Below are 72,089 nucleotides of genomic sequence, written 5' to 3' on the forward strand. Positions count from 1 at the left end.
TAAGGGATTTATTACCAATTTAATCTTAGTAAGGACCTAGTAGGCCTTAGCGTTTGCTTAGTACATGCATAAACATTGTATGTATTAGTGCTTATAGATGTATCCCTAAATTAAAGTGTCACCAAAAAGAGTTTTATGTTTATATATGTTTGGTCTCCAGTGGTGCACACACACCTCATATCAAGATACAGAATAATGGGTAACACTTTACTTGACGCCGGTGTCATAAGCATGTCATTACAGTGTCATAATAGTGTCATGACACAGTCATAGATGAGTCATAAACATTATGTCCATGTCATACACATTTTATGACGGTTGGACAATAACCGAATGTCACTTAAGGCCAAAAGTCATAAAATGTTTATGACATGGACATAATGTTTATGACACATGCATAACACTATTATGACACTATTATGACACTGTAATAACATGCTTATGACACCGGCATCAAGTAAAGTGTTACCGAATAACGTGTTGACAAACTGGCAATCCAAGTGAAGGGATAATGTTGCAGTTTTTAACATCCAGATTAGGAGATGAGCTGCTAATATTTCCACATGGCTTGTCTAAGTTTATCACACTGATGCACAGCGTCCACAATTATGGCCAACTGAATAGGGAGTTCAGCATTTCCTATCCTGACCTCTCCCTACACTTTCATGATCTATCCATGGTCCGAATGGCGTGAGCAAGACACGTTACACCACATTGTTCCAAGGACTGTCAATACACTGTAAATTGGAAATGCATTAGTGTGCCAACTTCCAGCAAGGAAGCTGTTTGAAAGAACATTTGACGATGTTACGCCCTATTTGATTCTTAGTCTCTCTGCTTTGTTTTTGTGGGGTTAGAAACTGGAATTTCAAAATTTGCCCTAGACCTATCCCGCAATGGTGTCGAATATTTTTTTTACAAATCCCTGGATCTGCATCGTGATACGGATCACCACCAAAATGTATTAACTTGTTCCCTTTGTAATTTCCAAAAACTCCACAAAATTTCAACCAAATCCGTTCATGACTTTTTGAGTTATACTGCTGACAAAGAAAAAAACAAAAACACAACAAATACCTCTTAATGTATGTCCTCTACAAGTCTTCTGTTGTCCAGTCTTGCACTTTAAATGTCTGTATGAGCACTGTCTATGTCCATACTGTCTTAAGTCCATGTATAAGTACTGTCTATGTCTATACTGTCTATGTCCTTACCTTAATTAGTCTATGTCTGTATGGGAAAGCAAGAAATGTAATTTCAAATTCTTTGTATGACCAGTGCATGTAAAGAAATTGACAATAAAACCTACTTGACTTGACTTGACTTGACAAAGAAAAACATAACCCCTTTGATGAAGGTAATAACTGCAAGTTTTCTTTGGATAAACTGGCAGCTACGTGTGATGTAATGTAAAATAGTGTAGATAAAAGCATAAGAGAAAACAATGGGTTGGACCAAGTGATCGTAAGTTAGAACGTAAGGTAGGGTGTTAAAGCTCACCTTAAATCTTGCTAGTTTCAGACTAACTAACGTTCAGCATAGAAGACTATAGTGGAAGTTATGATCAGCTGGTCAATTCTGATGCCTCTGCCAGCAATGGTTTCATATAGTGCCCTTTTGTTAGCCAATTGCTAAACTTTAAACAATTGAAATCAAAGTAAAAAAAAAACATATGGCCTACTATTTACTGCACAACTACAATCAGTTCATGTTCCTAGACCATTAGCACACAAGATTTGGTGAAAATCATTCCGTGAAAAATCTGCCACCTTCAAAAGTCAGCCATTTTGAAAGCGTTTGCCTCCAAAGTTGAATTAGTTCATGTACCCAATATATACCACAAGATTCAGCGAAAATCTCTTCCACACATTCATGTTATCGCTCAGACAAAAAAAATCTGTGCTGGACACACAGACAACAAGATAACAGTATGTCTCCGGCCCGGTGCCTATATGCTGGGCAGAGGCATAACTGCGCGAATAGACCAGGCGCGATGCGATTCAAGCGACAGAGTGCAGCAGCAAGAGATACGAGCGATTGAGGAGACTATAGTATGTCCGTACAGGCAGAAGGCAAAGCATTCAAGCATTCCCATTGGCTGTGGTCACTAACCTCTATACAGTCATTGGCTGTCGCGGCTTGTCGCCGAACCGCGTCATAGAGAGTTGAAAGTATTTCAACTTCAAACTGTCGCGCTCGTCGCGCAAATCGCTCTAGTCTCCAGAATCGCATTTGTCGTGCGACTCAATACAAAGTAAATTACTTCCGTCGCTCGCCTCATTCTTGTCGTGGTAGGTGTATTTCTGCCGTTATAAGGTACAAGGTTATGTTATGCAGTTTGGAGCCATTTTGATTTAAAAGGCAGTCAATTAACACATCAGCACATGTAGCTGATGAAAGCATTAGGCTGCTGCGCTACAAGGGGGCTTCACATGCTGTAACTGTGTGAATATATGAACGTTGTCAGATGTGTGCAATGTTGTGCATGCAGTGGTTTGAACTGTGTGAATAAAAGATAGCAGCACTGCAAAATGAGGTGACAGCCGCAAGACAATGTAGGCCTATTGTTCTGTTATCATTTTTTATCTAATTTCAATGCTGCGTTCTTCTCTCCAGGCATGCTGTGTGTGTGTGTGTGTGTGTGTGTGTGTGTGTGTGTGTGTGTGTGTGTGTGTGTGTGTGTGTGTGTGTGTGTGTGTGTGTGTGTGTGTGTGTGTGTGTGTGTGTGTGTGTGTGTGTGTGTGTGTTTAAATAAATAACAAGGTTGAGACCAAAAGCAAAGCCATCACATGGTTCCATTCTCGGAATAATCTCAATTAGCAGCGTGAAGTACAATAAAACCCAATAAAACGGGGACATTGTAAAGTCCCCCTTGACCAGACAGTGTGAGAATCCAAACGAGAATCCCATCTGTTTGTTGATAGCACAGGACTTAAGGGGACGCACAAGATTCCATATTGAACAGTGAGTTTGACAGAGATGGATTGAAAAGAGAGAGAGAGAGAGAGAAAGAGAGAGAGAGAGAGAGAGAGAGAGAGAGAGAGAGAGAGAGAGAGAGAGAGAGAGAGAGAGAGAGAGAGAGAGAGAGAGAGAGATGGAAGGAAAAGAGCAAGATCTCATCAGCAGATTTTTTTGCACAATATAACATATTTATGGATTGAAAAATATGATATTCTAATATCCCCCTCTAAAAAAACCTCATGTGCCATATACACATAGCTCAAGGTGTAAGTACCCCAAATCTCTGAATCTCATACTTCCAGAACATGACAATTATTGAATTAACACATGGCGGTTGGCATATATGGAGGTTATGCACATATCTTCTCTGTGTGTGTGTGTGAGAGAGAGAGAGAGAGAGAGAGAGAGAGAGAGAGAGAGAGAGAGAGAGAGAGAGAGAGAGAGAGAGAGAGAGAGAGAGAGAGAGAGAGAATGAGTGATATATTAAGCACATGCAATTCATTCTTTCAGATATAGGCCTATTTTTTTTTTTACTTTGCCCTATTCAGTTAATAATTCATTTGCAATTGCTAAGTTGTTACAGAAATGTTTATGTTGCTATAGTCTGACAGGTAAGAGACAGGTTACTGAATTGCTCTTTTGCCTCATCTAGCAATCTAAAAAACATATTTAGATTGTGAGCAGGTGACAAGCATGTTTCAAACCTTGTGCCGATTACGCATTTGCAAAGTTATGAAATCATGGGCATGGCGGTATCCATTCCCATATCCATTTCCATACAGCTAAGCTGTGTGTTTCATTTTGGCAGCACGTGTTTTAACAGATTACTAGTAGGCTAAATCTGTTTTAGTCTGTTAAAGTCTGTTTCATCATATTTCCTTTGTTTACTTTTATACATTTTTCCCCACCAAATGTCAATAGCTTGCCAGCTTATAAGCAACAGCAACTTCAGCTAAATGATAAGAAAAATTGTTCAGCACCCCAGTGACCCAGATGAGAATTTTTTAACACTGAACACATGGAGCAAGATTATCAACAGCGCGAGCAGAGATTCTTTCTACTCTCTCTGGCGCAAGGGAGGGCTGAGGCGAAAAAGACCTATAAGCCATTTGGCTAAACACCTTCCCCTGGAAAAATTGGACCATACTGTGATAAGGTGTGCAAATAAAAAAGAAACACATTTTTCAGACGAAATAGGGATGGAATGGTTGGAATGGCAGGATGAGTCATAAAGAGGAAAGCAGAGCTGGACAGAGAGAAGAAACGAGCGAGAGCGAGAGGTAGAACAGGTACTAAGGATGACTGAGCCGTTAGACATCCTTAGATATGACAATTAAGAAAAATAGTCTGCAATTTTCAGCCCTAACTGTCATGTCGTCTGTTCCCCACTGACATGCAGGCAGGTGTAGATAGATACTTTAAATGGCTGGCATTAGGGGGACATTACGAACCTACGATGAAGAGGCGAGGATTTGTCTCGGCTCAACTTAATGTTATTTAATGCCCGTCATTAGCGCTCAGCTATTCTTTCCATCACTGTCTGCTCGCTAGATAAAGCTTTATAGCCTCTGAGGCAGTATTAATCTCCTTTGCCCCACTTTTAGATATCACCACCACACAAAAGATGTGACCACATGCGGTATATCATTGATTTGACTTATTACTATGTGCTGGAAACATACTATTGGTGCAGCATGAAACAGAAAAGTATTTTGCACGCAGCATGATGCAGCTAGATTTATCGCAATAAACATGTGCAAATGTGTTACATCTTTTGAGGGGAAAAGCAGCATCCTTCTGTTCTCCTTGCCAAAACAGAGTGTGTGTATGTGTGTGTGAGAGAGAGAGCTGCATACCCATGTCTTACCATTATCAAGATATCTAAAAGGCTCCCTGTAGTGCGAGAGGAGAAGATGGCAGAGAAGCCTTCTGCCCCTTAGTTATTTTTCCTTAGATAGCACTCACACAGGCCCCCACAGTGCTCTGATCAAGAGGAACAGCTAAAGGTGAACGCCGTGTCATAACAACTCCCAGGTGAAGACAGTAGCCCCAACAATTATACATGAGGTGTCTGCTAAAAAGTCTTCATCTTCATCTTCATCTTTGTCCTCTTCTTCTACACACATCTTTAAAAGTAAGACTCTTATTTATGTAGCCAAGCATCTGCTGATAATGCTGTCCCAGCTGTTCTTGCTGCCTTAAAGCCCCCCTCAGATCCCTATCTCCTCCATACAAAAGCCTTTGATGTATGTCTTAAGAGTTATCAGATCCACTGGGGCTATAGTTGGGTATGAATGAGTGGAGGTGGAGTTGAGGGATGGTGTTAGGAAGTTGCGGGTAGGTGTGATTTGGAGGTGTGAGACGTCTGGCATTTCTTAATTAATAGCCTAAACGTCTGTTTCTCCAGTTAACCGACTTCGTTGTTTAATTTCGGCTTCAATACACTTTTTCACACAAGACTCCTTTTTTCCATTATCTTGATTAATTAATAGCCTGCCCATCTCTGAGTGTGGTGGCAGCATGGACGCTTCTCCAAGCACTGGCTCTCACCTTCCTCCCCAGGTATCTAACATCTTGATAAAGGGTGATGAGGTGATTTTGAGAAAACACTTCCTTTTTTCCTATACATGACATCAATTTATTATTCCATCGGTCCTGGCCTCTGTGAGGTCGCTGGTAGAATAGAGGCTTGATTTGCACAAGGGGTTGTTGGTATCTAGCTAGCTACAGATGCATGCCATGAACACAAGGGACTTCATAAATTCAAGCCAGAGCTTTACCTAAATAATTGCAGTCTTATATTATCTTCTTTACAAGCTGAAACCGCGGTGTATGTTTTTCTGGAGGATGTGTGTTTGTATGAAGGGTTGTGTTTGTGTGCGTGGCTGAATTCGAAGAGTAGCACAGAGAAAGACACTAACATATGTACATTATTTATATCTAATCAAGGGATGTGAAAGGTTAACAGAGTTGAAAGCACACCAATACTGTCAGACAAAACAGACAAACTGGAACAAACAAAATGACATTCCTTGCCACAGACTTGAAGACAGCTGCTTCCCAGCGAGTTTCAAACCACTCAGATGGAAACAACAGAGCGAAGGGCAAAGAGATCAGGAACAGAAGAGATAGAAGAACATCATAAGACTATAAACAATCTATTGGCAGACACAGCCTAATGTGTTTACAGCACTTCTGCCAAAATCAGACGTTATGCTTTGGTGTTTTACTGCGCTTCTACAAAACAGAACTTTCAGTTTTAGATTAGGCCTATGTACAGGTAAGTTCAGTGTCATGTTTGTCATTTGATTCCCATCAAGCTTTTGGGTAGAAAATGCAACTAGTGATAAAGCATCAATACAGGACATGCTACAAAATGAATGTTAAATAGTTTATCTTAAAGACCACAACTTGTAATGTTTAAGACTTAGCAAAGTCCTACTGCTTCAAAACTACTATAATATAAAATATGCCCTCAATCAGCGCACGTAGATCCAAGGTGTAGGTTCGGCTTGTGCATAGGGACTTGGGACAAAGGCATCTCAATCACACACACACACACACACACACACACACACACACACACACACACACACACACACACACACACACACACACACACACACACACACACACACACACACACACACACACACTGAACTACGCACAACCCAGGTTTTTGAAATATTGAAATATTAACAATTTTAGTGTGTTTTTTATAATTAACTTGTTTAGCCTACCCCAAAATAATCACATTTAGCACCATGCCTGACAGACACACAGCAAGGCCTAAATACGTACAATGAAATGTCATGTCGTTCTGTTTACGAAACGAAAGTTCGGGAGAAGCGTAATGAAATTTGATAGGTCTAAATTAACACCTGCTCTGTATTCCCTGCTCGTCTTTCATTCGTCCATTTCTTGCGCGCTAGTGCAGGCACACCTACCTACCCACCTGAATCTCATTGCCTTCAATTATCAACACTGTTTGTATTCCCCACTCATCTGCTCCTAGTCAGAAACTCGCTTTCTCCCTCGCACCCTCCATCAGCCCCTGTCTTCATCTTCTCGATCGTTTTATCCAGGATTCCGCCTTCGTGCCTCCTTGGTTCCGTTCGCTCTCTCAATAACCGGCCAGGGGGTGTCCGCTCAGAGCTCGCACATATTCGCGGGTGCGGGTATTGTCCGAGCTCTCAGTTGGAGCCCCATACTCCCGAGCCCATGCATCGGCTTTTAATCATAACCAGGATTCGGGCTCGGCAGTAATTTCAGCACCGTGGCCAGCGACCTTGCCCAACACACTATTTTCGCTATTCACTTTTAACTCATGTTCCTCGAGTGCAGTGGTCCAGCGACACCGTAAAGCACTTTCATGACTTCTCGAGTGCAGTGGTCCAGCGACCCCGTAAAGCACTTTCATGATCGCTTCGCCGTGCGGACGATCACGAGAAGCCCGTTCTCCAGCGAGAACGAATATGTATGCACACATAGGCTACTGAATTCTAATTTCAGATATAGCGCACTTATGAATTGTAAAATGCGCTTAAAGTCCTCGATGTCCATATTCATTTATATGAACCTATTCTGATCTAGTTTTCTGATTTACAATTCTCTTTTCAGCTGCCTTGTGCTCGTTATACAAACATTTCAATAATACGTTTTGGCAGATTAAATTATCCGCAGAATATTATCAAAATAGTAAATTGAAATATGGTTAGCTTTTATGAATAATAATTGAATAGCATTGCCCCTTGTCCTGAAGCTATTGCTGTCTCTCAGGGCTACAGTTAACACATTGTCTTCCATGTCACATAAAAGTGTGTATTTACTTCCCATACGTACCTATGCACCTCCTGTGTGATGAACAGAACTGACATAGATCATGAAAACTCCTACAAAGTCACAATTTCGATATTTCATCTACATTTTAGCACAACACAGTATTTGAGTGTTATCACAGCGAAGTATCAAATCATGTACTTCACGATCACATCACGCCAAGTCTCGTGGGGTAACCTAATCAAAGCAAGCCATTTTCCCAGTGTTTTGCTACTTGTGGGCATAGGAACGTCTGTGTTTTGCTGTCATCAATTTTCAAAAGTTAAGTGTGAAAATGGAAGATTGAAGCGAAAAATAGCATAACACATGATAAGAGCAGCAGCAACCAGCTTTGGGTGACACAGAAAACAAATGCCCGTCAGGAGACATTAGTAGCTGGCACTTCAGAAGATATGGCTGTAATCATTAGGAGGCCTACTGATTCAGGTGTTTTTTTCATTCAAATAGAGTGGACGCCTTGGCCGTGAAAATACCTTTTGATCTTCAATTTGAACTCGGAGAGTAAAACAACACATACAGGGGTCGGACAAAATAATGGAAACACCTGTTATTTTAGAGTGGGAAGCTTCATGGCTCATGTTGGCCAACCTTCAGGAAATGGACATAGGATTAAATGTGGACACAACAGGAATACGTCCCTCTCTAAAATTAAAGGTGTTTCCATTATTTTGTCCAACCCCTTATTTTATTTTATTTTTTCAATTTAAAAAATAAAATAAAACGATTTATCTCAAGGGCTAAACTAACCCTCACTTGGACTAACTTGCTACAGCAGGAATATCCAAAACAATCCCAAATGAGTATTTGCTCATTTTAGATGACTAAAAATGTTGTCAAAGTCTCTATTGTCTCTCCCAATGTCTGGTGAACCGTCCCTAGCTGAAAATACCCTTCCCGTTTTTAATCCCAGTTCAGCCCTGACAACCGGGACGCAATTAAACTTGTAATCACTCCTTCTGCTTCAATGAAGCTTTCTAATACACGCTGTTTGCCAGCCAACAAACCCATAACCTCCCGACCCATTACCGACCAACATTCCACAATCTGTCACTGTCTGCACCGCACAAATGCTGTGGCATTCCCTTAGAGCAGTGGTTCTCAAACTTTTTCCATCATTCCTCCCTTCAGAGGGTCTGGATGCTTCCGAGCCCCCCCCCAAGCAGCAGTAGCCTATTCGCGCAGACTGATTTTGTGATCGCTGCGCAGAATCAAAGGAAAGGTGATGACTGGTGATATTAAACAAAGAGGGACTGCAGTCAAATGCAGATGTGTGTTAATTTCTTATGCTATTCAAATTCATGACAATAATATAATGTTGGTGAGGGCTTTAAACTTATTGACTTATTCAATAATCCATTTTAAGTGGGTATACTGAAATCCCTGAAATTTTGAAGTGGTTATACTCCGTATACCCGCGTTCTACGTAGACTACACCACTGAGCAGAAGAGAGAAGGGGGAAAAAGCGCAGTCAAATCTGACTGAGAAGACCACCGCTTGGTTAGGTGTCTCAGCATCAATACATGTCACATTAATATGCTATCAGCGTTGCATTTGGTGATTATGATGGATACGAGCTGACAGTGGAGGTCTGCCATGTCATTTGTAATTGGCCCTTGTGCGGAGGTGTGCAGACAGTGTGGGACTTTCTTTCTTTCCTTGCAGTACAGCTCCGGATCCTGGGATGCTGTGAGAGTCCACTAATCAGATGCTGGACAGAGTGTAATTATGCTTCTCACCTATGGTATGTAAGTCAACAAAATCCTCTCCCCCCACCCCTCCACCCCCCATGCGCTCTAAGGTCCCTCTTAGTCTGCTCATCTGTTAGCATCTTTTTGCTTGTGTGTGTGTGTGTGTGTGTGTGTGTGTGTGTGTGTGTGTGTGTGTGTGTGTGTGTGTGTGTGTGTGTGTGTGTGTGTGTGTGTGTGTGTGTGTGTGTGTGTGACTGCATGAGTGTCTTCAATTCACCTTACACCACAGAGACGTCGCACACTTCCATTAATTTCATCTGATGCTACGTACATAGCTCTGAGATAGAAGTGCAATGATGTATGGAAATAAACGCTGCACTAATGGCATGATGTTACCATTATGACTGGTGTGTGTGTGTGTGTGTGTATATGTGTGTGTGTGTGTGTGTGTGTGCGTGTGTGTGTGTGTGTGTGTGTGTGTGTGTGTGTGTGTGTGTGTGTGTGTGTGTGTGTGTATGCGTGTGCATGTGCATGTGCGGGTACGTGTGTGTGCGTTTTAGTTGAGTGGATTGATGGCTTGCAGATGTTGGGCGATCCATCTCTGTTGTTGATAGCACTTGTTTGTTTATGTAATCTCATGCATCCATACTCACGTGCTCAGTACACACACATGAAGGCTTCATGCTGTTGGCACTAACTCATGCAGTCATATTTTGAGAGTAAAAGGCTAATAAAAACAAAAACACAGGGGCGGGCAACTGTAGGCCTAGGAGCCACATATGGCCCGTGTGCTGTCTTGTCAATAGTTGGGTGTAAGTGTTCCCCCTGGTGTTAATATCGGGTACTGCATCTAAAGGATCAGATTTCCTGTTGCTACGCGATGCGCTTGCTTTCTGACCAACCTGAAACAAGCCGTTGCCATGTTCTTCACCTGAAAACGAAATCGCTAAAAACCTAGAGATGGAACTAACAGTAAGTTACCAAAATCGATGTTAAGTTGTTTAAAGTCACTGTTATGTGAACCGTTGTGATAAAAACGCAAAATTTCTCTTCTACTGAGATCGCTATTAAAGGTGTGAAATATGCTAATTCACTATCGTTAGCATGCCTTGGCTAAATTCTCTAGTCATTCAATCTTTGTATTGCTTCGTTTGTGTTCAGTTGTGCCTTGTATTTTTCATGTAAACTTTCCTAGTCACTATATTTTGATACACGTTACTGTTAACTTGCCTGTGTTTTGTCCTTGATAAGAAATATGTTAAATGGTAAAATTCGCCTGTCTGCTTTAACTTTTAAAGTACAGTGCTGCCTACTTCCTGACCTAAAGCTAAAACCTTCCTAGAGAATACTTACCTTGGTTAGTACCTGTGAAGGGAAAACATCTTGTATCCTCTTGAGCATTTGTATTCATTTTACTCCCTAATGTATCCTCTGTATGTCATTCTGTTGCAGTTTTACAAATTGGTATGGTTCAAGAAGTCTTCAGTAAAGCATTGAAAACTGGAGTCACGCCTTGAGTCTTACTTTGTTCGCTATCTGTCAAACAACACCCCAGACGTGTTGCGAGGACAGAATAGTAAAATGTTAACCACTCAGCTGGGATAAGCGGTCGAATGACGGTGAAAAGCACACAGAAGCATCCAAGATGGGCCAGGCCGGTACAGAGGAGCGCCAGTCTCAGTTCAGGACAACATCCCGAACTTCGGCGTCACACAAGTCCTCCAGATCGTCAACCTGGACATCTGCCAGCATCGCTGCAACGAGAGCCAGAGCTAAGGCTGAAGCAGCAAAAGCCAAGCTATCCTTTGCAGAGAAAGAGGCAGCAATAATGAGAGGAATTGCTGAAATAGATGCTCGTCTTCATGTGTTACAGCAAGAGAAAGCAGCAGCTGCAGCATCAACTGAGGCAGCCATCTACAGAGTGTGTGGCAGCAGCAAGCATACCTCAGCAATGCATCCAGGTCCAGTGGCGTGGTCATCCTTTAGGCACACTGGACACTCACCTGGGAAAGACCAGAGCGGGGAGCAAGGAAGAGAGCAAAGCGGGGAGATTGGTGTTGAAGCACTGCCTGTTGTCACTTCCAAGTCTACAGAGATAGGTGGCGACAGCGAAAGGGCACACAAGCGATGCAGCGCGTCTTCTTGGAGCAGCAGCTGCAATTCCTGCAACAGCCCTGGCTCCTCCTCCTGTGCCACGGTGTCACCAGCCAGCTCCTGCGCCACGGTGTCACCAGCCAGCCCCTCCTCCTTAGTCACGGTGTCATCTGCCAGCTCCCGCGCCAGAGTGTCATCAGCCAGCCCCTCCTCCTACGCCACGGTGTCACCAGCCAGCTCCTGCGCCACGGTGTCATCAGCCAGCCCCTCCTCCTTCGTCACGGTGTCACCTGCCAGCTCCTCCTACGCCACGGTGTCATCAGCCAGCCCCTCCTCCTTCGTCACGGTGTCACCTGCCAGCTTCTGCGCCACGGTGTCATCAGCCAGCCCCTCCTCCTGCATGACGGTGTCACCTGCCAGCTCCTGTGCTACGGTGTCATCAGCCAGCCCCTCCTCCTGCATGACGGTGTCACCTGCCAGCTCCTGTGCTACGGTGTCATCAGCCAGCCCCTCCTCCTGCCTGACGGTGTCACCTGCCAGCTCCTGTGTTACGGTGTCATCAGCTAGCCCCTCCTCCTGCATGACTGTGTCACCTGCCAGCTCCTGTGCTACGGTGTCATCAGCCAGCCCCTCCTCCTGCATGACGGTGTCACCTGCCAGCTTCTGCGCCACGGTGTCATCAGCCAGCCCCTCCTCCTGCGTCACGGTGTCACCTGCCAGCTCCTGCGCCACGGTGTCATCAGCCAGCTTCTCCTCCTGCATGACGGTGTCACCTGCCAGCTCCTGTGCTACGGTGTCATCAGCCAGCCCCTCCTCCTGCGTCACGGTGTCACCTGCCAGCTTCTGTGCTACGGTGTCATCAGCCAGCCCCTCCTCCTGCATGACGGTGTCACCTGCCAGCTCCTGTGCTACGGTGTCATCAGCCAGCCCCTCCTCCTGCATGACGGTGTCACCTGCCAGCTCCTGTGCTACGGTGTCATCAGCCAGCCCCTCCTCCTGCGTCACGGTGTCACCGGCCAGCCCCTCCTCCTGCGTCACTGTGTCACCAGCCAGCTTCTTCTCCTGCGCCATGGCGTCACTAGCCAGCTCCGGCTCCACAGTGTCACCAGCCAGCTTCTCCCGCTCCAGTGCCACGGTGTCATCTACCAGCTCCTCCTCCCTCGCCAAGATATCATTGCCACCAGCTCCCGCTCCACACCGTTACCCACTGCTCCACAGCGCCATCGGCCAGCTCCTGCTCCACGCAGTCAACTTCCTGCTCCTGTTACACGCCACCAGCCAGTTCCTGCTCCAAGGTGTCACCAGCCAGCTCCTGCTCCTACGCCACGGTGTCACCTGCCTGCTCCTGCTCCACGCCGTTACCTACTGCTCCACGGGGTCACCGGCCAGCTCCTGCTCCATGCAGTCAGCTACCTGCTCCAGCTCGACAGTGTCACCTCCAGTTCCGGCCTCCAGCCAGCTCCTGCGCCACAGTGTCGCCTGCCAGCTCCTGCTCCTTCGACATGGTGTGACCTGCCAGCTCCTGCCCCTGCTCCACGCTGTCCCCAACCAGTTCCAGCTCCACGGGGTCACCAGCCATCTTCTGCTCCCTGCTTCACGCAGTCTCCAGCCAGTTCCAGCTCCACGGGGTCACCAGCCATCTTCTGCTCCTGCGCTGTGGTGTCTTCAGCCTGCTGCTGCTCTACGGGGTCACCAGCCAGCTCCTGCTCCTGCTCCTGCTCCTGCTCCTTGGTCTCGCCGGCCGACTCCCACTCCTGTGCCGCGGTGTCATCAGCCAACTCCGCCTGCTCCTGCGGCGCACTGTCACCAGCCGGCTCCTACTGCTGCTTCTCGGGGTACCTGGCCGCACTTCCACTGCGTGGGAGGTGGACTTCAGAGAAGCCCAGCCTTCAGTAAGGTGGCATGGTTTGATACGGGACAGTCAAGCAACTAGGTAAAATGTCTTAGCCAAAAGGTAGTTAAGGAGTACATTTAAACCATTTCCCATTACCCTTGTGGTTCACTATGCCACGTTAGAAAGAGTAAATAGTGGTATACAATAGTATTGTATACCAAGCGGGGAGTGTGCTGTCTTGTCAATAGTTGGGTGTAAGTGTTCCCCCTGGTGTTAATATCGGGTACTGCATCTAAAGGATCAGATTTCCTGTTGCTACGCGATGCGCTTGCTTTCTGACCAACCTGAAACAAGCCGTTGCCATGTTCTTCACCTGAAAACGAAATCGCTAAAAACCTAGAGATGGAACTAACAGTAAGTTACCAAAATCGATGTTAAGTTGTTTAAAGTCACTGTTATGTGAACCGTTGTGATAAAAACGCAAAATTTCTCTTCTACTGAGATCGCTATTAAAGGTGTGAAATATGCTAATTCACTATCGTTAGCATGCCTTGGCTAAATTCTCTAGTCATTCAATCTTTGTATTGCTTCGTTTGTGTTCAGTTGTGCCTTGTATTTTTCATGTAAACTTTCCTAGTCACTATATTTTGATACACGTTACTGTTAACTTGCCTGTGTTTTGTCCTTGATAAGAAATATGTTAAATGGTAAAATTCGCCTGTCTGCTTTAACTTTTAAAGTACAGTGCTGCCTACTTCCTGACCTAAAGCTAAAACCTTCCTAGAGAATACTTACCTTGGTTAGTACCTGTGAAGGGAAAACATCTTGTATCCTCTTGAGCATTTGTATTCATTTTACTCCCTAATGTATCCTCTGTATGTCATTCTGTTGCAGTTTTACAAATTGGTATGGTTCAAGAAGTCTTCAGTAAAGCATTGAAAACTGGAGTCACGCCTTGAGTCTTACTTTGTTCGCTATCTGTCAAACAACACCCCAGACGTGTTGCGAGGACAGAATAGCCCGCCTCATCATTCAGTGCGGCCTGTAGATAAACATTGTAAAATAATGACCAATTTTTTTTAACTCCTGAATTAATCTGAAATTATGCTGCTGTTGGCCAACAGAGAACACTTCTAGTCCTTCCCATAAACATAGGCAGTCAGGTGCATCTCGAAGTCTGTGAAATACAATCGGATCCGTGGTCTTGTGGCCCTCCAATAGTAGCGATACAAAAATGTGACCCTCCTTATCATGAAAGTTGTTCCTATATCCAGTAGCTCCCATTTAATGTTTTAATGATTTCCATTCCATTTAATTAAACTTAAGATTAATTTACATGCGACACATGGCACTCTTGAGTCAGCGCGGAGACGCTGTTAGACACTTTTATCCACTTACGCACCCTTACGAGCATGAGAGACTATAGATGATAATGAATTATAGGTATACTGTACATGTCACAATTTTGTTCAGCACCAAAATATTTGAAAGGAACAGCATTGGAGCAAGAATATGTAAATATCAACAACGTAAAATGGACTGAATGTTGCAGGCGGAGTTCCACTAGGTATGCTCTTGAGCATGATAAAAAAAATATATATATTTGAAAGGAACAGCATTGGAGGAACAGCATTGGAGCAAGAAAATGTAAATATCAACAACGTAAAATGGACTGAATGTTGGAGGCGGAGTTTGCTCTTGAGCATGATAAAAAAAAAAAAAAACAGATAGAGTCCAATGCCTCCCATGATGGATCCCCATCCCCTTTGCACACTCTGATCAATAGAAACATCTGAATTCACAGTAGGAGAGGGGAAGGCCTACTACAGATTATCATGCTGGTCGTCAGCCCATAGCTCTGTGTGTGGGGGTTAGACAGCACCCTGCTACACTGAGCAGCTCTGGGCTTGGCAGCTGCAGCCGGTAGAGTCTTTGACCCAGCCCTGGCACCCCCAGAAGGGTGTAATAGGAAGTGTGTGTGTGTGTGTGTGTGTGTGTGTGTGTGTGTGTGTGTGAGTGTGTGTATGTGTGTGTGTGTGTGTGCGTGCGTGCCTGCGTGCATGCGTGTCAAGGGTGTATGCATAAGGCTTTCGACATGAGATTCGGGAAATGGGGGGCTTGCAGGTGGGGGCCCAAGCAGATGTTCTGAAATGTTTGCAGCTGAAATCAATAATTTATGAACATTCTCTTTCCTCTACGGATTTGGATTTGGATTCTCTCCTTCTCTCTCTCTCTCTGAAACCCTGATAGTGGATTCAACTAAAGGTAGGCCTATATTGTGCCAAGGCAAATGCTTTTTTTTCTTCAGATTTCCCTTAGAGTTGTGAAACGTCACAAGAAAACAACATTGTACTATCTACTGACTTTTTTTTCCAAATGCATTTAGTCACATCTTCAAAACCAATTTTCAGTTAGGCCTAATGTTATTATATTTCATAAGAATTATTTTGCATTCAGGTCTGACCATTTATGTTGCTATGGACCTTGTTAATATAAACTTTATCATAAAAACCATAATTGTTTAACAAGATGGCAGTTTGATTTGTGACGATATGATCAATTGCAATTCACTTGGCTTATGTGACTTATGCAAAGCAGGTCAAGGAATCAAAACGTGATTGAAAAAAATGGTGCTGTGTGATGCACCCGAAAAGAGACTGTATTAGGGGCTGGATCAGGTATACAACAAACACCACAGGCTGTCCGGCCAGAACAGTATGAAGATGTCCAATGAAGTCAGACACACACAGATGGGAATGCAAACCGTGGAAACCATGGTTTTACTAGAAAAGTAAAATAGAAAATACAAAGACATAAGCATATACATGAATGAAAATACACATATGCAAAATACATTTTACAGAGTATATACACATAATACTATACACAATATAATATACAATATATACAATAAGGAAACTGAGGACAGCCTACAGCAGCTATCTTACCAAGGGGGAGGGAAAACAAGAGGGTGACTGCCTACAAGCAGCCATCCTAAGCAGGGGGAGTGAGGAGGGAGACAACATGACACACAGCTACCTACAGTAGCTACCTACAGTAGCTGTGTGGACCTGAGGCATGGGTATGTGCCTGCCTAAAGCAGACACACAGAGCATGCATTAAACAGAAACGTGTAGTGTAAGCGCTACTCCATCCCAGTAGCACATTACTGAACCAATGCACTCTCTGATGGAACCGCGACATCGAGAATGAGTGACATACTATGCAGCTACTAGACAATGCAAACTGTACAGTAAACACACAATACAATTAGACAGACATAACATAGTAACAACATAGTACAGACACTCACTCTCAAAGACGCACGGAATGCACAGAATACATGAATGGACGCTGGGACCCTGAAACGTCCAAGATGTTGAGAATGAGAGTTGGATCCCAAGTTAACCGTGCATGGAGTCCCCGTCCGATGTACAGTCTGTGGTGACCTCTTGTCCTGGCCCTATATGCTCCCAGCAGCACAGCTGGGTGCCGAGCCAGGGGTGTTACCAACAGGCCAGGACCCACCTCTGGAGCCGGAAGGTCTACTTGCTGGGCCAATCACTGCCTTGCCACACACTCGGTGAATGACGGAAAAGTACCAGGTCTGTAGGTCAGTGAAACGGTCTGTAGATCAGTAGCAGGAGGAGCAGTAGAGGGAGGGGGGAGACAGGTAGCCCACCAGCTAGCGGGGGATGGGCAACCTACCAAGAACAGTGAGGAGAGGCCTGACGGTTGAGGGCTCAGGGGACTCAGGGCTCACAATTCTTAACAGCTGCCCCCAACTTTGTGTAGCAAAGTTGAAAATAGTGAGGTGAAAGGGGTGCCGATGGGATGCTGATCTTTCTGCAATCTCTCTCTCTCCATCTTGGGAGATCAACAGGTCTTACAGAATGAACGCTGCTTCAGCTCATTTAATGGAGTGGCTTAGGCATATCTTATTATGATAGATACTATGTAGATAGGACTCAGCATCCATTTTCAGCACATGCCTTGTACAAAAAAAATACACCATTTAGCTTTGGAACTGAATAAAAAAGACCAGCAAGCCTTTATGTTCCCTTTGAAACCACTTGTACACATTCATACCATACACTAGCCATGTCAGAGACCATTCAATGAATCATTTGCATAAAACACTGTACATATGGCCATGCCAGCCATATCTATTAAGCTATAGTTCACAGCGTCAGTAGTTACATAATTTTTCGTTCTTTCTTTGCTCCCAGTGGGGCTCAGGGACATGCTGAGCAAGCTCTTCCATATTTTTCTGCATTCAGCCTGTGTGCCACTTCCCTCATGCCAGGGTTTTTTTCCTTTCTTTGTGGCTTTCCAACAGACTGCTGGGTGAAGACACTGACCATTCTAATGAAACCCCTCTTGATTTTACTGGAGCATGAAATGCATCAAACTCAATCCTGAAAGTTTGCTGAAAGTCTCAACATGAACATTCTTCTTCTGTTTCATTTGAATTGGGTTGCTCTACACCTGGGATGTCAAACTCAAATTTACAGAGCGCCAAAATCTAAATCTGGGATCAAAATCTGGGATGAAGTTGCGGGCCAAATTCAATATTCATTAAAAAATGCACTGAAATAGTGCACACAGTACACACACTTTCTACAGTACATAGTCACAAACCATGCTAAAAAAAAAAAAACCATGGTTAATTAGTAAAAAAAAAAAAAACCATGGTAAAACATGAAAACCTGTGGGCAGCCGTGGTGTAATGGTTAGAGAGTTGGACGGAAGCTCACAGAGTTAAAGGTTCGAATCTGACCCTTACCACTCACTACATCTCCATCCATGGATGAAGTGCCCTTGAGCAAGTCACCTAATCCCACATTGCCCCAAAGAAGTCACCAATATGTAGGCTGCGTTGGATAAAAAGTGTAATTTAATGAACATTTATAAGCCTTGGTAAAAGCATGGTTAGTTTTCAGAGTAAAACCATGGTTAATTTTATAGTTAAACCATTGTCAAACTATGATTGAACCAGAGTTAAAAAAAAAAAAAAAAGTGCCCAACCATGCTAAAAAAACCCCATGAAAACCATGATTTACCATGGTTGATTTTCGTAAGGGGAGAAATGTCCCCGTAATATGCACTTCATCCTGCCCTTGCTCTACAAGTTTTAGTGGACTCGCATGTCTATATTAATGTGACACTCAACAACAATAACTCAATTAAAATAAATTAAGGCGTATACGACTACTCAAGTTGCTGTTGAATTACATGAGGATTAGGCTACTTGCATTTCAAGACTTAGCCTACATGAAACCTAGCTTTTTAAAAACCATGACCAACGTTTGAGCTTTTACTTGTTTGTTTTCAGCTATTAAAGCCATTTGAGACAAGCTCGAGAACTAGACTCTATGTTATGCTACACTAATGACATTAACATTCATTTGCATCTAGTCATTGTTCTTTCTTTCTCGGTCACAGCAGCCAGCCAGCAAACATAGCTTTGTTTTTTTCTATAAGTGGCATTTGCAGATAGCAGCAAACACCCTGACTGGCAGCAGTCACATAATGAGCCAAATATATGTGTGTCGTGAAGCATATCTGCCCGAACAATTGAAGATACCTTTCATAACTGTGCTTTGAAGATGAAAAATAATGTCCTTTTTATGATGAGGCACCATCTGTTACACTCTTATAAGAAGTGTTAAACTGAAAGGTTTCATGCGGATTTCAGTTCCTCTCAGTGAGTGAATAAATAGATGGATGAATAAATAAAGCGAACACATTTAAAAGACATGAGAATAAATATCAGGACAATGTTAAACCAAGGTATTGTCAGGCAACACTGTAGTGTAGACCTACAAAAATATGGACTAATTTATTTCATTGTATGGTTTGATATGCAATTAATAATCCATTATAATTAGGTAATTATGTACCTCTGTTCTGAAATAAAACAAGGGACAAGTCCGAGATAGATGATGAGGATGTTTGTTTCACATTGTTGAGCTGTTTTCGGCTGGTTCCAACCACAGTCTGCATTTTCATCTGAGGAAAGGAGGATTTTGAGGATTGAGAAGTGGTCCAATTATCACATAATGTCCCCTCGGTGATCTCGAAGCAGCCCTCGGAGGCCCATTCTAAATGGCATAAGGAATAACACTCAAGGCATTCTTCAAAGTAATCACTGGCCCTACATTTGAAGAGGTGCACAGAAGTCATTTATGTGCTTCTTTCTCGATAATGTGATTTGACATAATGGTACTTCATTTCGCTATCTTCCATCTATCTTTGTTATACTCTGGTGTGTGGACTAATGTCTGTGATTCACTGACCTCTGAATGACCATGTGCTTTTTAATGTGCCCTTTTCATCTTCTGCTCTCAAGAAAAGTTTTAAAAAGCTCTCAATGTCTGCGTCTTCAACACTGCCTTAGAGTTTTAATCACCTTTCCCCCTCTACCGTGTCCATGAGGAGATCTTATTCAATGGCGGGGCCTACTCAGGATCAACATACTGTATTACAAGGATTAATAAATATGCTGGTGCAGAGCAGACAGTTCAAAAATGTGTCAGATTTTGGTTCTTTTACATAATACAGGTGTTCGATTTTTCCCCATTTTTTTTTCATTTTAATCAGCTTTGTATCGGGGGCTACTAGCCTCCTCTCTGGAGAGTCCAGTGCCGCTTCACACCCCCAGCTGATGTCACAGTGTTTCAATGTCCACCAGTCTTTTCAAGTCATGGATAATGGTTGGGGTGGTGTCCAGTTGTATGGTAATGATTTTGGTAGTTGGAGGAGAAGAACTTACCTCCAAGGAAACCACTGACTTTTTCCCAACCATCAGAAACATGTGGGATTTTGTCTGCTTTTTTCAAAATCAGAATGAATTGAAAATTGTGAGATGCAGAGGCGAATGCCCAGTGCCCAAAGTATAGGCAAAGCCTTTTGCGGGTTATTCACAGTCCTGCTTGCCTGAAATCAGACTAGATATAGATGGTAAACCAGGTTTCTTGGTACCAAAATAGCCAGAGGCAACAGGCTGACAGCATTTCTCTACAGGCTGACCCCTGGTTGTGAGAAGCGTGTGTCTGTGTCTGTATCTCTATCAGTATCTGTATCTGTATGCGTGCCTGTATCTTTTTGTCTGTGTGCGTGTGTCTGTTTGTCTGTCTTTCATGGTTCTGAAGCAGAGGGCCTTGCTTCCATAGCCAGGCCACGCCCTCCTAGTGACGAAACAGTTGATGATAACCAGGCAACTTGCTTCGTCCCTTCAAAAAAAAGACAAAAAAATGTATATTGTCATATTAGAAAGTCCAGTCCACTTTCATAAAAGGTTTTCCTTGCTCTGTTATTTTGAGATCTTTCCAAAGAGTGCAAGTGAGTTTGTCAATTGTAAACATACAGAACATATGAAGAATGTGTAGTGATTCTTGTCCATAGACCACAAATGCAAAATGAATGAAAACAGAAAAAACATCTACACACAACATATGAGGCCCATTATGTCTGTTGCCTTCAGGCCAAGAGTTACTTTGTTTAATTTCACAATCTATTATTATAACACAGGATAAGCTGTCAGCATTCTAATTCGCTACTTTTGAAATGGAAAATCATTTGTCACAATAATGCGCATGGGCAGGTTCACTGTGACGCCATTTTATTTCGCTGGAATCGTCCTGTTTGATGGAAAACCAACCGAACGCATCTTATTACACTACAATGTAATGTTATATAACTTTCAATTCGCTGCAGAATCTGATGGAAAAAGGGTTTACTCTTCAGTCGTGATTTATTGCAGGTGATAAATATATCTATCTAATAATTCAAGAAACGTCTGTCTGTATCTCCGCGAGTGTATCTCTGTGACACGCATAACTCCCGCAGCACAGCACCAAAAGATCTCAAAGTTGGAAGGTGACTTTGCAGTGGTACGGCGGGTTGCAGTGCAAAGTTTAACACCGTTTAGACATAAAATAGTGAAACTATTACTTAAACTTAAATTTCAACTCAAACATCGCAACCAGCTGATTGCGCAACACTCCAAGCACTAAGCACAACAGACACTTGCTACTACACACACATACACTTCACTTCGAGAGGGCTGTCGCAATGTTCAATAGGCTACTCACAGACTCCAGTGCACAAATAATTTCTTTAGAACGGTCCAAGGTGTAAGTAAAGCTGGCGTCTGCAAAAGAAGTAATACGAGTGTCCCCAAGTTTGCTGTTCTGTCTGTGCAGACACGCAACAGGTGAACAAAATTCGTCTGGAGGGTACGCTACGCTAGCTACCTCAAAATGAAAATGAATAGGCTGCTATTATGACGTCACGTTCGGTTACCGTGTGTGCGATTATAAAAAGGCAGGCAATCAACATTTCAGCAACATTTGGAGCCTAATTTGAAGCCTTAACCGAGAGAGCGAATGGAAGTAATGGACAGCGTCAACTAAGGGTGGGCGATATATATTGTCTGCGAAATTATCGTAAATATTGTTTTGACGATGAGTAATTTTGTAATATCGAGATATTTTTATGAAGTCGCCTAAATCAACAAAGCGCTGTAACAGGACTAGTCCAGACAGCGATGACAGCCAAGCCTGTCAGCCAATAGTAATGTTGTTGTGAACTGGAGAATAAGTCTGTGAACCAATGAGAAGACAGTGCTGAGGGGGGCGGGCTGCAGCATTTTGGCAGACTTGGGAGAAACGGAACGGAATCTCCGTGTCACTCGTGCAGCGCTGCTGCTGGACAGTGGAGTTGAGCTGCTGTCATCCAAATGGTGGATTTACATGAGGAATTCAACCATTAGACCAGCCATTGCATGATGCTGAGGGAGTTTTGGAACTATGTGCTTTAATCAGCAACAGTCTGTGATTATGGAAAGCCATGTAGTTAGGAAGAAAAACAGCTTAGTCTCTGATCTGAGAAATCGATAGTTAGCTTAGCATGCTAGTTAGCGAACTAGGCTAAGCAATGTTGTTCTCTACAACTATTGGAGTGGCTGTTACTCACTACTCAAACACCCACCTGCATGTATAGATATAAAAACTGCTTAGGTGGACAAGTAATGTTAAGTTAGACTGACGCAGTGAGTTAAATTACAATGTGTGAAATTCAACACATGCCATTTGCTGCTGTCCTAGTTCTGCTTCCTATCCACAAGTGCACTGTTTCCAGTCCAAAATTAGCCTGGTGAACCAGCGCCACCCGCTGGACGGCAAAATGTTTTGTCTATTTTCTATTTGTCTATGTTGTTCTGCTTTACTCACCCTGCCCTGCCAAATTACCATACTACGGTACAATTCAAACACATTGATTACCCCCACCCCTCCTTCTGAAATAGGCCCTACTGGTTTTTGCAAGTGTTTTTGGAAATTATCGTCAAATTATCGTTATCGTGAAAATTCAAAAACTTATCGAGATATTTTTTTTTGCCCATATCGCCCACCCCTAGCGTCAACCCAGTCTTACCCAGACCTTCTGGGCTCCCAGGCCCTGGTGATACAGGTAACGAACAAACGAATGAGCACGAAGTAAGAAACCAACACACAACTCGGGCAATCACTAACCTACTGGCGGAGGTAAATAGCCTATATAAGAGGCAAAATATACCAAAGCCGAACGGAACGGTCGCGGGACGAACGCGGTCTTTCTGCTTAGTTTCGGCCGGTGTGTTTTTCTCAGTCTTTCACTGACAGCGTCGGCGTGCGCGGCCAGTCCTGTTCAAAACCCCCTCACAGCCAAAGCTAGCGTGCTACTTTGCCATTCATTTGAATGAGACACCGCCGGTCGCCAGCGTGAAAAAGTTCTATTTTCCAAGTGCAGCGCGGAGCGGAGCCGACTCCCGCGCCACTGACGCCCGACTACCGCCGGTTGGTGTGTAAGGACAGATATGTTTCAATGTATTTTCACCGACGCCGGTAAAAAAACGTGACGCTTTACCGCCCTGGTGTGTAAGACCCCTAACACACACACATACTACAGTAGCCTAATAACCTACCAATAGGACTACATATTAGTGAATATATAACAACAGTTATTATCACCACCTCTTTTCATGACGGGCAAATAGGGTAAAAAAGATCCAATGGGCTCTGCACTACACTGTAAAAAATGCCCGTTGAAATTACGGCAAAAAAACTGTCAAATTGCAACAGTCAGTGACCGTAAAATGTAAAACAGTTTATCTCTGTACTAAATACGGCAAGCTACTATTGAGTCAAAAAGCGCTACATAACTTTCTTTTTTTTATTTTTTATTTTATTTTTTATTTACACTTTTACACATATCACACAAACATCACACAAAGTGGACAGCGCTTGTCCACTAGACAAAGGAAGAATAAACAACAACAAAAACAAACAAACATAACACCCAAAAAAAAAAAAACCATACAATTATTTCCTACCCACTTCACATAGAGGTCTACCCTATATGCTTAACTTAGGTTTGTAAGTTTTACTGTGTCTATGTATTTATGTACTAAGGACCATGTAGACCTGACATCCAACTGTTTCAGGTGTTGTGTGTTTATACTTTCTTCCATCGTTAAAAAGTGTATTATCTGATCTAACCATTGTGAAAGAGTCGGTCCTGACTGCGATATCCAATTCATGAGTATGCATTTTCTGGCAAAGTGACATAATATTACAAAAACACATTTCTTTGCGTAAGGGAACACATTTCCCAACCCATAATTCAACAAATACAACCTAGGACAGAGATCAAAAGTGCACTCACACATATCTTGGATTGCTTCGTGAATCTTCTCCCAGAAAGAATAAACAACTTTGCACTCCCAAAATAAATGCATAAATGTCCCCAATTCAGTTCCACATTTCTTACACAAAGGAGAATTTACTTCATCAAATTTGTTAAGCTTAACTGGGGTTAGATAATATTTGTAAAGAAATTTATAATTACTTTCCTTAATTTTAATATCTGTAGCCACGGGAGAGGTGAAATCTGTACACATTCTTAACCACTCTTTCTCACTGAAATTCTTTTTTAGATCAAGTTCCCAAATTGATTTCAAGGGCAAAAAAGAGTTCTGTGATCTTTCAGATAACTTTTTATAAAAAAGAGATATCTTCCCCTTAACAGAGGAGGCCGAGGATATGAATTGTTCCGGTTCTGTAGGGCAGAATCTAAGTTGTCCCTTTTCTTGCAAATGGACCATGATGTGGCGGACCTGCAAGTACTTAAAAAAATCTGATCTAGGAATTTCATATTCTCTAGTGATGTCTGCAAATGATTTCACAGACTCAGAACCCTTGTCAAACATGTCTGAAAAAGTCTTCAAACCATTAAGTGTCCAGTTTCGAAAATTTGTTTGTGAAAGAGCTAAGAAGTCTGGGTTGAATGCAATGGGAGAATGTACGCTTATCAAACTATCTTTATCTAGGAACCGGTTACAGTCCTGCCATGCTTTCAGAGTAGCTTGTAGTGGAGGTAACTCTTCTACAGTTGTCGGAAGACGTAGAGTCTTAATGTAAAGTGTTGACATAATATCTAATGGATGACATGTTGATGATTCAAGTGATACCCAAAGAGTGCTAGTTTCTAATTTCCAACTTACAATATTTCTAACCTGGCAGGCCCAGTAATACCACTGAAAGTTAGGGAGTCCTAGCCCCCCTTTAACATAGGATTTAGATAAAGTAGCTAGCTTAACCCTTGGTGTTTTATTGTTCCATATAAATTTTGTTAAAGATTTATTAATTAGCTTAAAAAAGAAGACGGGACATGACATGGTAACATAATAAAAGCATAAATAAACCTAGGGAGTATACTCATTTTGACCACATTGATCTTACCAATGAGAGAGAATGGAAGAGTGGTCCAAGTCTGAAGCTTGTTTTGACAAACCTCCAACAAAAAGTTGTAGTTTGTCGTAAATAGTTTTTCTAAAGAAGGTGTTACTTGTATTCCAAGATATTTGAACCCATGTATTGACCAAGAGAAAGGGCATTCTTTTTTTATGTCATCACCTTTTATAATATTGAGCGGGCAAGCAATTGACTTTTGTAGATTTACCTTATAACCTGAAATTTCAGAAAATGTTTGAATATCCGCTAGTAGCTGAGGCAATGATGACAAAGGGTCAGTTATAAACAATAGTGTATCATCAGCATAAAGTGAAATTGTATGATGGTGTGTGTGTGTAGTAACTCCTTTTATTAGAGGGTTAGTTCTAATCTTCTCAGCAAATGGTTCTAGTGCCATGACAAAAAGTAATGGAGAGAGAGGGCAGCCTTGCCTGGTGCCCCTTCCTAGTTGCAGAGGGGCTGACTCCACACTATTGGTATATACAGTAGCATTTGGAGAGTCATATATTGCTTTAATCCATGCAATGAAGTTCTGACCCAACTTAAATTTTTCTAGTACTAAGAAAAGAAAAGAAAATTCTAAGCGGTCAAATGCCTTTTCAGCATCAAGTGATACTAATAGTGATGGTGTTTTGTCTTTATTTAGAAGATGTATAATGTTGAATAGCCGTCTGGTGTTGTCAGATGAGTGACGCCCTTTAATGAATCCAGTTTGATCTAGTTTAATTAATTTGGGCAAAACTGATTCTAGTCTTTTAGACAAAACTTTTGTAATAATTTTATAGTCGCAGTTAAGCAAACTTATAGGCCTATATGAGGAACAGCTCTGAGGGTCTTTATCCTCCTTTAATATCAGAGAGATTCTGGCTGTTTTCATAGAAGCTGGTAGAATGTTATCAGTATAAAAACTATTAACCATTAACATAAAGATGGGTTTTAGTTGTGACCAAAATGTTTGGTAGAATTCTGCAGAAAAACCATCTGGGCCAGGAGATTTATTTGCTGACATTGATTTTATTGTGGCATATACCTCCTCCTCAGAGAAAGTATTATTTATCATGTGTTGGTCTAATACAGTGGTCTGTGGGAGGTCTAAATGTTCCAAGAATGCTTTTGCCTTAGAGGTTGAAATGTTATCTGATTTATATAAGTTACAATAAAAACTGACAAATTCTTTATTTATTTCTAAGGGGTCATATACTAAGTCATTCTCAGTTTTGATAGCCATTATTGTTCTTCTAGCCTGTTCCTTTTTCAAGTAGTGTGCTAGGAATTTTCCTGACTTGTTTCCAAATTCATGAATTTTCCGTTTTAGAAACATGTTTTTTTGTTTGATGTAATTAGATTGGTCTAAGTTATAGTCAGCTCTTGCTTTAAATAAGTTTTTCCAGTTTTCTTCTGATTGAGTTTGCTTGTGTAATGCTTCTCTGTATAACAGCTCTTCCTTTAGATCCTTTGTAGTTGCCTGCCTTTGCCTGTTTTTATATGAGGAATATGATATAATGTGTCCTCTCAAAGTTGCTTTTGCTGCATCCCATAATACATGAGGGGGTATGTCAGGTAGCCCTACATTATGCATAATAAAGTCTTCAATCCACTCTTCCATTTTCTTGCAGAACGTTCCGTCTTCCAAAAGTGAGTTGTTAAACTTCCACATTTTAGATGTATGCACTTTTTGTAATGATATTTCCAAAGAAACCATAGCATGGTCCGATATGGAGATTTCATGTATTTCACAAGAGGAAACTAGATTCAAACAATTCTTTGGGAGAAAAAAGTAATCTAACCGAGAATAAGTTTTATGTCTGTTAGAAAAAAATGTATAGTCCTTTTTGTGGGATTTTTAACTCTCCATACATCTACTAATCCTGTTTCATGTGCCAAAGCATTCAATATTTTTGCTGATTTAGGATTAGACCCACGGGAATGAGAGGATTTGTCTAAGCATGAAAGAGTTAGGTTGTAGTCCCCCCCTATGAATCCCAATGTTGTGCAATGGGTGTTAAAAAGCGAAATCATATCAGAAATAAATGAAGGCGTGTCTGTATTAGGAGCATATATATTAAGCAATGTTAATTCCTTATTCCCAATTTTCCCTTTAACCAGAATATATCTTCCCTCTGTATCTGCGATTTGTTCAATGAGTTCAAACGGTGTGTGTTTGTGAACTAGGATAGCCACTCCTCTGCTGTTTGATTTGAAGGATGAAGAAAATATTTGTCCAACCCAGTCCTTTTGCAGTTTAAGATGTTCTTCTGGTGTAAGATGGGTTTCTTGCAGTAGAGCTATTTCAACCTTTTCTTTTTTAAGTGCTGTGAGTATTTTGGTTCGTTTAACAGGATGTCCTATACCTTTAACATTCCATGTAATTAATTTTAATGGTCTCATGATACCCTTTTATGAAGAAACCTTGAGAATATACACAGGGAAACCTTCAAGCTGTGGTAGGCAAGATTAATAAAGACAAAAAAGGAAACAAATACACAGTCAACACAAAGACACAAACATTCATACACATTTAGATTGACAAAGTTCCATCTGCACCACCGGCTAATTTGGTGGCAACTTGTGGTGAGAGTTGTTAGTTCAGAATTTAGGGTCTCTGTAGCCACGTTCGTGCACATACCCTAAAAGAAAGCAGCTTGAAACCCCCCCTCCCCCTAAATTATCCAAGCAAATAATTTCCAGTCATGTCCAAAGTTGGTTATAGCTGTTAAGTAATTTCTATCAGACCGAAAAATCCTTAAAGTATTTTTTTTTTAATATCCCAAAAGTGAAGGAGAGAAAGAGAAAGAAACAGAGTAAAATAAATAGTTTGCAAAGTTCCCCGGTAGATTGCAAAGCTGGATCCACACTTGTCCATTTTCTTACAAAATAACTTAGTTTAACGAAAACAAATCAACTCTCGTGTTAATGTTCACCATAGTAGCCATATAGGCCTACCCAGGTCTCTCTTCATATCTATGCCAGTTCAATCGCCTTTTACACTCCTCTTCGTTCCCATAAACAAAACAAAACAAAAAAAACACACACACAAAAAAAGCTTGAACTTAAAGACCCGTCCCGTCCCGTACCGCCCCCCCCCCCTCCCTCCCTCCCTCCCTCCCTCCCTCCCTTCCATTTTTTTTTTTTTTTTTTTTTTTGCATACCGTGAACAAAGTCCAGACAGCGCGTCATCTTCATCTCAGGTACACTCGGCTTTGTGCAGTCCCTTTTGCCGGGCCGATATGTCAGTCCTACCTTGAGCTTTAAGGCAGGAAGAAAAAAAAAATAAAAAATAATAAAAAGATAACAAAGGTTCTCTGCAAGCCGCCCACTGGAGCAAGACCTTTCCCTTTTCAATATGATCATAAGCAGAGTAGGGCAAAACAGAAAAAAAGAAGGCATTTCCTTAGACTGCACATTAATGTTCACCGTTGCAAGTTTCAAGTTCATCCAGCTTTGTTCTATTATTCCAGTAGACCGTAGTCAATGACGACATGCGTGAAATGAGAGAGAGAGAGAGAGAGAGAGAGAGAGAGAGAGAGAGAGAGAGAGAGAGAGAGAGAGAGGTCCCCATTTGCTCCATTACGCAGCCTACCGTAATCCGTAGGCCTATCCAAGATGCGCATCTTCTTATCTTAAGGTGAATTCGGCCTCACGGCGTAATCCAGTTTATTCGGCTTTGTAAAGTCCCTTTTCCTCTAAAGCTTGAGTCGCTGCCCTTGGGTTAGGGAAGGTTGTAGTGGAATCATCCTCGTGGAAAATCTTCAGTTTCGCAGGCGCCACGATATGCGATTTGATCCCCTGGTCCTTTAGTTGTTTCCTGATTGGCTTATACATGGCTCTCTGCTTCCTCACCTTGGTTGTGAAATCATGCTCGAAGTAAATCCTTGTATCTTCAAACATCACCTTCTTCTTTGTCCATGCAGCCTGCATGACACGCATTTTCATGTCGTTCTCGAGGAAAGCAATTGTTATATATCGTCGGCTTGCTACCAAAACCGCCTAAGTCCGAATTTGGTCGAAATGAGATTTTTGCATAAACTTACTCCCCTACCACAGCTGCATCACCCTGCCTTTCTGCCAGGTTCATTGATCAATCACAACAGTCACCAGAGTCAAAAATCTGTATGTATAAAGTCACACACTGCCTATGAGAAAATGAATGACCAGGGACGTAGCTATAGGGAGGACAAGAAGGGCATTTGCCTGTAGGCCTAGGGCCCTCCTGCAGGTGGCAGGGGTAGGGGCCCTATTTTGATCTTGGCAGGTGGTATGGGGGCCCTATCTATTCATCCTGGGGCCCTGTGCACAATTGTTCTGCCAATGTGAATGACTTGGGTAACTTGACTTAGCCATTTTTGATGCAAGAAGCCGTTTATTTACATCTGTTGAGAGTTTTTTTTTCTCACTCTCTCTCTCTCTTCAAAGACAATGGCCATGTTTTAAAACTTCATCCTTAGACATCTGTCTGAGATAATCTTATCACACAATGGTTGTAGCCCTACATTAATTAATAGTTGTAGCCCTGAAATGAATTCAGCAATCATTAATCATGTACTTTATTTGATGTTATCACAGATTTATAACAGACTGCCATAGACTGAATTGTCTCATAACAATCTGTTAAATTGTAGCCTTATGCAATTTTTCATAATGTAGACTTTAAACATCCTTGGGTTGCTGTCACTAGTGCAATGCATTATTACATACGCAGTAGGATGACCAATTCCAATGTGTAAAGTATCCAGTAGTGGTTCTATATCATATTCTGAATGGCACGGTCATGGTGTTGAAGTGGGCGGGGCACAGTTCTATGACCAGGTTACCTCGGTCATAGGCAAGGTTGGGAGGGTGGGGCAGTTCTATGAGCATGGAGAAGAGCAGAAGTTAAGCAAAGATGATAAACAAGGAGGAGACAGTTCGTGAGGAGGTACAAGGACCAAAGAAGTGCCCCACCCCTTCATCCTCCTCCATGACTGATGGGACCTCAACATGGAGATTGGGCGTCACTGCATGGCTTATTCTGTGTGACACTGCGGATGGTGTCTGCCCTGATACGAGCAATGTATGCATTACCATAGTGGCAATTGCTCTGGCACAATGACAAAAAGAGTAATACTTTGGATGAGGATATAAATAATGCTTCATTGGAAGAAAACATGACTGAAAGTGCTAGAAAGTAAAAGAAATCTGTCAATCATGAGAATTACCAAAGGCAAAAGAAACCACTTAGTGTTTAAGTTAAACAGTTAGACATAATGAACTTAATACATAGCATGCTAGATTGTTACAAGGTCTACAAAAATATTTAAATCATTCACCATATCCAGGATTAAAGTTTGGAATAAAAATAAAAAAGAATAGTATAACTATCAAAATAATGTGCAGTGCATTGTTCCTGTTTTGCAGCTTCAAATAATTTATTTTAAAGTGTTTTGTTTTCCTTAGGAGCCATTTCATGTTTGACTTTCAGCTTCACTGAAAATAAATAAAGAAAATAAATTAACATCTTGGTACTGTTTGTAGTGGACCAATGACACAGACATGATGACAGGAGGATGCAGATGTGGTAGGCGAGTAAAAAAGGGGAGTTCTGCAAAAATCTCCTTTGACCAAAATTATTAGGGGGGACTCACAATTGCTCTTTGCCCAGGGTCTCAGATTTCCTAGAACCGCCACTGATGTTTGGCGCCCCCTTTGGTGCCTAGTTTTTCTCTGTTTTCCGAAAACCCCAAAATCGGACTTAGGCGGTTTTGGTAGCAAGCCGACGATATGGGCCTTATGTTATTTAGTGTTTGATCGCCACCTTGTGGCGATTATATATACCTTCCCAGTTATGTGACTGTAGTGCAGTTCAGCCATGAGTTTCTCATAAACAGTCAAACGTATTCCTGTCTCCGTCTCCGTTATTACAAAGACCACGGATATCACAGTGGCGACGAGGATGGGATTAATGCAAGGACAATAATCAAAGGACACGGAGAGAACAAGTGGAGAAAGTTAAAGTCACCAGACTGACGAGGAGAACAACTGGTTAGTAGTGAAACAGAACTTGTTGTGCTAGCACCATGGCGTTCCAAATTGGTAGCATTGGGGAGTATAAGGAATCAGAGGAAGATTTTGAATCCTATCTCGAACGTTTCGAACAGTGGATAATTGCAAATACAGTGCATGCCGACAAAAAGGTCAGTGCTTTTTTATCTACGATTGGACCAGACGCATATCGCCTACTGAAAAATTTAACGGCCCCAACGAAACCTACCACTATGGGATACAAAGCACTCGTCAAGGAGCTAACAGATCATTACAAACCACAAAAGAATGTGATTGCGGAAAGATTCCGTTTTCAACGGAGAAGCCAGCAAGAAGGAGAAAGTGTAACCAGCTTTATTGTAGCCCTGAAACAGCTCTCGATACACTGTGATTATGCTGGACATTTGGATGAAGCACTCCGAGACCGATTTGTCTGTGGATTGCGGTCAGAGGCGATGCAAAAACGACTTCTAACAGAACGTGAGTTGAAATTCAAATCTGCTTGCGACATTGCATGCACGATGGAAATGGCGTCTAAAAACACAACGGAATTATCAGACAAGGCAAAGGCGACATCATCAGAGGTGTGCACCGTATCAAGCCAGAGAGTAAAACGTGAACAAATGAGGCGTGCCAATGCAAGTGGTAACCCACTCGACGGATCGGCAGACGTGAGTACACAGTGTTATCGATGTGGAGGCAAACACGCAGCCAGCAATTGCAGGTTTAAGAATGAAAAATGCCACAATTGTTCGAAAACGGGGCACATTGCTCGAGCTTGCAGAAGTAGAAACAAAGCTATGCCCACTCAGTATGTTGAACAAGATGATGCAACTAATGAAAGTGAAAATGAGCTTTTTGGAATTTGGTCAGTGTACACAGCTACAGATGGGAATCGTGGCATTGACGTGCAGATGCACATTGAAGACAGTCCAGTGCAAATGCAGTTAGACACTGGGGCTGCGGTGACACTGGTGTCAGAGAAAGTGTACCTGCAGGCCCTGTCACATTTACCTCTGCAGCCATGTAATTTGACATTGGCAACTTTCACTGGAGATGCCATTCCCTTGAAGGGTCAAGTAAACGTGGCAGTTAAGTATGGCAGTCAGAGCCACACACTGCCACTTGTAATCGTTAAGGGGGATCGGCCTGCGCTGTTAGGGCGAAATTGGTTGAAGAAGATCAGACTCAACTGGACGAGCATATTTGCTGTTGAAGGCAAAAACGACCAGCGGCCAGAGGTGGCGGCGTTGCTCCAGCAATATGAGTCGGTGTTTCAAGAGGGGCCTCGCGCCATCCGGGGATTCAAAGCACACATCAAAATCAAACCTGGGGCCATACCCATTTTCAAGAAGGCCAGATCGGTACCCTATGCTTTGAAAGTGACTGTGGAGAAAGAACTGGACAGGCTGGAGGCTATGGGCGTCATCTCTAAAGTGGATAACAGTGAGTGGGCCTCACCTTTAGTGGTGGTCCCAAAAGCAGACAAAAGTATCCGAATATGCGGAGATTACAAAGTCACCATTAACAACAGTGTGGAGGAGGAAACATACCCACTGCCAAATACAGAAGATCTGTTCGCGACCTTGGCAGGGGGGAAGTGGTTTTCAAAGCTGGATCTGTCGCACGCATACCAACAGCTAGAGCTGAGCCCCGAATCTGAGAAGTATTTGACAGTAAATACCCATCGTGGCCTGTACAGGTACCATCGCTTGTCGTATGGGGTCTCCAGTGCACCCTCAATTTTTCAAGGAGTTATGGATCAGGTGCTGCAGGGACTGGAGGGAGTCACCTGTTTTTTGGATGACATACTTGTCACAGCAGACACAGAGCAAGCCCACTTACTGAGATTGGCAGAGGTCTTGAGCCGACTAGAGAAATTCGGAATCAGGGCAAAGTCCACAAAATGTCAGTTCATGAAGAACCAAGTGGAATATCTGGGGCACCTCATTGATGGAGAGGGCCTGCACCCCACAGAGGAAAAAGTGACAGCCATAGTGAATGCTCCTAGGCCTACAAATGTGACAGAGCTCCGGTCGTTCTTGGGCCTCTTAAATTACTATGGGCGTTTTTTGAAAGATTTAGCCACTCTGCTACAGCCACTTCATGCTTTGCTAAAGAAAGATGTGCCTTGGGAGTGGACATCTGCCTGCGATGCTGCTTTCCAGCAGGGTAAGGAGCGGCTCTTGGGAAGCACAGCTCTGGAGCATTATGACACCAGGAAAAAGGTACGGCTGGCCTGTGATGCTTCTCCGTATGGGGTGGGGGCAGTGATTTCACACGTGTTGGAGAACGGTGAGGAAAAGCCCATTGCGTTTGCATCCCGCACCCTCACGGAAGCGGAAAAGAAGTATGCCCAAATCGAAAAGGAGGCACTTGCAATTATCTTCGGGGTCAGAAAGTTTCACAAATACCTTTATGGGAGGAAATTCATACTGACTACTGACCACAAGCCGCTGTTAGCCATTCTGGGGCCTAAGTCAGCTATCCCAACTCTGGCAGCATTAAGAATGCAGCGCTGGGCGCTAATTCTCATGGCCTACACATATGACATTGAGTATCGCAGATCAGAGGATCATGGAAATGCTGATGCATTGTCCAGACTGCCAAGAACACAGAAAGATGACACTGCGGCCGAACAGGGAATCTTCTACTTCTCCTACGTGGATGAACTGCCAGTGCAAGCTGTTGAGATAGCCGAAAACACCAAGAAAGATCCTGTCCTCCACAAAGTGCTGACCTACACTCTGGAGGGTTGGCCTGATGAGGTGCAGGATAGCCGGCTGCAACCGTTTTTCAGTAGGAGGTCTGAGCTCTCTGCTGACCATGGCTGCATTTTGTGGGGGCTTCGAGTGGTCATCCCTCCAATTTACAGAGAACGACTGCTGAATGACTTACATGAGGGACACCAGGGCATCTGCCGTATGAAAGGTGTAGCCAGGAGCTGCATGTGGTGGCCTCAAATAGACAATGACATCGAAGTCAAAGCACAAAAGTGCATAGCTTGTGACACAACGAGGAAAATGCCTGGGGTGGCACCGCTGCACTGCTGGAAGTGGCCAGCTCGAGCATGGCAAAGAATACATATTGATTTTGCTGAAAAAGACAAGCAGCATTTCCTGGTGGTGGTGGACAGCCACTCAAAATGGCTTGAAGTGGTCCACATGACCTCCACAACCGCATCCAAAACCATTGAGGTCCTTCGGGGTCTATTTGCAGCTTATGGATTGCCAGAAGAATGCGTGAGCGACAATGGGCCGCAATTTACCTCTGCGGAATTCCAAGGGTTTCTGAAAAATAATGGAGTCAAGCAGACTTTGGTTCCGCCGTATCACCCTGCCTCGAATGGGGCTGCGGAGAGGTCGGTGCAAACACTGAAGGCGTCGTTGCTGAAGCAGGTGCTCAGTGAGGGCCCTGCAGCCAACAAAACTCCTCTTCAGCATCAGCTTGCTAACTTCCTCCTAATGTACCGCAGCACACCCCATGCTGTGACAGGCTGCACACCAGCAGAATTGTTCTTAAAGCGGCAATTGCGGACCAGATTCAGTCTTCTCAGGCCTGATCGTGCAAAGTTCATGGAGGCTAAGCAGGCCAAACAAAAAGCATACCATGACCGTCCCTCGTCTGTTCTACGGGAATTCAATGAAGGAGACCTGGTCCAGGTCAGAAACTTCCGCGAGGGGAAGGAGAAATGGAAAAGGGCAACAGTAGCAAAGCGCTTAGGGCCAGTGACTTACCTGATTCATGATGGGGTACGAGAGCGCACAGTTCATATTGATCACATGCTGGCTTCAAGGGCATCTGGAGAGGTGGCCAGTGGCAAGGCCACGGACACAGCAAGTGACCAAGATATAGTGCTGCCAGCCTGCGGGAGAAATCCACCTGCAACAGCGGAGCCTACTGGGGCCAGCAATGATGAGCAAGATGCACACACCTCAGCTCGGCCACAGGTAACTACCCACACCCCGGCTCCGGTGACTCCTGTACCTCCGGTGCCTGTCGCCTCACCTTCAACAGCCCGAACACCACCAACCATGGCTTCCACCATTGCACCAGAACCACGCAGGTATCCTCAAAGGTGTCACACTGCTCCAAAGAGACTGGACTGGTGATTGGGTGGGTTTTGTTAGGTTGGGGTCTTTGGGAGCAAATGTATTTTGTAACCTTATATTTTTGGGATCTCTTAGTTGGTGCCTGTTCTAAGAAACTAAGTTTTTGTAAGATTAAACCCTTGTTCATTTTATGTGTTGAAGCAATTAAGGAAAGGGTTCTCTATACTAAAAGGGGAGGAGTGTTATATATGGGCCTTATGTTATTTAGTGTTTGATCGCCACCTTGTGGCGATTATATATACCTTCCCAGTTATGTGACTGTAGTGCAGTTCAGCCATGAGTTTCTCATAAACAGTCAAACGTATCCCTGTCTCCGTCTCCGTTATTACAAGACCACGGATATCACAGCAATGATGATCGGACGGTCGAAGTTTTCTCGCTCTTGATAAGTGCGATGCGCACGAAGTATGTTCAGTTCATCATGTACTCCGAGTTCTTTAATCAACTTTGTGAGAAATCCCACCATGTCCTTCCCTTCACTTCCTTCAGCGATATTGTAGATGCACATGTTATTTTGCCTCGACTTGCTTTCCAAGTACTCTGTTTGTTCAATGAGTTCATCAATTCGAGACTTCATCCATTCCATAGTTTGTTGATTATTGGCTCCAGCATCATCCAAATCGCTCACCCGACTTTCCAAGTGCTCAACGCGCGTTGTAGTTGCGTTCACCTTCTCGTTCAGATCAGCTGTTTGTTGCATAATCTTCTGAATGTCGCGTTCAGTCTCTCGACGAAAATCTTTCAACTCCATTTTCAGCACTTGAAACTCTTGGCATAAGGACTCTTTTAACTCAGCAAAAAGTTTATGCATTTCACCCTGGGCGGCCATGCTGCGGGTTTCGTCTTCCCCCGTGTGTTTCTTGGTTGGTTTCTTTTTCTTTGGTTGGAGTTCGTGGAAATCTTTATTTATCCCGGAGCGCAGATTCATTACTTAGTTATCTTGCTTAAACATTTTCTTTACAGTATCATTTTAAACGAGATTTAGATCTTATTTCAGGGGAGGTAACGCGGGCTTATTCAAACTGCTGCCATGTCACCGGAACCATAACTTTATTTTTGACAAGTGTCATATGTAGAAAATACTGGACTGTTCTCTGTAAACGAAAATATTGGAAAATACCATTAAGTGAGATGAACTAGTCAAGAAACGGTACATAACTTTATTTTTCACTGGTGTCAATATGTAGAAAATACTGAACTGTTCACTGAAAAGAAAATATTGGAAAATACCGTTAAGTGAAGATGAAGTAGTCAAGAAACGGTACATGACTTTATTTTTCACTGGTGTACACATATGTGCACAGCAAATTTGTCAGAGTTAGATTGATCAGAGTTAGACTGGTGTTCAGCCAAAATCTAAACATCAAGAGTTGCAGCAACACTACACAGTGTATCTGTATCTTCACAGTAATCTGAAAAAGTCTACCTGGGACAGTAATCCCTTGATTCAGTCTCTTAGAAGTAGCCCAGTCTATTTGAAACTGTCATTCTAACCCATCCAAATCAATCTATCAATCAATTCCTGACCTCACCTGAGTGCTAAGGGCTGTCATGCAATGATTAACTGCCTGCACCTGCCAAATGCTTCATCACTCGGGTCACATGGTTCACTTGAACATGTATTTAAACAGGGACTGTTGCATTGTACTGCTCACTGGTTGCTAGCTAGCTAGGTGGCTGGCTGGCTGTAAGGCCGGCCGGCCAGCTGGCCTGGCCTGGCCTGGCCTGGCCGGCCCGGCTAGCAGGTCACGTTGTAAGGGTGGCTGCATGGCTTGCTAACTAGCTTGTTTGTTAGCTTGCTTGCCCTGCTAGCTTTGGCCTTCATTTTCCTTAAGGTTATTTTCAGGCCTTTTTTTAAATAAAGAATGCATTTGCATACCCTTCATTGATGATACTAGACTTGTCCACCTCCCTGCACTAGACAATCTGGCAATTGGGCATTTATTTAGGTATCTAATTAGGTTGATGTTTATCGGACTCCAGTGAGTAGAATCTGTCCAATCGGTTGTCTGTGATTGCAACTCTATAATTGGACTCACCTGTGTATAATCAGTCCAATCAGTTGTCTGATTGTAACTCTATAATTGAACTCACCTGAATATAATCCGTCCAACCACTGCTGCCATAATTTTACCGTAAAATGTAAAAAAATAATACCGTTATTTATTTAACGGTAGGCTTTGGCAACCACTGCTGCCATAATTTTACCGTAAAATGTAAAAAGGAAATAATCCGTTTTTTATTTAAGGGTAGACATTGGCAACCACTGCTGCCAGCAATTTACCGTAAAAACAACAGTTCTTTTTTTACTGTGTACTCAAAATGAGTGTGTGTGTATGTGTGTGCGCGCGTGCACCCCCGCCCGTGCATAGGCTTTGACTGTAGACTGGGATTTTCTGTGTAATTCATAATACATTAACCATTTGGGAGGGTCTGAATGACCTCAGTCTACCCCTTTCTCTCTCTCTCTCTCTCTCTCTCTCTCTCTCTCTCTCTCTCTCTCTCTCTCTCTCTCTCTCTCTCTCTCACACACACACACACACACACACACACACCTTCTTGCCGCCAACACCCCCTCCCTCCCCTCCCCTATTTCCCACCTTCCTTTGTGTGGAATAGCCTGCGATGAGGGACATTGCCACATCCTTCGGGGCGGAGGTCTTGAGCGAACATGAATAACTCATGGGCCTTTCAGTCTAGACGGATATGAAGGACACTGTTAAATCTATGAAGCCTTCCTTCCCACAGTATAACTTCTCTGGATAGAGGAAGGAAGGGCTCATTTAAAAATAAATGAAATGAAATATGTATGTGCATTAAATGCTAATTCAAATAATATTTCATTCCTGACCGAGAAAATTCCCTGTGCCCTACAGTATAACACTGGACATCTGCACACTGTGTGTTAAAACATATGGTAAAAAATAATTTGATGGCAGTCATATCTTTAGAAGTTAGAGGAAACATATTTACAGTAATGCCACCCTCACCCTTATTTGTAATACAGATTCCAAAGGCCACAGAAAGTAATCAAAGAATGACGACACATTAAACAAGATTTCACTCCGGCAGAGTCCTCAAATTGTTGTGCTTTTATCATTTTGACTGTTCTGTCTGACCATGACACGTGCATTACATCGTGAAATGCCATTTTTCTATGGGATGAGCCTGCTCCATCGAGATGAGCTACCAATAAATTGTTAACATCCGGTAGCCCAAACCCTATACCTAACCCCTAGGGGGCGCTACTGCAGAGTGTTGCAATGGCATAGTATCCCAGCTCAACAGGCAGCTCATGTTGATGTCACTGGCCATAGCCCCTCTATTTTCTGCATACTCATTTACCTTCAAGTCTTAGGGTGATGGACTTGAATACATGATGATTGCTGCTTCTCTAGCTCTGACAGAATGGGTGAGTGAGTGTACATTTAAATGCACAGTGACAGTACATGACACTGGAAATGGCTGAAAAAAAACACTTAATCATCACTGTTTCATTTCCTCCAATTTGCAGAAGATGATGGAGGTTGCATAGTATGGATATGAAGGTGATTCTTTTTTTCTTTTCATTCTTTTTTCTTGTATGGCATAAATGCTATAAATTATGTGGCAATGTGGATAGTGGGGACTGCTATGTCATCAATTAGTGACTGGACACAGTATGTGCCGTCTTTCTCATCCCCTGCCCAATGCCTCATCAGCCAGGTCAAGGTCATATTTTGCAGTTGCTCGCTCTTGAGTATGTTTAAGATGTTGACTAATCCAGGAGGTGAACTTTGTTTAAACATCCTAAGGTGTTCTTCTAGACAAGATGCTTGTGCCTTCTTGCCATTCCACACTCATTAAGCCACTACACACATTTTTACAAGATCAAAGATACAGTCTATCCATAAATATTTCCACTTTAAAGATCTTGGTGGTTACATTGAGTACCTCTGCAGTGGGTGAGTCAGAGAGGCAGTTGGAGAGTCAGCTGGTGAGTGAACAAATGAGAGAGCGAGGCAGTCAAAGCATGAATAAACAGCAGAGAGAGAGAGAGAGAGAGAGAGAGAGAGAGAGAGAGAGAGAGAGAGAGAGAGAGAGAGAGAGAGAGAGAGAGAGTTCAGTAAGAGGCTTTGATGTTTTATGAAAATAATGTTTCACCTTTTATTTCACCAGGTTCTTATTAGGCTGTGTCGATGAATGCCCTTTTCAGTCCAAGTCTCTGGGCTGGAAAGAGGTTGAAATGAGAGGCTGAGAGGGCCTTCACTAAGTATTGATTTTGGAGATCAATTAACTATGTACTTGAAGAAGAATACAGCTACGGGAGTCTCCCTGGCCTTTCTATAGTCGGTGGGTGATTTTTTTCAGCTTCACCCACAAATAGGCTATTACAGTCAACTGTTTCAAGATAACGATGGATTTGAAACGGTTGGTGGCAGTCAAAAGATCCAAAGCTGACCATGTAGAACTGATCTGAGGTTAAAGCTTTACAGTTTAACCTTCAAATGTTAGATTTTGGACACTCTTTTGAAAGAAAATGTCTTCTACTGCAATGTAAGATTCTACAGTATACTGTAGTTAGATCAATATCACATCTTTGGTCCAGATCGTTGTTCAAAATGTATGAATTTAAAATAATGAAAGATAGACAACTTTCTTTCAGGAAAAAGATTAGCTCAAACGCTCAGTCCTGAAATGACAGAAGACTAGGGAATATCATTTCTACAATCTATTTTTTTATTATTTCTCTAGGTTTTTCTATATTTCTATATAGTTCAACAATATATTCTACATTTCTTAGCCTGATAAACCAGACTAAATGTGAGATTAAATGTGTCATTTAGTCTGGCCCCGAGGAATGACACATCTAGAGATTGTTGATGGAAACAACCTGTTGTTTTTCAAACTGTGTCTGTGCCTATACATGGGTTCTCAGTGTTTATCAACACAATGTTATGAGGAGGGGCAAGACACTGGCAGCCAACCACGTGAGCTAATTTTTTGACCGACAGCGATTTCCAACAATCAGAGGTTGAGTTGTGCACAGCTACAGTAGGTTGGCGCAGTCAGGTTATAAACAAAATTTAGAACCCATGAATTGGCCAATGCTTTGTCATCCCTCCCTCAAAACCCTGTCCACTTTGCATCCAAACATTCAAAACAGATCAAAACAAATCTCCTGTGTTGTGATTGGCCAACCAGTTTCAGGGCCTGGGGCATTGTCCGAGGCTAGACCCTCTCGCAGGCAAAAATAATTTTGTCCGCTGCCGGGTGGGGCTAGTTTACTATACATTTGTACCATTTCCAAGGCAGATCAGAGACACTAGAGAGCCATTTCAGAATGCTTCATGACAAATTGAAGTCAAGCATGTAAAACAGCACATTTTGCGAGGAATGCGAGTAAGAAATGGGCATTCTCAATTTGGTTACTTTTGGCAGCTTTTTTTTTTTTTACTCCAGTCAAGATTAAACATGATGATAATGTAGATTGCGCTGGCTACATTTGTCAGGGAGGTTAGAGTTGGAGGAGTACAGGACGCCAAGAAAAGAAAGCTGGGTGGTGTTGCCCAATAATTTCAACCACTAAACTCTCTCCCTCCCTATCCTCTTTCTCTCTCTCTCTCTCTCAACTTCACCTTCCCCCTCACCAATTCTCCCCATTCTTTCCACATCCCTCTCTCTCTCTCTCTCTCTCTCTCTCTCTCTCTCTCTCTCTCTCTCTCTCTCTCTCTCTCTCTCTCTCTCTCTCTCTCTCTCTCTCTCTCTCTCTCTCTCTCTCTCTCTCTCTCGTGGGTTTTTCAGTAGGAATCAAAGGGGCCACGATGGAGTTCAGTCAGTGACTGCCTTCTCTTTCATGTGCCCACATCATGTCAACAAGGAGCTGCCCTGCAAGAGCCTGCAAGAATTATATGGACACCAGCATCACTCCACAATTTCTGAAAAATATTTTTTTATAAGAACTTGTTGACTACCCATTGCTGTAGGCTACTATTTTCAGCTGCCAGCTGCTGCTGTTTTAAACTGATGTTTGCATAATGTAAACTGAAGACAAGACACGTTTTTGCACAGGCATTAGTGAAGGAAATCCCTATGGTGAAATGCGTGTTTAAAGTACGCATTGTGCAAAAAAACTGCCTGGTGTTCTGAAAAGTTGACATTACGTAAGCAATTTGCCCAAATTCCATTGGACCCCAGAGGCATTAAGTTAGGTTATCGAGGCCCTACCATAATGGTAGGGCACTCGTCCGCTAAGCGGCCAAGACAGGTTCTTTGCCAGCCCTTCCCTGGCATCTCTCCCGACGCGCTTCCTGTCTCTCCACCACTATCCTGTCTAATTAAAACCTAATAAAGGCTTACAAAGTCCCCAAAAATACTTTTGAAAAAGCTAGGTTATCTAATGAGTTTGCGAAGAAGGTGCATGCCTTTGATTTAGAAGAAGGGCCCATAGGGTTAGGGGTCTTACAAGGGGTCTTACACACCAGGGTGGTAAAGCGTCGTGGAACGGCTGCGTTTTTTTACCGGCGTCAGTGAAAATACATTGAAACATATCTGCCCTTACACACCAACCGACGCTGTCAGTGTGAAAGGCAGAGAAAAACACGCCGGCCGAAACTAAGCAGAAAGACCGCGTTCGTCCCGCGACCGTTCCGTTCCGCCTTGGTATGTTTTGGCCCTTACGTGAAAAGAGGCTGCACTTCCACATGTGCTTCATTGGTAATCCTCTCATTCATATGTGGCACGTGCATCACTTTTGAGTAAGTACTTAGAGGGCTCTCAGTACTGGCTACCATTGCTGTCTCTTCTCTTCTCTCGCTACACCTTCTGTGTTTTTAACATCCCAAGTTCATGCGTAAAATCCAAGGAAGGGCTCTTTCACTGGCTGAAACCTGGGTACGCATTGTAGAAAGAGTTATACATTATAATTATTATTGAATATATGATATTTGACATTTTCTCCCCAAACTGGTACCAGGAGATTATTAGGTTGTGGTGTCACTGGGTGGTGTGTTATTATTATCTAAATATGACACGGTTCAGTTACTACAGTCAGTAATACCAGACTTATTCATAAGCCTGTTGGCCTATAGTATGAGGCCTTGTCTCCATCTTCGAGAATATTAAGGACATACATGTTCTGCTCTGTGTGGGGCCTGGTCTGGTTCAGCCAAAGGAGGTAAAAGCCTGACTGTGAGGCAGGCCAGAATAATGATTTGATCCGCATGACAGCAGTGGAAACAGACCGGCGGCAGGTACCCATAAATAACACTTGAATAACTTCCATGAGTGATCCCACTGTGACTACACATTTAGCATGTGCTAAAAGTGTCAGTCTGCATTTTTATCCGGAGGCTTTGTGAAGCTTGGGCAACTACATCCCTATGCCCAGCCACCTTTTTCCACTTCACCCTCGAAAGTCTTAGCCTCCCGTGCATGGACTAGGAGATAGAGGGTGCGTTCCTATATGTGACTTTGCGTCCTCCACTTGTGCTTGTGGCTTCGTACCAGGAAATAATACGTCGTGATGACTTCACTGACAACAGCATTATATCTCAATGTCTTGCAAAAGTTCAGTTGTAAAGTCATGTTCACATTTGCAAACTGGATGGTGAATGAAGAATAGTCCCCCAGAAAATGTTGTCGCTAGGCTGACAGTGGGGAAACTTAATTGTTTTCTCCACGGAGGTGGGGCATCAGCAAAAGGTGAGGCCACAAGCACAGGTGAGGCCACAAGTGAAGGACGCCAGGTCGAATATTGGAATGCACACAGAGTGAGGCCTCCTCCAGCCATCTTTTTCGGGTTAATGCCAGGCATACTGGGTCCACTCCAGCAACCTCAGCGCACAGATGTATTTCAACATGAATTTCAACATGCTCAGACCTTTGAGTGTGATGTGTGAGGATACAATTTGTATTATAAACAGAGAACAGAGAACCATGCTGAGGAGAGAGAGAGCCATGGCAACTGTATTGCTAGGGTCCAGTACTTGGGTATTTTGTCTAAAAAACACGTTATGCCGTTTATCTATTCTACCGCTACTTCATCCATTCCTTGCACTAATATGGCTTTTAGGCCGACCAGAACGGAGCCGGTGTCGGTGCTTGCACCAGTTACGTTCGGCACTAAAGTGTTTGTCTGCGAACCGTCAGTGTTCATACCAGAGATGGGACCAAGTCACTAATTTGCAAGTCGCAAGTAAGTCTCAAGTCTTTCCAATCAAGTCCGAGTCAAGTCACAAGTTACGACACATTTGACCAAGTCAAGTCCAAGTCCAAGTCGTGCCAAAGCTAAGTCAAGTCCAAGTCCAAGTCTTATTTTTTCCAAGTCCTTAACAAGTCACCTTGTATTATATGTGCAATATTGACAATTACTTTTGGTAATAAATGTATTACCTCTCCACACTGCTTTGCATATCCCCCTTCGCCAGTCATGTCCCTAATGAAAATCGACCATGGTATACCATAATTTCAGTTTTTTGAGCATGGTTCGGCATTGGTTTTTGGTTTGACTATGTTTAAGCATAACTTGAACCATGGTTTTACTCTAAAAACTAACCATGGTTTTACCACGGTTTATAATTATTCATTAACCCTCTGAGGTCCGAGTGCCCTTCAGAGGGCAATTTGTCTCCAAAAACAAATCTGTAACTCTGTGGGGCCAGCTACATGGGAACGATTTTCTATGCCAGTGACAACGTTCCCCTGGGCTAACCATATGAAACCCACCAGAAACGTGGCACAAAACGAGTTTTTTGAATAATGGGTTCCAGAGTGCGAAAATCGAGTAACGCAGGCCTTTGCGTTGCCATTGTTACAGGCGAAACGGATTTGTTTACATCTGCGTCACAGCCACATGGCCAAAAACAGTGAGGTATCTTCACAGTGATCACTAGCTTTGCGCACAACATTAAGTCCATGCACAATGGCATCATCAGACAACTGTTTGTGTGGACTGTGGAGACTCTTTCATTTCTACCACGTCAATATTTTACGTTTCAAACTGCCCAGTGTGGGTCACTCGTGTTCAAAATCTTTAAAAAAAAAAAACCTGACTAACACGAAGCAAAGCTTCATATTATCTTTTAACTGCGCACCCAAACAGTTATCAGCAATGCATATTATGTATATGTCACTAGTTGAAACAGGCGTAATGGGCAGAAAGAGAAGGAGAAGCGGTGAGCGCGCAGCAGCCTCCAGAGGAGGGAGAAATACCTGCCCGGTTTTGGTATTCAACAACACCTTAGTTTAAACTTCTCAAATTAAAAAAGCAGCATAAAGTGTAGAACACAATCAACAGATGCCTAAATGGCAATGATTCGCTACTCTAGTCACTCCACAAGCTACACAAGGTGCCACATGCGCAAAGCTGGTAGCCTATTTTTCCACGTAGCACTCACTTCAGCATAATGAAAAATAACAACTATGCGATGCTGGTTTTGAAAATAAGTCGGTTAGCAGCAAATGCTAGTACACATGTTGGGATAAGAAATTCCTTTAGTAACTTGACATGCTACTCCTGCATACAAAACATCATACTTAACTAATGAAAGGAGTAAATACATCAGACTTACAACTTCGTGAGGGCCAACCAGTTATGTAGACTGTAAACTCCCTGGTGATTGTTCTAATGTCTTCCAAAATATTCCAGAAGTTGCAGCATGCATGCTTATTCTTGTAAGAGCAACTCACGAAGCATGGTGCTAAGCAGCATGATTCAGTACAGTCTGTTGTTGTATCTAACTTGTCTCTGTGGCATATAGTAATGTTCAATTATGCAGCTTGCACATTCTGATATTCTGAACCTGCTATGTACGCGCTTGCGGAGAGTAAAGCGCATAATAAAACCGTCTTTCGCTTTTTACAAAGGGGGGAAATGACGCTATTTTTTGTTAAAGGTGGGATAGGAGATGTTTTTCTGGCACATATTTTACCATATCATCTGAAAAACTCCTCATGACGCCATAGCACCCATTGAAATAGAGTGTTTGGAAAAAAAACGAAATCTTTTGGTCCAGTGTAGAGGGCGTAGTCAGAAGAAAACGGCAACCAATAGAAGTAATACTCATCATCACTTCTATTGGTTTCTGACACGTCCATCAACCGCCAGCACTCACCCCTCCTCCCTGCGCGTTCACCGACTCGTGAACTTGACCGACCCCGCCCCCATCATTCATGCACACGCGACAAGGCTCATCATCACTCGGCTAGTAGCAAGGTAACGAGAGTTAGCAGCAGGCTGAGCTACTTGGAAACTTTGGTGGCTTTTGCAGAGCTACAGGAAGAACTTTGGCTTTTGGAACACTAGAACCATGTCAGGATAACATACTCCCTTGGATTATCATCGGACTCGCAAGACCAGACTCCAACACGGGCTGAAAATTTGAAATGGGACCTGACCATTGAGAGTAAATAGAATGGAGGCCAAAATTCTATTTCATTGTTGAAGCCAAGTTGGAGCCAAGGTTGGACCCAAAAAGACCAAAAAATGGCCAAATCCCATTCATTCCTATGAGAGACATAAAACCCTGTATCTCCCTTAAATGCCACTCCAGGGAGATCATTTTTCGCTCAACTAGTAGGTCCCCTTGCTCTTCAACTTACCAGGATGGTGATTTTTTTGTGGTGATGTTTTATTTTAGAGAGATATTAAAAGTTAAATTGACCAATGAGCATCAGAACATGGTTTGATTGACCGTTAGAAGTCTTGTTGTTGTCCAATCAGCACCTGCGTTTGGCGTTGCTAAGGTGGAATGTAAGTTGGAATGTTCCCAAATCTGGCTTCAAAGCGTTGAATGGCAAATAGCGTTGATTTGGCGTCCATTCTATTTACTGTCAATGGACCAGACACTCTTGGACACAGATGTCGGCTACGGCAGCGGCTTCAAATACGCTTTGGTGACCATATTTCTAATCGAGAGGTGAGATAATATATTTGTCTGTATAATATTTTGTGAATTGGTTTAGGACACAGTGGTGTCTTTTTTTTAAGCAAGTATCCATTGAGAGGGGTCAGAGGATTAGCTCAAGCTCCAACATATCTAGCTGCTACTTTGCTTAACATAGCTGCTACCTCGATCGCTTTATTTTTTTGTGTTTTCCCCCCTGTGGCATTTATTCTGTGCACATGAACACGTTTTCAGAATTGCTATGTGTAACTCAGACGGTTACTCTTGTGTGTTTTGCTGCTAGTTGTGCGAACGAGCCAGACAAACCAGCTGGGAGGAGGACGGAAGCACCCCTTCTCCATCCGCGTTCAGTTGCTTACGGATCCACCCCGTAGTAAGTAACCTACCATGTTTATGCACACATTACTTTGACCAGCAAAGCCCATGTCTTTCTAGTGGTTTACAAAAATATATCGTTTGCATGTTTTGCTTTGGTACGTCTCTGTTGTATGACTCTGGTAATAGTAGCAAGCACAAGCACAACCTGTTCGCCGCTCCAGCATTGCAAAATAGATTGCCTTGGGTTTTCAAATGTTTACATGATTGTGGGTGTAATGTTGTTAACTCGCTGATGTCGTTTTTGAGAAGACGGTAGTTTTGCATTTGATAAATACCACCTAATGACCATGACGGCTACACGGCAGATCTTTATTGTGATGGCTACACTGAATGATCATATGGAGATGCCGGTACATTATTTGTTTTAACCTGGTTATTTGAAATGTTCTGCTTTGTCCATTCCAATGTGTGGTGTCTTCCATAGCTGTTCCTTGCTCCCGTTTCACAACATATCAAGGCTGCCAAGTAAATGAAGAATGAATCACCGCACACTGGTAGTTTATTTTATTCATGTTTGTGGGTGTAATTTCGTCCAGTTGCAGATACTACTATCCTTTTTGGAATGATCTGCCTTTGAAAAACAATGGTTCTATCTGACAAAAGCGAACAGATCCTGTAGTTGTAATTGATACACTAAATTATGATATTCCTATGTGTGCGCGCGCACGCGCCAAGTTTTCAATTCAACACACTGGGACACTTTTCAGTCTTTGAGGTTGCTGGAATCAACACAGGATACCTCCATGCACCTTATCAGAACACATGTTTTTGTTTACTTGTCCCCTTTGTGTATTGCTGCTAATCTTTCTCTTTCTAGGTTCTGTTGGTTGCATGCAGATTGTGCCAGATGATTTATCTGTCTATGGTCTAAGCATGGGCTCTGTGCTAATATGCAATTTGTGCTCTTTTTTCCCTCAGGTCAACAGCCGACAGAGTCCTTCCACAACCACATACTTATGCCAGTAAAAGCCACAGCTTTTCTCCTCCAATCCAAGAAGCCTGGACTGCAGTCACCATCTCAACACACCAACCAAGAGAAAGGCGGATGGCTCAATTCAGTATGTAGTTCTGCAAATATTCTCAAAGGTCTTCACAGCCCCCCATGGTGCAGAATGCATTTACATTTATTTGTGTAAGGTCAAAACAATGCTGATTACAGAACATAACTAGGGCCATGAATGAAATTTGAGGTAGCAGCCAGCCATCACCTGATGGTGAGAGGTGGTCCTAAGATCATAGAGAAGCAGGTTGAAATCCCATCCTTACCTCTCCCTACCTACACCTCCATCCACAGCTGAAGTGCACTTGAGCAAGGCACACAAGTCCACTTAGGTCCTGGGACTGTAGCCAACACCCTGTAAAACCCTGCTGTGTAATTTGATGTAATGAAGCCCTAATATAGTCTAACACATTGCTTGTTACAGATATGGAAAATTGCACAATAAAAGTTCCAGGACAAGAAGGCTGCATACTGTGAACGTCAACCTTCAGGGCACCGTCCTGCGCAGAAGACTTTCTACCCTAAGAGGGATGGCTGACCGCAGACACTCACAACCAGGTGAGCCCAGATAAAGGAGTTATTTTTGGTGTCCCTGTCCCAACAACCCAGGTTACTTACATTTAAAATGTCACTGGAGCTACTGTCAGATATGTGATTTCTAATTCTGTTTATCTTTTTACAGCACAGACGCCTCCAACCTCAAACTAGGCCCTTCACAGTTGCTGCACTTACCCACCTTCCCAGAGTTTTTGTGTGGTAATGACAACTGTAAATATAGTATAAAGTAATGTATCTAGTGTCATGTGTAATACATTGTTTAAATTGTCCATTGTCCATTGCTTCCATTTCAATGACAGTAAATATTGGTGGACACAATTTGACTGTGTGGCTTTTTTTAATTCATTCTCTGACTGAAAATGCATGGTTACATAATTTATATATTCCACAAGACCACAATCAGAAGAACATTTGACAGGTTGCATTTATTTTCTATGTATGAAAAAAACAATGGTAACAAGACAAACGTGGTTCCAAACCAAAAAGGTGAGATGTACAGATGAATGCTCCTACAGATAATGAAAAATAATAAAAGTCTGCACACTGCCGGTTTGTGTGTTTTATACCGTACTCTGTATAAAACTTTTATATTGCTCTAGTGGAGCAGGGTAACCCTGGCTTATCCTGGGTATTGTACTGTGTATTACAACGTCAGCCCTGTTGAAGTGCCCCATACTGTCTGTAGGCTGCATGCCTGAAGAGACCGTTTCTCTCACCTGGTCCTACATCAGCCCAAAGTCTTATCAAAACTGAGAACACCACAGCATTTCCTTTCAATGTTCATGGGCATCTCCTTACAGATTGCGCAGAGGCGCCAGGTTGGTTGTGCTACTGGGCTGTGACTGAGGACCAGATGTCATGTGCCAGGTCGAACATCAAACTGGGGTCACGGGTCAGGGCACGCTGCAGTAACCGATGGGATTGCTTCAAATTCAATGATTGAATCAAGGCCTGCAAAGCAATAAATACATTTTATGTAGTGCATTTTCTATTTGATGATGGGGACTAAATAACTCTATTGACAATAAGACCAATATGGACATAAGCAATCATTATTGTGTATATAAAGATGTGCCAATTGTATGCATACAACGTTTTCAGTCAATTTCTTACAAACTGGTGTTGTGCCAGGGGTTACACAGATGTATGAAGTAGATGGGCTTTTATGGATGTACTTGAACTACCACTGGTGTTGTGTACCTACAACCATGTAATATCACACTACTAGGAGTAGAAATATTGTAATGGTTATCACAACAGGTGTACTCGTGTTGCGATATAGAGTACATCCGTTGTGATAACATCCATTACAATACTTACACATCTGGAGGAATACAGCAGGACAATGTTATTGAGGGATGAATGTACATCCTTACAGTTAGCAGGGCGTCAATTCTGTTGGAGTCTCCCTAATACCCCCGACCTCTGCTGCGTCTATCTTCCTCCTCCTCCATCTCTGGCCATCGGTCCTACTGGGCTGTTAGGTCGTTATGATTGTGATGGGCCAGGAAAGTCAGAGCTGGAGCTCTCGTGGTCGTGGAAGGTCTAAAGCATATGAAAATATCGTCAGCCAAAACAATTTCATTAGCGTTGATCAATTCGGTTGTTTTTCTTTACTCCCTCTGTCCCTGTGTCTGCGCGTGCGACAACCCAAGTGAAATCTGAAGTCATAGCCTAAAACACTACGGATTGTGGTGTCGGGTATATATAAATAGGCTACAATAGTAAAATGTATACTGCGGTACACATCTGTCAAAATAAATCCATGTGTCAGTACTGTAGCTACTGGCTAGAACTACTGTCTAGGGATGACAGTATAGCATCTGTCATCAGTGTTAGGAAGTTAGAATGAGATATCTAAGTAACACGTATCAAGTCAAGTTCAATAACTAATCTAGTATACATCTACTGTCATCAATATTTCTTGAAATGGCAACCATGACGGCCTGTGCGTTTATTGTGATGTTGAACATTCTTACCGTAGCCGGAGACAGTGCCATGGCTGGAAGTTAGCTTGGCTAGTTGCTTTGTCGTGGTTTCTAGCCCGCCCCCCCCCGCCTCGTGAGCTCTCGTGGGTTCCCGGGATAATCCGAACACTTGACACACTGCATGCGCGTTCATGTGTTTTGAAGGCGTGGCTTTGAGGGGAGGGCTGAAGGGAGAGGCGGGCTGTGTATTTTCAAAAATATAGCTCACAGGAACCGTTTTTCAAAGATCTCCAACCCTACCTTTAAACTATCCGTCGCTTAAAATGGACATAACTTCGGAATGGGAGAGGCTAGACATGTATCGTTTTTAGTAATAAAAAGCTAAGATCTTCAGCTTTTAAACAAGCCATGGCATATGTCTGTAGATCGAAAACAAAATTCGCTGGATCTGTTAAAAAAATGTGAAACTTTCTGGCACTGTCAGAGACTGGTGGACTCCCTGCATGACAGGTCATTTGCATGATAAGAGTGGGCGATCACGGCCATTAGCGAATACTTTTGTTCTCAACAACTTCACATAAAGAAATGTGTATTCTGAAGCAAGCCTGTCGTTGTCATTAGGACATGATCTTTTACTGAAACATGCTGTATGGTTGCAACTTTATTGCAACTCGGATTCAAAAAAACCCGCGTTGCGGTGTCATCTGGCTGAGGCTTCAGTGAGTTTTTGTCATTGAAACATATAAGTCACACCATTAGAAACCTCAGACCTTCCAGGTTCCATATATATATATATATATATGAAATGAAAATACTTGAAAATGTCAGGGTGGTGCAAGCAGCCTAAAATGCATTTAGACCTCAGAGGGTTAAATTACACTTAACTGTTTATCCAGCGCACACATTGGTGACAGTCCTTGAAGCGATGTGGGGTTAGGTGCCTTCCTCAAGGGCACTTCAGTCATGGATGGAGGTGTAGGGAGCGGTGACTCTAAGGGTGGGATTCAAACCTGCAACTCTGTGATCTTCAGTCCAACTCCATTACCATTAACCATTACACCACGACTGCAAACAAGCTTTCATGTTTTTTGGGTGACCATGCAACCCACATTTGACCATGTTTTTTTAGCATGGTTTGTGACTATGGTTAAAGGTAAATCTTTTAGTCTTTCATTCTTTCATGCATTTTTTTCACACACAAATGTAAAAAAATAATATATTCATTGACTTGGAACGCTATTGCAAGTCATTGCAAGCTAAAACTGTCAAGTCGAGTCAAGTCTCGAGTCAATAGCGTACAAGTCGAGTCAAGTCACAAGTCATTCCTAATATTGGCAAGTCAAGTCTCAAGTCGAGTCATTTGTGACTCAAGTCACAAGTCAGTCCAAGTCACAAGTCACAAGTCCACATCTCTGGTTCATACCGGGCTCTGATTTTTTTCCGCACGTGACTGTGTTACCCGGATGAACCTGCTGCGAACCAACTTTCCAGTTCACGAATGCAAATATCTGTGGCGTGAACATGACGGCTGGTTCGCGATTAGGTGCGGCAACGGGCTCCAGCACAGTTCTCAGTCGGCCTGAATGCACTATAAGTGGCTTCAAATAAGTATTGACCTGTAATCATCATTATTATTTGTACACTTGCATGGACATGTCGTCATATTTATTCACCCAGTTAGTAAAGATCGCAGAGGGCTGGCTATGTAACATGTCTCAATAACATTTGTCTTATTTCTTGTCAGGAAGTAGTCCCAAGTCACATCGTAACTGAAACACTTGAAATATTAAGTGCTAATATCATGAGAGACACAAACACACATCAGACAAATAAGCATGTTTCCATGAACTCTTTTTCAGTCTGGTTGCCATTTAGCTTGGCTGTGTTGTCTAGCATGAGCTGAAAACATACATGTACCTACTGTATATTATTCATTGTACTTTCTGTCGTTGTGCATTGTGTACACTAACGCAAACACCTTCTTCGGCAGCCAAACTATCTCCATCTTTGTTTTATAGATTTCTAAATCGATACACCAACTTGCAGAGAACCCGAGACATGTGAGTCGTGGGATATGTGTGGGCGTACACAGTACGTAGATTTTACAGTGTTCATTCAACACTTTGTCACATTCAACACATATATTCCTGGTCCTAAGAGTAGCATTAACACTGCAACATTCACTGTGTGCTGTGTGATGGTTTATCTTCGCCATTAGCTTATGTCTAAGAACCAGCGGGCCAAAAAAGGAGCACTTCCATGAATAATAGACACGGTGCACACAGCCGTTTTCAGCCAAAAGTACACAGTAAATTCGCCAGTGTTAATTTTGCAGTGTTAAGGCTTATTAACACTATTGGAGTAATTCCAACACCAAATGGAGTGAGATGCTCTCCAGTGTCAGTGACAAATGAAGTTGTTAAATTGTGTGGAGTTAGAAGTACTCCAGAGAGCCCCCGCCTCCTCGAGGTGATGGAGTTTGTCTGCGCCATTGTATGCCCTAGTAACAGAGAACGTAAAGAGAACGTTTGACTTTTGGTTCTCTAAAGGTTGGGGTTATTACCAAACCAAAATCTACCACCTAGAAATGTTCCCTTTGGTTACAGTAAAAACCAAGCAATTCCTCCAGATTTAATCATTTACACAATCTTTTTTTATTATTCCATTTCATTCATTTAACTCAACTTGGTTGGGTTGATCTAAGGTTTGGCTGTGCACACAACATCACACAAAAGATGTGTTGAGTGAAAGAAATAACTTGAGCACTTGTTACACCTTTGCCGGTAACAAGCAGGCCCCTCACAACCAATCTGTCCGTCAGCGCCTGGCCAAACCTAATTACTTAGGGCTGGTATATCATGACTCAATTGCTTGCACCTGAAAAACTCCTAATCAATCTGGTCACATGGTACTCTTGAGCCTGTATATAAACCTGGACTGTCACAGTGCTTTAAATATTTGCCTGCCTGCTGGCTGGTCAGTATGGCACAGCATAGCGCTTGTTTACCTGCTTTGCAAGCAAGCTAAAGGCGCTTTTGGCTTATGGCATTTGTTAGCTACATCTTGTGCCTTGCTTTGTGAGCTAGTCAGTAACAGCACATGTTACATTGTTTGCTCCATTGTGCACTTGATGTTTGCAAGCAAGCTAAAGGCGCTTTTGGCTTATGGCATTTGTTAGCTACATCTTGTGCCTTGCTTTGTGAGCTAGTCAGTAACAGCACATGTTACATTGCTTGCTCCATTGTGCACTTGAAGTAGATGGTATGGTTATATTTTAAACTTCATTAAGGAAAATATTTTGTATTAGTCCCCACTAGATTGTGTTCATACATGCTCAGCTGAAATTTCTCTCACATTGTGGTGCAGTACAGCATAGACTGATATGTCAAATATAGACATTTTACATATTTTCAGCAACTTCAAACATTATCTTAAGAGAGCAGTGTGGCAAACTGATGCCAGGCGCAGGGTGTTTCAGTCATGGTGGAGGATGGGAGGTGCTTAATTACTCTTTAGTAGGGTGCTCCCCGAAACTGCTTTACTCTTTATAGTGTTAGCTTAACACTATAAATCTAACACCAGTGTTTAACACTGATCTGGAGCAGGACCAAATAGACACTAGAACAGTGTTAATTTTAACTCTTTAAGTGTTATTTTAACACTACACAATTTACTGTGTAGAAGAATCGCACTGTAGGCTACCAGAGGGAAATGTAAGGGACATGGACATGAGGGTTTCATTAAGTAGGCCTAATCTGATGAGGATGAGGATGGAGATACTTGTACGTTTGATGATATCTGCAAAGACACAAAGACAATGTTCACTTCCATTTGAACACTATAGGCCTAAAGCTTGTTTTCATGTGCACATGATGTTGTCGCTCTTGTGAAGTGAAATTGAACATGCAATTCTTTGCACGTCTACCATGACAGTAATGGAACATAAAAACTTATCACAGAAAAAAGTTTTGCTTTTTATTTTTATCCTTTGTATTTTTTTATATAATTGAACATGACACTATCATTAATCAAAACAATCATGGTACTACAAAACCTTGACATTGTACAGAATTAATGACGGTTACCCAGATTCAAGACTTCATTGACATCACCCATCTCATTAAATACTAATATCTTGCATGATTACAATGTAAGCTGACATCAAAAAAAGTATGCCACAGTTGGTCTCAAATCAAATCAAAACAGCAGAACAAAAGTTTAGAAGTGGCAGAAGGAAGGTCGCTTTCATCTAGTCCTTCTTAAGTCTCCCCTGGCTCTACTTCACCACAAAACATCCTGTCCAAACACAGACTGAAGAGAAAGAGATAAGTCTACCTGCCAGAAAGCAGGCCATTCTCCCCTCTATCACATTATAGATTTCCTCATCAGAAAATAATGTAGAATAAACTCAGTAATTCAGTTGAATGGGAAACACACTATTTACCAAGAAAAGCCTACTGAATTTGCTACGCTAGGAGTGTTGGCCAGGCAATAGGTATTGGCATGTTCTTTGAAGTGGCTTCACTTTGAATAATTGGCTATAGTCGTTTCTCCCCCAACCTTACTCTACTTCTGGTTCTTCTGTATTGAAGATGACATTATGCGAAATGCTCCTGAGCAGATCTGGCTGTATGTGGCACAGCTTAGGAGAAGCTCCAACATCTCCATAGCAGCAATATTCATGAAAGCTGCACATAAAGGCTCGGTTGTGCCATGTCTGAGACTTGACAGTGCTAGTAGGGAAGAGGGGAGTTTTGAAGCTGCCGCTGTGGTAAGCTTAAAGGTGAAGTGTGTACCGTAGGATGGTGGCCAAAGTAGGTATGATGCTCATTGCAACTGTGCTGCCTATTCCCAAATATGATCTTTTCATGAATAAGTAATAAACTAATATTAACTAGTATAACAAAATTATAAGTACGTTTTACAGCTGAAAATGACTATTACTGGAAACTAAAAGTGGAGGACATGGAAAAGATGTATGAAAAGTGTAATCTCACCAGTCATGATAAATACTTAGAATTTGATTATGACGGTAAATATTCATGAAAAGGGCAATATTTATGAATGAGCAGCATGAATTCAGAAAATAAACTACTAAAATATTACATACTGTACCTTTAAGGTAAAGAGACAAAACAGAAAAACACATCTCGTGCTCTTGTGGATTTTCCAAATGTTGTGAGGAAATACCACTGAGCTGTGTATGTGTGTTTATGAACATTTCAGGCAGCATTTCCCACTTAAAATAGTGAGTAGTACCTTTGTTGTGTTTTTCTAAATACCTCACTTATATTTATATTACAGGGGAGAGAAACCTATGACAGTCGTTCCTCGAGCAGAAGTGTTTGTATTTCTGAACATTTGAGGCAGTAGTTCCCAACAGTCTAAAAGAAAACATATGGTTATAAAAAGTACGGTATGTTAATGCATACTACTGATATCTTACTGTTATACTTGTGACAGTTACCAGAAGTACAGTATGCATCAAGACAACTGATTCGTTGCTGTTGGAGTGCAAGAAACCTACAGTATGATGAAACAAAAACAAATAAAAAGCAGCGCTTATAGCATCTGAACTAAGACTGGTGATAACAAAATCAAGACTGTCAGCATATGCAGTTTTTTTCAAGTATACAATAGCTTTTATGGGTACTTTTCGTCGGGCAACACACCTTCAATAGAATATAGTCCACAAAAGGCAGAATGGCCACATCCGTACTACTGTGCTGAATCTCTGGTGACGAGTTTGCTTAAGATTTTATAAATGCATTCAGTGCAGTGATGAGGACATGGTGTTTCTTGGCCCTGCAAATTAGCACTTTTCCAGATTCTTGATTCTCCCGCTGACTAAGAGCATCCTGTTTGCTAAATGAGCCAAAACGCGGACATTATGAGCCCAGCCACTGTCAGAGAATGATCCGATGGATAGTCTCTTCACAGGTAATGTTTTTGTGCTCTTGACAAGACTTTGAGCTGGCTGGCACTTAGATGAGTGTTGCTGCTACTGCTGACGGGATATTTTGAGGAACAGCATGACAGCTTGTAATTCATCAGCTCTCTGTCTCCGTCCATCCTCACTACCACCGCTGCCTGGCTCAGTTTAGAAAGCTTTCATTATACACTCCTTTTTCCCTGAATTATACTCAGCCTGTCAGCTAATCAGAGCTTTCTATGAAGATGAGCATTTCCACCAAACACCCCTTGTCTGCCCACTATCACCAGCACCGCCTTCCCCCAACATCCTGCTCACTACGCCAATTCCTAATCTCATGCTGTTTAGATAGAGATGTCACAATCAAAGAGAAGTTTTTTTATTCTTCTTTCCTGAAAGTCTCTGTTTTCTTGGTTTGTCACTCCCTTATTACCTTCCTTGTTCTCTATGGGAGTAGCATTGGGAGTTTGCTGTATGCATGTGGCGCATGTGGTGTCAGCTGTGCTCTGTAGCAACCACAGTTGCTGTTGGGAGTGCTTTTTTCCTGCACTAAAATAATGGAAAAGTAGACGTGAGCTCTCCAACATGAATGCAAGCAGTAACATGGCATGTGAGATTGTGGTTAAGATTGTGAGATTATATTTGCTTCTTTTTGCTGGCTGTGATGACACCAGCTATTCCAAATTGTAAAAGAGGAAACACATTTTTTATCCTGACAACTTCCAAACTTCCAGAGTTACTTAAATTGACACCCATACCATTTACAATGCTGAACTGAATACATACATATACAGCTCCCATTGTAAATACATTATTTAGCGTCACTAAGATGGCGTTTAAATCTAAACAATGTCTCTATTTACGTTTGCCATGTGCCATGTGTGCATAATTATGCTTTATGTGCTGAAGGAGAACCAGTGTGCAACTGTGTTTGGGGGGAGAGGGAAAGATAGCTGTTATAAAGGTATTATAGACATGTACATCTTTTTAAAGGTTATTTACAATTTCTGACACATTTTTTTCCACACACGCACACACAAACCTTTTAGAAACTCAAGCCACATAACTGTGCCAAAAAAGTTACTGTACTCATATGTATGTACAAAATTAAAATAGAAAAATCATTTATAAGGGCAATTTGTTCGCACACACATTTTTATTTTTGAATTTTATCATCACCTCTATTTTTCTGCTTACTGTGTCCTCAGCACTGCATTCCCAATTGTTGAAAGTTCCTGCAAGTATTATGCAAAAAAACCCACTCCATGAATGCTTAAGTCTCTGTGCTCTCTCTGTAAGGCTTGCATGTTTTCTTTGTAGGATTAGTCGGTTTGGGGTAGACTTTGGGAGTCGGATTGGGGTAGGAGTAGTCCTACTTGTAAACGTACTGTATCATATGAAGTGCTCCCTCTGGCTCTCGCTGAGCACGTACTGCGTGTTGGCATCGTTGTTGAAGGGAAATTCTGGGCTGTCCTCCACGGGCCCCTTGATCCCCTTGGGTTGCTGTGTCTGGAACGTCTCCTTCCGTCGATACAGGCAGCGGCCCATGACGGCCAGCGCTGACAAGATGACAAAAATCACCACGGCGATGACACCTGTATTCACACACGACAGCAACATGACATCATTACCCTGTGACATCAGCCACAAGGGACAACGTTTGCAGCCACAAGGGACAACATGTTCACATGACAACATGACATTATTACCCTAAAAGCATGGGTGTAATTAAGGTTACATTCCAGGAATAATTGCCTTTCATTAACTTTTTCTGGATGGCTAGAAATATCAAATTATTAATGTAACTGTTGTATACCTTGTTATACCCACAGTCTGTCACATCTATACCCTGTTACAATATGCTAAGCAGCAAATAAAGCAATATCTTCTTATTTCAGACACAACCAGACAGTGGCACTTGGCTTCTACCACTGTAAATGACCAGTGGTTAAGACTGAGAATATACAGTATTTCCATCCTTGAAGGTGATTTCACATGGTCCAGTGGTTTTCTCTGAGTGCAAAATGATCTCACAGAAATCTGTGAAATAACCACGAACCATTGTGACACAAAATCAGTGGCAGATTCACAGATTTATTCAAAATTCTGTGATGGGGTCACAAAAGTGCTTTCTGTGATGGGCCCACGGAAGTGCTTTATCTATATTCCCACAGTTCTATGTTCCCCATGTGTTACTGTATGTAAAAACTTCTCTCTCAGGATTTTTTCAATTTCAAATACTTTCAAATACTAGGGATTGTTTTTGTCTGGGAACAGCAGCTTATACTTATACATTCTATCAATTAGTACAAGAATTTGGTCACCTTTCAACCAAGTGGTGTTGTCTGAATGTTGACTCAATGGTCATCATGGTGTGACTTTGAAACATACTGTACACTGCATCATTCCAACTCATCAATTTCTGACTACAATTTTTGACGTCTGCGTTATGCCCTTGGGAGTCAAAATGTGACATGTGTCTCTCAAAGGCGCCCTCTTGTGGAAGCCTAATTTCACTGATGGTTAGGCTTAGGGAAAGGTCTAGGTCTAGGCAACCTAGTCAACACGCAACACTGCAGGTATGCCCTTGATGACAAAAATTGCAGTCTGGTCAAAGGTATTCAGAAATTGACTAGTTGGGATGAGACTGTGTCGAAACCGGTCCAAGAGGCACAAGGACGGCATGATATATGCACACTGACAATTGTGCTGTTTATACCCTCCTTCTGAGTTCCTAGAGTAGTCATAATAGTAATGGAGCCATAAACCATCCTTGAACTTCAACCTCCTTTCTGTTCTTTATGTCCTTTGAAACAAATTCAGAGGTAATGAAGAAGTATTACAAAGGAGACCTTCAAAAGCCTTCAATGACGTTCATGTGGCATCTTTAAATAATCTAATGATTACAATAATGAGGTTTTAAATGAATGTTTTAAATTGGGGACAACAACATGCACTAGCACTCATTTTTGCCAATGTCATCATCCCTTCTCTAACATTTTTTCCTCTTTGAAAAGACTTGCTGCGCATGACACATTTAATTATCCTAGATAGAGGGAAATGTCTAATTGGAAAGCCAGAATACATCACCACTCAATTTAATGGCACATTATGGAGGCAGTTAAGAGGACAAAGTATTTGACGACGGTGCCAAAAAAAATCCTTAATCAGCAAATAATTTCCTGAAACGTGTAATTAGTTTTGGTGTAATTTGTGCATTCTGTGCAATTCATAAATAAGTTTTGAGAATTATTTTTTCACTGTCTCCCAAAACAAATGGGGAAGTAGGGAGTATTTTTGATGGGTTGCTTGGGTGCTCAACACAATGTATTTATTGGAAGAAAAACTGCAGTTGATAAAAATGTTGCTAAAAATATTGTGGACTTCATCACCGTTTTCTGGAAGTCAACTTTCCTTTCATTATGCTACTTGTGAATTAGGCTCTTCAGAAAACATCATCACAGTAGGACAAAAGTAAGAAAAGAGAGTTTCCCAGTACCTCCAATCAAGGCAGAGTCACTGCTGATTGCATTGACTATAGGTTCACCAGTGCCTACAGAGCCAAAATGATCTACAGCAGTGGGAAAGGAAGGACAGAGAGAAAGGGGGATGGAAAATGGGGAAAAGAAAGGGAAAAGACATATCATCAGTACAAGAGTCTTAGATAATTACTCCAAAAGACATGACTCATTGAACACTACTGTCTCACCAGACCACAAGACTCCATTAAAGCTCAGAGATGGAATTTGGCAATATAGTAGAATATGTTAGAGACAAGCGCAATGCCTCTTGCAGATTAATACACCGATCTGCCACATTATCCATCCTAATTTCATTAAACAGGAATGGCCAGTGGGAGTATTCAATGAGCCACTCTTGAGGGAGTCAGATGACTATCTACCAGCAAGTGATCACACTTTTGTGAAAGCGTCAAGCAGAGGCAGTGAACAGACTGAGACTGAGACAGACACACAGGTAGTCTATGGAGAGGTGGTTGCACTCAGGTGACCTTGGTCAAGGACAGGCTGGCCATTAGGCTAATATAAGCTTCCAATGTGACTAAACCCTTCAAAAAGACTTGAAATAACGCAGAAACGCAGACTATGGATGTGCCCTTCCCACACCCCACCAAGCCTTGTGCCACAAGCAAGATCATGCAGTGCAGCAGAGTGAGAATCATCCTAGTGAATCAGGAAAAAAATCACATTTGAAATACCTGCACAAAACATACATACTGTCAGTAAGTTTCAACAAAATTGTACAAAATTCAATATTTAAAAAAAAATGATGCACAATGTTGATAATGAAAAGCCTTTATTCTTAAATATTCATCTGCTAATGACAATAAAACTAAAGGAGATGATACATTTTATTTGCTTATTAATTTTAGAATGACAAGGGGGGGGGGCAAAAAAATATAGAACAGATGGACGAGTTCCTTTGTGATTGTGTCCCACGAGAGCTTCAGTGGTCAGAGGGTGTGTTGGAGGCTACTCAAGAGGGAATAGCTGAGCTTCCTAACAGTACTATAGGAACTACTTTTAAGGCAAGATAGCACTGCTTAATTATAAAATGCTAATGTGATCACACAGGCACGCACACACACACATGCGCAATTTAATTTCAGGCTGATCCACAGAGACAACAGAAAATATGCACCATTTTAGCTGATTCCCCACGAGTTTGGAAGGCGAACAACTGTATTAGCCAATTTATTCAGTGGGAAATACCTATGCAGAAATTAAGAGTGTGGAAAACATCCATCCTATCGAGGGACCGATGAATTTCCACTTGCAATGAATAATTAAGTGGCACTTTTTTAACATGCTTTTGCAAAGGCCTTATTCAACTGAGATCTATGTCCTGCAAACTCTTGAAAAGAAAAATTAATTAACGTTTGCTGTATACTTGCCTGTGGAAACTATGAGGTTGGGCTTTACTGGTGAAAAGCACAACTGTCTTTCTGAACAAAACAATGTGGCTGATTAGGTGAGATTACAGTTCAATCAAAAACAGCAGATGCTGTTGATGCTTAGTATACTATAGGGAATAATGCATGAGGGTCTGATAACATTAGAAACTAGTTACACTTAAGCTATTATCAGAGATACCATTCCCTGCATCAGAAACAAAGGACTTCTATTTTCATTCTAGGTGACTTCACAGAAGTATGTAACTGATCAAACTGATCGCCATGATCAGCTGATGTCTTGAACTGATGTGGTAAAACTGGACTGAGACAGTAAAAGTCCAGTATAGGTTTTTCTTCTGCCTTTTCACTAATTAGCTCATCAACCTGGCGGGATGTGATAAGGATCAGCTGATTCTTTGAATTGGCTGGAGCAAAATGTGGTAAGGTTTTCACTCTCTGCACCCAGGCTTTTAGGTCTTGAGTCCTCATTATGATCAAAGCAATCAAATCCATGGCAGTGGTTTTACTTTCCCAAGTTGGGATTGAAGGCCCAACCTGCTGAAGCTTCAGAATATTTCAATGTATGGCTAAATATTTAATTGTACAATATGGGTGGGAGATGTACAGCGTAGGTAAGTTTAACTGGAATGAGGGTGGTCTTTGTGCTATGATGATGGCCAGACCAATGCAAACAGCAAACATTGCAGATAATATCCTTCATTAAAAGTTACCTGCAAGTGAGTGTGTGGTATGTGGTGTGGTGGTGGCTAGGTGTGGAAGACCCTCCTGCTCCCCTTACTGGCAAGTGAGTGAGGCCTTTGGTGTGTGTGATATACCTGTACCTGGGAGTGAGTGTGTGGTCTCGGTGGCGTGTGTGTGGTTTAAAGTACCTGCTAGTGAGTGTGTGGTCTCGGTGGCATGTGTGGTTTACCTGCTAGTGAGTGTTTGGTCTCTGTGGCATGTGTGGTTCACCTGCTAGTGAGTGTGTGGTCTCGGTGGCATGTGTGGTTTACCTGCTAGTGAGTGTGTGGTCTCGGTGGCGTGGTGCTGGCTGGGTGCAGAGGCCCCGCAGGCTGACTCCTCCAGGGGCCCGGTGACCACCACGGGGCTGGTGGCCGGGTAGAGCAGGGCGGCCTTCAGGGGGGTGATGGAGTTGAAGTGCACCACAGACAGGCACCCGCTGAAGCCCAGGGAGTTCAGCCGCGCTATCTCCGGATCCAGCTCCACCGAGTCTGCAACATGGGACACAGAGAGAAAGAAGCAGAGAACGAGGGAGAGAAGAAGGGAGGGAGAGAGACAGAGGGAGGGAGATAGAGAGAAGAGGAGGTGATGAAGAGAAAAGGAAACACAGTCAGAGAGCGAGATGAAGTCAGATAAGCTGGTGTACAAACAGTGTGTGTGTGTGTGTGTGTGAAAGAGAGAAAGAGAGAGAGAGAGAGAGAGAGAGAGAGAGAGAGAGAGAGAGAGAGAGAGAGAGAGAGAGAGAGAGAGAGAAAGAGAGAGAGAGAGAGAGAGAGAGAGAGAGAGAGAGAGAGAGAGAGAAAGTGCTGGAGTGAGATGTTGATATTCAGTTCATCCAGTCGGGGCTCAGTAGTACAGTGAAAAAGAGGTGAGGGATGGCGATAAGAGAGGCCTCACGATAAAACAGAGGGAAATATGCCGGGATAGAGAAGACAGGAATACAGACAACGAAAGAATGAGTGCACGACTGAGAAAGAGCACCGCAGAGAGGGAGTGTCTGAGAGAAAAAGAAGTAGGGAACCATAGCGATAAAGAATAAGAGGGGGGTGGGGGGGCTGAAAAGGACATAACAGTAGCTGGAGAGACACTGCCTGGAGCCAAAGCTGTAAACAGATGCCTGACAGTGACTTCTCATCGTATCTGCCCAATCCACAGACTCCCTTATTCACTCCAGTTGGCATTGTGTTAGTGCTCAGCTCTACGGCTCTCCAGACTCTCTCCATACTCCTGTCTTCCTTCTTCTTCACCCTCTCTCTTCACACCCTGGTATTCCTTCTCTCTCTCTCTCTCTGTCTCTCTATCTGTCTGTCTCTCTCGCTCTCTCTTGCTCTCTCTCGCTATCTCTCTCTCTCTCTCTCTCTCTCTCCACCCCTGCTTTCTTTCTGTCATTCTCCTTCTCTCTCTCTCTCTCTCTCTCTCTCTCTCTCTCTCTCTCTCTCTCTCTCTCTCTCTCTCTCTCTCTTGCTCTCTCTCTCTCTCTCTCCACCCCTACTTTCTTTCTGTCATTCTCCTTTCTCCTCACATATACCTTTGTATTCATTACAGGCCCTCCGTTTGTCGGCTCTGATCAATGGTGGACTCATTCTGGTGGAGCAGCAGGAAATCCACTCGCCTTGCCTACTGACTGACTGACTCCCTCTCTCTCTCTCCCTCTCTCTCTCTCTCTCTCTCTCTCTCTCTCTCTCTGTCTCTGTCTCTCTCTCTCTCTCTCTCTCTCTCTCTCTCTCTCTCTCTCTCTCTCTCTCTCTCTCTCTCTCTGCTTGTGACAAAATTAGGTATGGAGTCAGCGCCAAAATGAAGTGCTGGTCACGTGCAAGGCACAAAAGCAATATATGTACTATGTGCAGCTTAGTATGTTTTGTGCCTACTGCTATATTTCATTTTGGGATTGACATGGAGAAGAGGTTGTGGGGTCTTGTACCAGAGCCAAACCGAACCTGCAACATGTGTTTCTGTGTTTCTTTTTTTTTTCTTTTCGGTTTGTGGTGTTCTGTCATGAGAGGAGGTGGTGTAGGTTTCTGGTACCAGAGTCGCCTAGAGTCTGGGCCGGGTGTGGTACTGTAAGATGCAACAGCTAGAACCAGAGAACTGAGTGAGTGAGGAGACATGACATGTATTATGCATGTATGAGTGAGCCTGCTCAATCCCTGGAGGAGAGCGAAGTGTCTCTTGCTCGTCTTTTCTCCTTCAATCATCTCTCCCTCTCTCCCTTCTCTTTCTCTCCCCCTTCCTTTCCATCTTTTCCCAATTTGCATATTGATAATAATAGTTCTATCACACTTTCAACACACACTTGGGAGAACAAAAAATATTGCATTAAGACATTGTTTGCTGTTTGAGAATGACTTGTAAACCGTGTTTGGAGGCTGTCCGAAAATGTCAATTAGATGTTTTAGGCGTTTTAAGAAAGAATTACTCAAAAGCCTTTTTGTTCTTCATTTCACATTTGTTATTATTCATTCTGTTCACCCAGCAACATTTTTGAAGCGGCGCTTAGTGTTAATGTTGCTTGGAGAGAAGTATGACCCAGTTCTTGCCCCAGTCAAACAAAACATAATGCAAGCATTATCACAACTAAATGGAAAGAGCCATTTTTTCTTCATTAAATGTCACGTCTAAACACTACCGGAAGCCCAGCAGCGATAAAACAAGGCAGCTAATGCACTTAGTTTTTCGAATGTTTTGCAAGTGTTTTTTTGTTTTTTTTGCAATGGCATATGGCCAAGGGGGTTCCTCTAACTACATGTAATGATCACTTATGACATCTCCCCATCTGTCATTACCCATTTGGCTTAAGCCCGATTTGCACGGGATAAATATCACCTGTGTCATTGTTTGGTGTGAGGAACTGAGTCTACGTTTTAAGTTTTGATTAGTAATGTTTTAGGGGCAAGTTGCCCCTTGTCGGGCCAAATGAAATCTGATTCGCAACAACAACAAATCCAAGAACATTGATCCCATTTTGTTTTCTATGGACATAGCAACATTGACAGTTATCTGAAGTTGTCCATGCCTTTGTGCCTATCAGTGGTATGTTTCAGATTTCTAATGAAGTGGATTCAGTGATATTCAATGGCAACTGTTTTTAACCTTATTCATAATTGTACACTAATATGGCCTAACACTGCCAACCTGCTAGCAGATGCCTTCATAGCCCACTAACTAGCCCACCCAATGTTCGTAATGTGTATTTGTGTGTGTGAGAGAGAAAGACAGAGAGAGAGATAAAGAAAGATAAAGAGACAGAAAACTGTGTGTGTGTGTGTGTGTGTGTGTGTGTGTGTGTGTGTGTGTGTGTGTGTGTGTGTGTGTGTGTGTGTGTGTGTGTGTGTGTGTGTGTGTGTGTGTGTGTGTGTGTGTGTGTGTGTGTGTGTGTGTGTGTGTTTACGTGCGTGCGAGCGTGTCAGTCTGTGTCTGTGAGTGTGTCTGAGTGTATCTGTGGGTCTGTGTACATGTGGTTTAATGCAAATTGAGAAGAGGAATATGTTGTCAGGATGGCAGCAAGTCCCCCTCTCTCCCTACTCACCATGTACCCTCCCAAGCACCACCGATTTAATGGCATTGAAGTCCACATCTGACGTGATGTTGAAGTCCTCCTCTTCATACTGGTCAACCTGGCAGAGGACAAACACAACACACAGAAACACTGGTCACGTGTGTGTGTGTGTGTGTGTGTGTGTGTGTGTGTGTGTGTGTGTGTGTGTGTGTGTGTGTGTGTGTGTGTGTGTGTGTGTGTGTGTGTGTGTGTGTGTGTGTGTGTGTGTGTGTGTGTTTGTGTGTGTGTGCGTGTGTACCTGTGAGTGCTTTCAAAGTGCAGCCATGCACTGCCTGCGTGTGTGTAGATGTGTGTTAGGGAGGGTGGGGTGTGAGGATGGGAGCTGCATGGCACTCTTCAGGGTTCAAATTATCGCAGATGTGCTCTACCATGGAGGGCTTTTTAATTACACCTAGCTCTGCCAAGTGCTTTAAACACAGCTTCGCCTCAGCTGTTGAGCCTGTGCCATTCAATTAATGGCAGTAGAGAGAATATTCTAGTAAAGTTTATACATATATTCCAAAATGTTACTACCACCAAAGGTAAGCTTTAATTTCAAAATGTACCTTCTGTTAGGTGACAAACATTAGCTGCAGCGCATTGTGTTTGTTGTTATTTTTGTGATACAGGTGTAAAAATAGCAAATTCTCTCTCTCTCACTCGCTCACAATCACACTCACTCACTCACAATCACACGCACGCACACAGACACAGACACAGACACAGACACAGACACAGACACAGACACACACACACACACACACACACACACACACACACACACACACACACACACACACACACACACACACACACACAGGCAAGGCAAGGCAAGGCAAGGCAAGGCAAGGCAAGGCAAGGCAAGGCAAGGCAAGGCAAGGCTATTTCAGTTGTATAGCACATTTCATACATATGGAATTCAATGTGCCTCACAAAAAGAATAAGAACACAGACAAGGAAATTAAATAAGGGTATGCCAATGGGAGTTAAAATATTAAAATCAAACATTAATAATTTGGATAACTAAGAGAAAGCATCTGAGAACAACTTTGTCCTAAGTCTGGATTTAAAACTGTCAAAAGTTCGTCTGGAAGCTGGTTCCAAAGCTTTGCAACGTAGCAGCCAAAGGCTAGCCTAGTTTTGCCAGACCACATCAATTACTTCGAAATTCATGTTTGATGCTCTGAAGCACTTGGGTGGGAGGAGTTGACTCAGCTTTGATTTGAAATGAGTAGTGACTAGGGATGCAAACGATTAATCGATTAATTGATCAATGCATTAATCGATTAAAAACATTAATCGCAATTAATCGACAATTCAACTGACAAGAGACCCAGGTGCAATGGGCATGTGAAGAGTGTGTGTGAAGAGGGGTGTGAATAGTGGGAATATTTAAATCACCTTTGGATTAAAGAATTGAAATAGAATTAATTTTAATGTGGTACTTTATCTCAATTTTCAATGAAAAGTTTTAGATTTAGTAGGTATTTTTCCGAGAAACATTGAGATTTCGGGGGGGAAACGCCACTTATCAATTAATCATAAGTCGATCAATAAGGCTATCAACTAGTGATTAATGAATTAATCGATAATTTGCATCCCTAGTAGTGACCAATCGTTGACAGATGACATGGTATGTTATTATGCGCCCAAGTGTGTTTGCTTACTGGCTGACCGCCTGGAGGACGAGGAAACTCTCCCCAGAGAAGCGTAATCAGACCATTTGTGAATTACGAAGTGATCACCTCCTCTACAGATGTCAATGAGCCTTCAGGTTCAATCTGTGTAACAAAGTACTTCATTGTAACTAAAACAACTGCCTGGTTAGGATGTCACCTGGATAAGGCCTTACCTGGATGTAGAGATTTTCTGCTTGTCTTCTGATAGAGACGGTGTGAAATTGTCCATTGGCCAAGTTCCTTGTGTTGGTCTTGAACACCTCTGCCTCCCTGTTGCTCTGCAGTTTATACTTGACGTCCAATTGTCCTATAATAGAAGAAGAACCATTATTTACATATTGGCTTATCATCTGTGGCAAAGAAGCAGCATTCATTGTACACACTTTCTCTGAGTGAAAATTAAAATCCTAAAAATGTGCTTTCCACCAAGAAATGAGAATCAGATTCTTGAAAGCACAGCCAATTGCATTTAGTGTGGTTTAGAATGAACCCTTAAGAGGATTACATTTTAATCCCTTATCGTTGACGGAGAGTAAATAACAAATTATTTTTCCTACTTCTAACATTAACTAGACTTTGATGTTCATCCCCAATTCATCTAGCCTGTATATCTTTTGACAGTGCAAGAGTAATTACAATACAAAAACAGAGGCAATATGGGAAATTGTGTAAAAGATGAAAAAAAAATCAAAGAGCGATCCCCATAAGGCCCAGAATACCAATTACCTTCAGAAAGAAAGATAATATCTAATCTATGATAATGATCTAATTAAAACATTAGGCTTGTTCGAAGAGGTATAGACAATAATCTCTCTCAACATGAATAAATAATTAAATAGGATCGCCACACTCAGACGGTAGGATAGTTTGCATTAAAAACCTGCACAGGTTTGCTTTGAAAACCCACTTCTGGCATGATACAGGTCATCATTTAGAGTAGGCTAACACTCAGGGCTTGCCTGGGATGAAAAATCAGGCCGGGCATTTTAATGCCAAGACCAGTCCGGCAGGCATTGCAATAGACAACGAAATCTCTGACAACATTTTCAGTCATTTGAGCCATTTTGACCACAAGAGCCAAAATGAATATTTAAATCTGACTCGGAGAGGTTTGCTATAACGGCATGAGGATTGATAACACTACATTTAGGGGAGGACCTGGCCAAAATCATCAACGGTCCACCGGGCAAATGGCCTTTAAGCCTTATGGCCAATCCAGCCCTGCTAACACTAGTGGCACTAGCACTTTTTTCTTGAACACGTGGAATGCAGTCAGCAAACAGGACGATGCTAGCACCTGAGACTCAGCTACATAGGCCTCCAGCTGCTTCACAACTCACAAATTAGCACCATGGACAGCGCCAACAAGAGAAAGAATAAAATCCCTGGGAAAATAATGACGATTACATTGATGATTTATGGATAAATCTCTTTATGCTTGTATGGCGTAAATATGAAAGGCTCGGAGGTGATGAAACAGTGACATTCAATGACACAGTCCAGAGTTTATGGAGCTATCCACTTTCCTTATGTGTCATGGTAGTAGCAGCAGCATCTCTAATTTACAGTGCCATTCTCTTTCCTTCCCTCTCTCTCTATTTCATTCTTTTTCCGTCTCTCTCTCTCTCCATATGTCTGTCTGTCTGTCTAGCTCTCTCTCTCTTTCTCTCTCTCTCTCTCTCTCTCTCTCTCGTTCTCGTTCTCTCTCTCTCTCTCTCTCTCTCTCTCTCTCTCTCTCTCTCTCTCTCTCTCTCTCTCTCTCTCTCTCTCTCTCTCTCCACCACACTCCTAACAGTTAACCCTTTTTAAGAATGCAGGCAATGTGCAGGGCTAATTTACTGCACATGAATTGAGCAGTGGTGGCTACAGACAGGGCCCCGGTGTCTCCTGATACTCGGTGACTTGTGCTAATCTAAATGAAAAGGCAGCAAAGCCCCGGCTGAAATGAAATGAAGGGTGAGATTAGAGCAGCTGAGTGAGTTGAATCACAAAGACTAGTGGGCCAATGAACGAGTGAGTGAACGAGCAAGCAACGGGAGTTTTTGCAGACCGTTTCGGTTGAGCAGGACGGCGAGGTAGTCGCGGTAGTAGGAGGCCACGTAGAGCAGCAGGGCCGGGGCCTGGGAGGTGCGGAAGCCCAGCGAGATGTTCTCGGCCCGCAGTGTCATGTCAGAGTAGAGGGAGGAGGCCTGCACGCTGCTGCTGCTGCTGTTCCTCGTCAGCTCATAGGGCTCCTTGAAAGTGTAGGACACTGACGTGCTGGGCTTGAAGTAGGCCGACACCTCTGCAGAAAGTGAAAGTGAAAGTAAGTGAAAGTCAGTCCCTGTGGAGTTAAGATTGAGAGCATTAATGACTTTTGTTTATGGGTCAAAGATATGGAAGGCTACACCATTAGAGTCTTACATACAGTACAAAACAAAACTGGCAAATAAGCCCTAGGGTTCTGTAATAGTTTAGTGTTAAACCGTGTAATATTTTTTGCAGTTCATTTCCAGAGTTCATGCTGCCCATTCACAAATATTACCACCACCACCAAATTATAAATGTTCATTATGACTGGGAAAATTGCACTTTTCATACATGAAAAGAGGGATCCTCTCCATGGTCCCTTATTTTGAACTTCCAGAAATGTATATATTATATCATATTAAATAGATTTATAGCTTCAAAAGTTATTCTACTGTGATTATACTAGTAAATATTGGTTTATTATTTAGTAAATATTCATGGAAACATCCAATTTGGCAATAGGCAGCACAATTTCAATCAGCAGCATAGTACCCATTCTGGCCACCATTCTACTGTACACATTTAATGTGTGGCTTACAGTACATTAAATAGAGGAAGGAAACGGCTCATTCAGGAAATAGTAAAGACTATATTTTACATTGCTGTACGCATCCAAAGTGTAAACCTTATGAAGCCTTTAGATGTGGTTAACAGTAGACCTTGTGTACAGTAAACTGAGGAAGGAAACAGCCATCACACAAAGTTTAGAGTGAATTGTTAATGCGTGTGGCCAGCAAGGAGATTACGCCTGAATGACCCGCGAGAACAGGATTACAGCATTCTAATGAGGAGCCAATCAGAGTCCATCAGATATACGCAGCTGCATACGCTACACAGTCTCACCCCAAGTAGTCAATATCTGAGTACCTTTGACCAGACTGCAATTTTTGACGTCTTGGGTATTCCTTCCACGTCACATTTTGACTATGTCCTCAAAGGAGCCCCCTTGTGGCAGCATAACGTCATTGAGGTTAGGTTTAGGAATAGGTTTAGGGTTAGGCCACATAGTCAAAATGTGACGTGGAAGGAATACCCAAGACGTCAAAAATTGCAGTCTGGTCCAAGGTAGTCAGAAATTGACTACTTGGGGTGAGACTGCGTTGACGTACAGTATGTCTTCATTGGAAGTCCATCACGGCTCTTTGGAGGCATTAACACTGAATGGGCTAGCCATGGCCTAGTGGCTAGAGAGTTGGTCATTCAATCCAGAGGTTGCCGGTTCGAATCCCCCCTGACCTCTCCCTACATCTCCATCCATGGCTGAAGTGACCTTGATCAAGGCACCTAACCCCACATTGCTCCAGGGCCTGTAACCAATACCCTGAAAAAAAAAGTAACTAAGTCGCTTTGAACAAAATGAAAGTGTCAGCTAAGCGCAATGTAATGTAATGTAATGTAATGGTACAGCAACTACAGTATGATTGCCAGACTGTACAGTATACAGTACAAAACGCATTCTGGGTGTTCACAAACTTTACCTGCAAGCTAGCAGTTACCATTGAGTCCTATGAGACCAGTTAGCCGCCGGCTGGTCTCATAGGACTCAATGTTAACTGCTAGCTTGGAGGTAAAATTGGCACTGCCATACCCAGAGAACAGTTAAAAGTACAGGAGAAGGTGTAATAAGCTTATTTCCAAAAATGGGACAGTATCACTTTAAGCCCCAGAGATTTGACAAAGTGAAAGAGAAAGTGAAAGTCAGTCTTATTAGTCTGATGATGTCCCATGGGTCTAATAATGAAAGTAATAATAATTTGAAAGGACTTTTAACTTCACTTCAGAGTGCCCTGGACCCTCTCTCTGCACTCTACATGTATTCCTCTGGACACCGATGAGCTCTCTCTCTATACAAGAATAATTTACTTTTATTTATTTCAAGTCACTTTTAACGCAAGGCAGATAAGACAAACTCACACAAATATTAGCCCAGGCTCATTCAAGAAACGCTAAAGGGTACATTGTACAGTGGTGTATAGGATGTGTAAATCTTACTAAAGTCTCAAGATGTGGTTTACAGTAAAGCAAACAGAGGGATGGAAGGGCCATTACATACTGTACAGTTTGAAGGTAATTGTGTTGCAGAGTTTGGAGTTGGGGGACAGAAGGGAGATTATGCCTGAATGACCCGAGAGAGCAGGATTACAGCAATATAATGAGGAGCCAATCAGAGTTCATCAGATATACACAGCTGCTGCATACAGTATGTCCTCATTGGAAGTCCATCACAGCTTTTTGGAGGCATTAACACTGAATGGGCCATTGGAATGTTAACCGCAACACTTAAGCTTTGGTAACGGTGGCCTTTAGAAAGCAGCATGACGTGCCTTAATGAGCCTTCAAGCCATAATAACGTGCTAATTAAGGGACACTGCTCCACACATGTGAATTACTATTTCAAAGGTGCTTTGCAGTGGCACGCTTGTCTGCAGGCTTACCAGAAAAGACATAGAGCACATTCCCACTAATTCACTGCACAACCATATACGTACATTACATTTAAGTAGTTCAAGTCCGATTCTACATGATTCCATGGTACAGAATACCACAAGCACTTACAAAGCACAGAGTGTTGTTAGGGCTCTGTCTATATGCATGCACATTTACATTCATGTTAGAGATTATTCATGCTGTACGGTAACACATGTAAAATGATAGCTGCAACAGCACTCATTTGACATTCTACGGCATTTGGGTAGAATAAGTCAACACTAGACAAATCCCAGCATGACTGTGGTGCTTATGCAATTAAGAATATAGAACTGCAACCAAGGTCAAGGGAATGTCTTTGCTGTATATCTGTATGGCTCATTGGATAAACATCTTATCTCATCATGCTATCTGTGCTATGTTATCAGAATCCCCCATGCTCCTGCACCATGACATAAGGATACCACTGATTCATCTGATTC

At 42.6% G+C, this 72,089-nt stretch overlaps 4 protein-coding genes and 2 long non-coding RNA genes across 8 annotated transcripts in view; 4 read left to right on the forward strand and 2 right to left on the reverse strand.

Moving 5' to 3' along the window:
• The first annotated feature begins 10,282 nt into the window (after positions 1–10,282).
• Positions 10,283–12,167, forward strand: LOC134460328 (uncharacterized). Its single transcript, XM_063212761.1, has 3 exons — positions 10,283–10,461; positions 10,942–12,089; positions 12,151–12,167. Exons 2-3 carry the CDS (start codon positions 11,135–11,137, stop codon positions 12,165–12,167), a joined length of 972 nt encoding a protein of 323 aa, XP_063068831.1. The 5' UTR covers positions 10,283–10,461; positions 10,942–11,134.
• Positions 12,168–12,492: 325 nt separating this feature from the next.
• Positions 12,493–14,364, forward strand: LOC134460073 (uncharacterized). Its single transcript, XM_063212546.1, has 2 exons — positions 12,493–13,831; positions 14,312–14,364. Exon 1 carries the CDS (start codon positions 12,524–12,526, stop codon positions 13,514–13,516), a length of 993 nt encoding a protein of 330 aa, XP_063068616.1. The 5' UTR covers positions 12,493–12,523; the 3' UTR covers positions 13,517–13,831; positions 14,312–14,364.
• A 17,099-nt stretch (positions 14,365–31,463) lies between these two features.
• On the forward strand, positions 31,464–35,356 carry LOC134460334 (uncharacterized protein K02A2.6-like). Its single transcript, XM_063212765.1, has one exon. It carries the CDS (start codon positions 31,464–31,466, stop codon positions 35,340–35,342), a length of 3,879 nt encoding a protein of 1,292 aa, XP_063068835.1. The 3' UTR covers positions 35,343–35,356.
• Positions 35,357–46,165: 10,809 nt separating this feature from the next.
• On the forward strand, positions 46,166–48,462 carry LOC134459336 (uncharacterized). Of its 3 annotated transcripts, XR_010036836.1 has the most exons (5): positions 46,166–46,240; positions 46,512–46,601; positions 47,525–47,664; positions 48,031–48,164; positions 48,289–48,462. It is a non-coding gene; the product is annotated as an uncharacterized LOC134459336 (long non-coding RNA). The 3 variants fall into 3 exon arrangements; XR_010036835.1 differs by having other exon boundaries at positions 46,175–46,601; XR_010036837.1 differs by lacking the exons at positions 46,166–46,240; positions 46,512–46,601 and adding an exon at positions 46,640–47,100.
• Positions 48,463–48,570: 108 nt separating this feature from the next.
• LOC134459338 (uncharacterized) lies at positions 48,571–50,386 on the reverse strand. Its single transcript, XR_010036838.1, has 3 exons — positions 50,144–50,386; positions 49,541–49,709; positions 48,571–49,115 (listed from the first exon to the last, which is right to left on the reverse strand). It is a non-coding gene; the product is annotated as an uncharacterized LOC134459338 (long non-coding RNA).
• Positions 50,387–56,970: 6,584 nt separating this feature from the next.
• The window catches only part of LOC134460336 (contactin-associated protein-like 5), a 151,084-nt gene continuing 135,965 nt past the window's right edge, over positions 56,971–72,089 (reverse strand). The window contains exons 18-23 of the mRNA XM_063212768.1: positions 68,942–69,175; positions 67,065–67,198; positions 65,204–65,291; positions 61,950–62,168; positions 59,524–59,595; positions 56,971–57,619 (exon numbers count right to left, since the gene is read on the reverse strand). Of these exons, the coding sequence (XP_063068838.1) occupies positions 57,417–57,619; positions 59,524–59,595; positions 61,950–62,168; positions 65,204–65,291; positions 67,065–67,198; positions 68,942–69,175 (950 nt within the window). The 3' untranslated portion in view covers positions 56,971–57,416. The remainder of the gene's footprint in view (positions 57,620–59,523; positions 59,596–61,949; positions 62,169–65,203; positions 65,292–67,064; positions 67,199–68,941; positions 69,176–72,089) is intronic.

The sequence above is a fragment of the Engraulis encrasicolus genome, chromosome 12 (assembly GCF_034702125.1).
Source record: "Engraulis encrasicolus isolate BLACKSEA-1 chromosome 12, IST_EnEncr_1.0, whole genome shotgun sequence".
Taxonomy (NCBI): Eukaryota; Metazoa; Chordata; class Actinopteri; order Clupeiformes; family Engraulidae; genus Engraulis; species Engraulis encrasicolus.

Coding starts and splice junctions, on each gene's coding strand:
- LOC134460334 (XM_063212765.1), top strand. CDS start 31,464: ATGGGATACAAAGCACTCGTCAAGGAGCTAACAGATCATTACAAACCA.
- LOC134460073 (XM_063212546.1), top strand. CDS start 12,524: ATGACGGTGTCACCTGCCAGCTCCTGTGCTACGGTGTCATCAGCCAGC.
- LOC134460328 (XM_063212761.1), top strand. CDS start 11,135: ATGGGCCAGGCCGGTACAGAGGAGCGCCAGTCTCAGTTCAGGACAACA.